Source organism: Apium graveolens, chromosome 10 (genome assembly GCF_009905375.1).
Source record: "Apium graveolens cultivar Ventura chromosome 10, ASM990537v1, whole genome shotgun sequence".
NCBI classification, from domain to species: Eukaryota; Viridiplantae; Streptophyta; class Magnoliopsida; order Apiales; family Apiaceae; genus Apium; species Apium graveolens.
Window position 1 is genome coordinate 160,752,343 of NC_133656.1, and position 72,089 is coordinate 160,824,431.

The 72,089-nt window shown below is 37.3% G+C and overlaps 4 protein-coding genes across 4 annotated transcripts; 2 read left to right on the top strand and 2 right to left on the bottom strand.

The window, feature by feature from the left end:
- Positions 1-20,115: 20,115 nt before the first annotated feature.
- Positions 20,116-27,506, bottom strand: LOC141690165 (uncharacterized). Its single transcript, XM_074494831.1, has 9 exons — positions 27,351-27,506; positions 25,313-26,923; positions 24,885-25,111; positions 24,477-24,809; positions 23,029-23,275; positions 21,757-21,885; positions 21,453-21,668; positions 21,224-21,347; positions 20,116-20,588 (listed from the first exon to the last, which is right to left on the bottom strand). Exons 2-9 carry the CDS (start codon positions 26,858-26,860, stop codon positions 20,341-20,343), a joined length of 3,072 nt encoding a protein of 1,023 aa, XP_074350932.1. The 5' UTR covers positions 26,861-26,923; positions 27,351-27,506; the 3' UTR covers positions 20,116-20,340.
- A 790-nt stretch (positions 27,507-28,296) lies between these two features.
- LOC141693412 (actin-depolymerizing factor 1-like) lies at positions 28,297-30,539 on the top strand. The gene is made up of 3 exons (XM_074498511.1): positions 28,297-28,432; positions 29,841-30,106; positions 30,199-30,539. The coding sequence occupies exons 1-3, from the start codon at positions 28,430-28,432 to the stop codon at positions 30,347-30,349; spliced, it is 420 nt and encodes a 139-aa protein (XP_074354612.1). The 5' UTR covers positions 28,297-28,429; the 3' UTR covers positions 30,350-30,539.
- Positions 30,540-60,639: 30,100 nt separating this feature from the next.
- Positions 60,640-61,233, top strand: LOC141691236 (uncharacterized). Its single transcript, XM_074495974.1, has one exon. The coding sequence runs from the start codon at positions 60,640-60,642 to the stop codon at positions 61,231-61,233; it is 594 nt and encodes a 197-aa protein (XP_074352075.1).
- A 5,531-nt stretch (positions 61,234-66,764) lies between these two features.
- LOC141691237 (uncharacterized) lies at positions 66,765-67,340 on the bottom strand. The gene has a single exon (XM_074495975.1). It carries the CDS (start codon positions 67,338-67,340, stop codon positions 66,765-66,767), a length of 576 nt encoding a protein of 191 aa, XP_074352076.1.
- Between the last annotated feature and the right edge of the window lie 4,749 nt (positions 67,341-72,089).

Below are 72,089 nucleotides of genomic sequence, written 5' to 3' on the forward strand. Positions count from 1 at the left end.
TTGTATGGCTGAAAAGACTCTGATCAAGGTAGAGTAGCCTTCATTCAGAATCCTGTAGAGAGGCCATGTTCTTTCCCCAGCTCCTTTGTATCTGAACACCAATCTCTCTGGTAGCTGTCTGTAAGCAGCAATTCCCCTTACATCCTCCAGCTTATCCAGATAGAGTTCAATATCTGAAATTTCTTTTATGTCACAGATGTGAACATAATCATCTTTAGAAATGGGTGGCTTAGGGTTAGGTTTATGTTTTTGAGTGAATTTCTTAGAGTTTAGGGGAGGTGTAGATTTGGATTTTCTTTTCTGTTTCTTTGGTAGTGGAAGAGTGGTTAAAAAGGTAGGCAAATTGATGGTGTCCCAATCAATAGGTTCCTCTTTTGGGATGATTGGTTCACCATGGATGTTTATAGTGGGATCAACAACAAAGGGTTCAGGTATGGAAGGTAGAAATTTAGTTTCTTTAGTGTTGCCTTCACTCCTTCTATGTGCCTTGGCCTTTCTTCTGTTTCCCTTCTGCCATTCCTCTTTTTCCTCCATGCTTTCACCAAATATACTCCCAAAAACCTCATCTAAGTTTGCAATCTTGTCTTCACCCCTGACTTCAATTCCTTTCTCATTTTCAACTAGACTTGACTTTAGCTTTTGTTCAAGCTTTGCTTGTGCTCTTTTGTCAGCCTTGAGTTTTTCAGCTTCTTTCTTTGACCTTTTGGTTTCTTCCCTCTTGGCTATTGAGAATTTGGGATGTCCTTGCATCACACATATGCTCTTTCCCTCTCTAAAGATAATAGCCATGTTTCTCCTTACTGCCTCATCCATGGTCTCCTTGTGTTTTATGATGCTTGTACCCAAAACTTTGTCTTCATCAGGCTTTGGAAGAGGAAAGTCCACTTCTTTCATCTGAGCAAAGTCTAGAGGGTTCTTTTTGGAGTCCTTGCTGGATCTGGTGTTGGGCTTGAGAACCATAGGTTTTAGATTCTTGAAAGAAGTCTCTCCAACCTTATTTCTCCTTTCTGGCTTGTGCTCCATATTGATTGGTTCAACCTTTGTGCTATGTTTCACAGATATTGATTTATCTTGTGTTGAACCAAACAGCTGTTGCATCCTTTCATCAATTCTCCTCCTTTGCTCTTTCACTTGAATTTCAGCTGCTGCTAGCTGGATTAAATCAATTCCATCAGGCTTTCCTTTGATTTGAATGATTGGAGAAGTAGTGATGGCAGGAACTAGCACTTTGGATATTTGGATTTTTGTAGATGGCTCTCCTTCCCCTTCCATTTTACTCTCCCCCTTTTTGTTATCATCAAGGAGAGGGGTCAAGCCCTGTGCTTTTGCCAGCTGCATAAGTAGATTTGTTTGAGATTGTTGGTTGTGAAGAATGGTGGCCACAGAATCTTCAATAACTTGAACTCTGTCTTCCAATTTGGCCAGCCTCTTTTCAGTATGTGATTCCTTTTTCAATCTCAACAAAATGTCCTGCATTGTACCAAAGGGCATGACTGAATCCAATTTTTCAGAATTGTAGGATTTCAAGTCAGCAATATCCTTTCTGAGTTCATCCACACTCAGATTCTGTCTTACTTGCTGCAACTTCATGAGATGCAGTGAGTCCAAGTGAGCTATAAGGATAGCCTTTGTACCAGCATGAGAAGTTTTCTGAATGGCCTGTTTGATAGTACTGATCTGTTTGACTAAGGAGACATTGAATTGCCCTGTTGTAGACTCCTTTGTGAAGGCCCATTCAGGTAAATTTGGAATAGAACTAGGGCCTACATCTCCCCCTAAGTTCATGCTTCCATCAGAAGAGACAAAGTCATCATCATCAGAATTTACTCCAAATTCTTCAAATGACTCACCAGCTGTTGAAGGCATCTTGTTAATAGCAGTTTTGTCCCTTTGAAGAGATGCTGTTGTATGTACTAGATGTAGTGTCTTTTCTGCCTCCACATTGCCCTGTGCAGCCAATATTTGATAGGCTGAAACAGGATGAGTAAAAGTGTCAGCATCCAAGGAAATGTTATCAATTACAGCTTTATAATGTTGCTGAAATTGTCTTTCCTTTTCAGCATCATTCATAATCATTGACTCATTAGCAATGGCTGGATCCATCCTTATATCTGCTGTACCTGCCTTTCTCTCATTTTCTCTATGTTCTTGCATCAGGGGCTCCCCCTGGCTCACACAACTCACTCCCTCACCTTCACCTACTAAGGTGGTACTCCTCTCACTTACTTTTGCCATGCTGGAAGAAATAGCATGCATATTTGAGCTCTCAATCTCTCCTTTTTCCTGGGAGCAACCCAGCCTCTCACTCAAATTGTCACTCCCTTCCCTCAGTCCTAGAAGTGATTGTACAGTAATCAAGTCTTCTACACTTGGAATTGTTTCAGTTGTGTGTGTAGAGACTATCAACGGATGAGGAATAGCCGTTGAAGGTGAAACTGATGGTATCAACGGATAACTGCTGTTAAGCTTATCCGTTGAAGAACAACCACTTGTCAACGGATGAGTGATATCCGTTGAAGAAGGAAAAGAAGTAGAAATTGAAAGTGATATAACTGTTGAATATGTGTAGATTGATATAAGTTTTGGTGACACAGATCCTTCAATTACATCTGAAAGAATTTGTGTGTGATCCAACAAATCATCTAAAAGATGATGATCACCTGTATTTGAGTGGGGCTCCTCCCTGAGTTGTAAAGAGGGAGAATCAGGAATTGATGGGAATAACATATCCACATCTAGAGATGGTGAAGAAGTGTGTGGTGATTGATGTGTGTTAATTGTGAGAGAATGGGGCTGTGACTCCACATTTGTTGGAGCCACATCAAACTGAGTTTGAGAAGGCATAGATACAGATGGATGTATCTGTGCAGTGTGTGTACCCTGTATAGAAGATTGGGTTCTAGCTCTCTTTCTTCTAATAAAGGCTTTTGTTGGTGAGTATTTGACTTTAGTGTCCCTCCCTCGTTTGTGTGTTCCTGGTTGGGAACTATTTTCAATAGTTACATCCTTTTGGGAGGATGCAGCTAGGGATATGCTAGTAACCTTTTCAACCACCACAGCTTTTTGAGAAACTGTGGCTTGGCTAGCTTGGGAAGCACTTTTCTCTTCTTCCTTATCCTGGGGGTTTCTTTGATGTTCACCCCTCCCCTCACCACTCACACCCTGTTCACTCCCCTCAGGGTTAATGGTAGGTGTTACAACTGTTGTCTTTTGAGAAACAACAGAGGTGGTTTTCTTTGTCTTTGATTTTGAAAGTTTAGTTTTGGTGACCTTGGTAGGAATCTGTTGGGGCATTGTCACAGATTCCATGGCCACACTAGAAGATAAAGAAATAGAGGGGTTGGAAGAAGTAGGAGTTGTAGAAGCAATTACCTCACCTACCTGAGGTGCATTCATGATTGGTAAATATACCAATGGCACACTGCTGTTGAGATCCATTCTCAATAAATCTGCAAGAACTCTTTTCTCTTGTGCCCAGCACTTGAGTTTATTATTCTCATTTGTAATGACCAAACCTTCAGCAACATGGTTAGCCAATAACATAAAGAATCTAGCATAATAGATGGTATTAGGTCTATTAGCTTTGTTACCTAATCTAGTACCCAATTCTAGCATAACATAGTTTCTAAAATTAAAATACCTATCAGAAACAAGCATATAGAGCATATTAACAAGAGATGAAGTTATGGCATCAAAATTGCTAATTTTCCCAGAGAAAACCTTGATAAAGGCATCCCCAAGAAAACTCCATTTTTTCCTAAGGCCTTTTCTTTTAATACTCCCTAAACTAGCAGAGTTAAGAGAATAACCTATGGAATCTAACATGCTGGATACATCATTATCAGTGTGTGGTGTCATGGCATTGTTCTCAGGTAATTTAAAACATGCTAGTAAGTCATCACAGTTAACACAGTGATTTTTACCTTTGAGAGTGAAGGAGATAGTCATATCTATGGAGTTGAACTCAGCAGATGTCCAAATCTCCTCAACTACTTCACAGTAAATTGTTGGGGCTTCCAGCATTGCATAGCTAAGTTTACAGTTTTTGATGAAGTCCATCATTTTGTGATAATCTGAGTGGGCTTCATTCTTTTCTACCAAAGCTATGAAATTGTTCTTCTCATAGATGAACCCAGATTGAGACATAATCTTCACTACTGGTGCCATTGTTGTGAGTAGAAATTGCAGAGAATAACTTGAAGGTTTTGCAGAGAGAAAATGGTAAAAGCTTTGAAATTTCAAGAAAGCGTAAAGTAAAAATGAAAAATCAGAAGGGCTTATATACTTTCTCAAAAAAAAACATAAATAAGAGATTAAACAATAAATATGTGTAAGTGAATTTCAGCCGTTTAAGAATAAACTGTAAGTATTCTAAAAACTACCTTTAAAACAAATACATACAGCTGTATGTATGAGTATCAACGGTTAAGACAATAGAATCAACGGCTGTGAAACACTTGAATCGACTGATGTGATATTTCAACGGATAAGGTAAACTGTCATCCTTTGAAGAGCACTTCAGTTTTATCCGTTGACGGATAAAAATTCCAGAAATGTATATGACTTTCAACGGATAATGAACATCCGTTGACAGAACAATTTTGACTTTCAACGGATAGGGAATATCCGTTGATGGAATAATCTATGTTAAAAATCAAATTTGTTCTTGCAGCTAATACATTTCAGGCTTCAATTCAAATTGTAATAAGGACATGAATTTTAAGAGTAATTAAGCATACCTAGCTCACTTACCAATCTTGTGAATGTTGATTCATCAAGTGGCTTGGTAAATATGTCTGCAATTTGTTGTTCACTTGGAACAAAATGAAGTTCCACTGTACCTTTCATCACATGTTCCCTAATGAAGTGGTACTTGATATCAATGTGCTTGGTCCTTGAGTGCTGCACAGGATTCTCTGTTATGGCTATGGCACTTATGTTGTCACAAAAAATAGGAATTCTATCAACATGTAGTCCATAATCAAGGAGTTGATTCCTCATCCATAACACTTGAGAGCAGCAACTTCCAGCAGCAATGTATTCAGCCTCTGCTGTTGAAGTAGAGACTGAATTTTGCTTTTTGCTAAACCATGATACAAGCTTGTTTCCCAGGAATTGGCAGGAGCCTGTTGTACTTTTCCTGTCTATTTTGCAACCTGCATAGTCTGCATCTGAGTAGCCAATTAGATCAAAACCAGAATCTCTAGGGTACCAAATTCCTAGATTTGGAGTCCCCTTGAGATATCTGAAAATTCTTTTAATAGCTACTAAGTGAGATTCTTTATGGTCAGCTTGTAATCTAGCACAGAGACATGTAGAAAACATTATATCTGGTCTACTGGCAGTTAAATATAAAAGTGAACCAACCATGCATCTATAACTTGTAATGTCCACAGACCTTTCAGTCTTATTTAATTCAAGTTTGGTGGCAGTGGCCATGGGAGTTTTTGCAGATGAACATTCTATTAAGTCAAACTTCTTTAAAAGATCATAAATATATTTAGTTTGACTAATGAAAATTCCATCACTAACTTGTTTAACTTGTAAACCAAGAAAATAGGTTAGTTCTCCCATCAAGCTCATTTCATAATTACTTTGCATTAGCTTAGCAAACTTTTTACAAAGCTTATCATCTGTAGATCCAAATATTATGTCATCTACATAAATTTGAACAAGTATACTAGAGCCATTAACATTCCTAAAGAAGAGAGTTTTATCAACAGTACCTCTAGTAAAGTGATTCTCCAAAAGGAATTTTGATAAGGTTTCATACCAGGCTCTAGGTGCTTGCTTCAGTCCATAGAGTGCTTTCAACAGATAATACACATAGTCTGGAAAATTTGGATCTTCAAACCCTGGAGGTTGACTTACATAAACTTCTTCCTCCAATTTCCCATTTAGAAATGCACTCTTGACATCCATTTGATAGACTTTGAAATTGGCATGGGCTGCATAGGCTAGAAAAATTCTGATGGCTTCAAGTCTTGCAACAGGAGCATATGTCTCATCAAAATCTATTCCCTCTTGTTGAGAATAGCCTTTAGCAACCAATCTGGCTTTATTCCTTATGAAAATGCCATTTTCATCCATCTTGTTTCTGAATACCCATTTTGTGTCAATAGGACTCTTGTTCTTTGGTTTGGGTACCAGCTTCCAAACTTTGTTTCTCTCAAATTGGTTCAGCTCTTCCTGCATAGCTAATATCCAATCTGGATCCAATAAAGCTTCTTCCACTTTCTTAGGTTCCTCCTGAGATAGAAAACTACTATACAGACATTCATCTTGAGTAGCTTTTCTTGTTTGCACTTTAGATGATGCATCACCAATGATCAGTTCAAAGGGATGATTCTTGGTCCATTTCCTTTGAGGTGGAAGATATACTCTAGATGAGGTGGCCTCAGTATTGTCATGATGTGAGACAGAGTGTTGATTAGTTGAAACTCCCCCTGAGTTGTTGGTCCTTTGCAGGGAACTTGGAGTTCTATCAACTGATGATGTAAATCGATTATCCGTTGATGAACTATGATCAACGGATGCTTCATTTTGTACTTCAACGGATGATGCACTATGTCTTTCAACGGATACTGCATTGCCTCTATCAACGGATGCAGAATTTTGTGCATTATCCAAGGGCATATTTTGAATCCCTTTTGAAGTGTCATCTCCATCAGTCTCCTCTTCACTATCATCACAATATATCTCAATGTTGTCAAATTTGAGTCTCTCATGGTGTCCCTCATCTGTTAGTCCATCAATCTTTTTATCATCAAACACAACATGCACAGATTCCATAACAATGTTGGTTCTTAGATTGTAGACCCTATAAGATTTTCCAGCTGAGTAACCAACAAATATCCCTTCATCAGCCTTTGCATCAAACTTCCCTTTATGGTCAGATTGATTTCTCAGTATAAAGCATTTACATCCAAAGACATGAAGAAAGTTTAGAATTGGTTTTCTTCTCTTGAACAACTGATAAGGAGTCATGCCTTTAGCTTAATTGATCAAAGAAATATTCTGAGTGTAGCAGGCACAATTAACAGCTTCAGCCCAGAAATATGTTGGTAACTTTGATTCTTCAAGCATTGTTCTAGCAGCCTCAATTAAAGATCTGTTCTTTCTTTCAACTACCCCATTTTGCTGAGGTGTTCTTGGAGCTGAGAACTCATGCATGATTCCATTTTCTTCACAGAACAGCCTCATTGTCAAATTCTTGAACTCAGTTCCATTGTCACTCCTGATATTCCTAACCTTCAAGTCAGGATGATTATTGACTTGCCTGATGTGATTGATAATGATTTCACTTGCTTCATCCTTTGATCCAAGAAAATAGACCCATAAAAACTTTGAGAAATCATCTACAATCACTAAGCAATATCTTTTTCTTGCAATTGACAATACATTGACTGGTCCAAACAAATCCATATGTAGCAGCTGTAATGGTTCATCAATTGTTATTTCAAGTTTCTTTTTGAATGATGCTTTCCTTTGTTTGCCTTTCTGACAAGCATCACACAAACCATCCCTTGAGAATTCAACAAGAGGAATTCCTCTAACTAAATCCTTTTTGACTAGATCATTCATTGTCTTAAAATTCAAATGGGATAGCTTCTTGTGCCATAACCAACTTTCAACTAGACTTGCTTTGCTGAAGAGACAAGTAATAGATTCTGCATCAGTAGAGTTGAAGTCAGCTAAGTACACATTTCCTTTTCTAACTCCAGTTAGAACCACTTTGTTGTCTTTCTTACTGGTGATAACACAGGCTTCAGAATTGAAGAAAATTGTATTCCCTCTATCACATAGTTGACTGATGCTCAGTAAGTTGTGCTTGAGACCATCAACTAATGCAACTTCATCAATGATGACATTCCTTGTTGAAATCAAGCCATATCCCATAGTAAACCCTTTGCTGTCATCTCCAAAGGTTATGCTAGGGCCAGCTCTCTCCTTAAACTCTGTGAGCAGGGAGAAATCTCCTGTCATATGTCTTGAACAGCCACTGTCCAAGTACCATAGATTTCTTCTGTTTCCCTGCACACCATAAAATCAATCAAGTTGATTTTGGTACCCAAGTTTCCTTGGGTCCATTCATGTTAGCCTTTCTCCTAGACTTCATTCCTCCTGCATCTTTAGACTTAGGTAACTTTGAGTCAACCTTGATCTTAGATGTAGTTGGTTGAGGTGTAGGGTTAGTCACAGAATCATTTAGCACATTTGGAATTTGATAAGGCATGGATTGTGCAAACATGTTATTCCACACAGGCATATTGTATGGCATTTGAGGCATACTAAATGCAGCAAGATAAAGATTGTTAAAATATGGCATGTTTGCAAAATGTGCATAAGGATTCCGTTGAGACATAACAGGCATAGCATGCAGAGGTGATGCAGACATATTAGGCATGGAAGAGGGTACAGGTATGGGAGTTTTCTTAATAGATTTGCAATTAGCAGATAGATGATTAACACTATTACAATGCACACAGCTTTTTCTAGGAGCATACTTATCAGGTGTGTAATTTTTATGTTTGTTAACCCCTACCTTCCCATTTCTATTAGATTTCCTTTTAGTTTCCTTTTTATCCTCAACCACTTTGAGCCTATTCTTTAACTGTTCTAAGGTCATGTGTCCTATATTCACCTTACTGAAATCTTTGGATGTGCTTGCTTCTTCTTTGACAAAGTTCTTGGAAGTTGAACCAAACTTTTTGTTGAGTTTCTTTAGTTTTTCACTGTTAGAAACATCTGCCTGTTTTAATTGAGGAACCTTCAACGGATGCTCCTTTTCTTCCTTCAACGGATAATTTTCATCATCCGTTGATTCCACATCCGTTGACAGCCCATCAATTAATTCTATTTTCTTTTTGTTTTTATCCCAGGCAGTCTCACAAAATGATTCAATTCCTTGGACCTTGACAATTTGAGCACTAACATCCCTAGATGTCTTCCAGGCTTTAATCACCTCTTGCTCTCTCCCTAATTGATTAGAAAGTATTTCTACTTTCTTAACAGATTCAGCTAGTTCATTTTCAACAGATATACAATGTAGCTTAGTTTTCTCTAGGTCAATCAACTTATCTTCTAACACAGCATTTCTATTACTTAAGAACAGATTGTTCTCTTTAATCCTACTATTTTCTTTAGCAAGAGATTTAAGAGACACACACAAGTGATACAATTCAGTAGACATGTCATTAAAAGCATCATTGCACTCTTCTTTAGTAAGTTGTGTTAAATCAGTAGTGATTACCTGGTTGCTTGATGAACTAACTTCATTTTCCTCAGAATCAGCCATGAGAGCCAAGTTGACATATTCCACATCTTCATCCTCTTCTTCTCCATCAGCTGCCCAATCTTTTTCTTGAGTAATGAAAGCCTTCTCCTTTTGCTTGAGTAGATCAAAATATTTCTTTTTGTAATCTACTTGGTCAAATTTCTTCTTTTCAGTAGTTGGCTTTCTGCACTCACTTGCAAAGTGTCCACTTATACCACAATTGAAACACTTGAACTTGGATTTGTCCATCATGTTCTTATGAGGTTTAGTGGCTCTAGTGTTTTTCTTAAATTTCATCTTTGCAAATCTTCTGGACAGAAATGCAAGATGCTCATCAATACCATCAGAGTCATCTTGGCTGGAGTTGTCTTCATTCTCAGCAACTTGCTCCTTCCCCTTGCTTGATTCTGATTTGCTTGTGCCATCTTTGGAGTTTAATGTTGATCTCACAGTTTCTTGTCTGCATTCTTTCTCATTTTCAGCTACCAAGGCAACTGAACCTCCTTTCTTTTTTCCCTTCTCCAATACCTCATCCTGTTCCAGCTCTAGTTCATAAGTCTTCAAGATTCCATATAATCTTTCAAGAGTGAAGTCCTTATAATCTTGAGAGTTTCTCAAGGAGACAGTCATGGGTTTCCATTCCTTTGGCAAGGATCTTAAAAATTTAAGATTTGAATCCTTCACCTGGTACACTCTACCATACAGCTTCAGTCCATTCAACAGCTTTTGGAATCTATTGAATGTGTCATTTAAAGATTTATTTTCTTCAAAATGAAAATACTCATACTGTTGAATGAGAAGCTGCATTTTGTTTTCTTTTACTTGTTCTGTACCTTCACACAGTAGCTGAACTGTGTCCCAAACCTCTTTGGCAGTTGTGCAATTTATCACATTATCAAATATATCCTTGTCAAGACCATTAAACAAAATGTTCATAGCCTTCTTATCCTTGTGGACTTCTTCTGTGTCTTCCATTGTCCATTCTGCTCTAGGTTTTGGAATGGATTGACCAACAACAATTGTGGCTGTAGCAACTGTGGCTACTTTGTGGGGAATGTGAGGACCATTTTCAATGCAGTTTACATAACCTTCATCTTGGTAGAGTAGATGAAGGTGCATTTTCACCTTCCAATGGTGATAACTGTCTTTGTCAAGAACTGGGATTTTTACTCCAATATCCTTCTTACTCATCTTTGTTAGTTTCCAAGAACTTTAAACTCTTTGTATGTCAAGAGCCTGCTCTTATACCAATTGTTATTCCTAGTGAACTAACAATGAGATTTACAGAAGGGGGGTTGAATGTAAATCTCAAAACTTTTTCAAGTTTTGAGCAGTTTCAAAGGCTGTGTGTTTAAGATAAACAAGTGTGTGAATTGCTTTAAGCTAATACAGACAGATATATATTCAAGCACAAAAGTACAGAACACAACAGACCTTAAAAACTTTTCTGGTGGATTTGTTGTTCCACCAGAGATGGTATTTCAGAAAATCTGTGATTCAAGAAGTTGATCACAGCTGCATCCTAGTACAAACTAGATAATTTTTCTCAAGATTTTTCTAAACAGCTCTGGAAAAATTCTTATCTAATTACTAGCTGCTACTTGGTTTATATAACACCAAGTTTACAAGTGAAGACAAAGATAAAAAGTACAATAATAAAATAAGTTCTCCACTTGTTTCTTCTCCATTTTACTCCAGTGCATTGTTGACTTATTGCCTCTTTATGCTAGAGTAGAACGGCTACTTTTTCTGATGTTCCTGAAATAGGCTACCACATCTCAGTTGTCTCTGTCAACCCATGTGCCTCTGTTTGTAGGTACAACTACCACTTGTCAACTGCTATTTAACAGAACATCCGTTGAAGCCTTCATCCGTTGATGACTTTATCCGTTGATGTGTTAGCAGTTGAAGCTCTATCCGTTGATGCACTCATCCGTTGAAGGATGTTATCCGTTGAAGCTTTAGAGACATCCGTTGAAGCTTTGTTTCTCATCCGTTGACGGTCTTTAAGTTATCCGTTGACACCATTTCATTTATACAAAATTACAAGGCATGAAATATTTATAATTGGCCTTCCTATCTGCATATCCTTTAGTAGTCAACATGACTTATAATTTCCCTCAACATTTAAGAATTATATCTCAAATTCAGAGACTGAAATGTGCTACAACACTAGACTTATTTCTAAGTAAAGCTACACCATCAACGGATAGCCAAAGTGGTCTTATCCGTTGAGGCTACAAACACTAGATTTCTACTTAAGTGTTTTGTTAAACATATCATCAAACTAATGCACATATATTCCTAACACGCATACACTCTGTTTTTCTTGTATTATTACTACACCCTTACAACCAGATTCTTATTCTCACACCGGAGGTGAATCGAGGGTACAAACTCTCGCATTCTCTTCACTTTCAGGTATCAGCCGAAGCCACCTTCAAGGTACCGAAGCATGTTTAAGCTTCCAAAGGAATCTGGGCGTAACAGTGAGAAACACCAAAAGGGAACACGCTTTCTAATCAATAGGAACACTTTGTGCTTCCTCACTAGTAAAAATATTCAAGAAATATATTTTTGTATTAATATAAACCTTGTCCATTAAATATATTCGAGAAATATATTTTTGTATTAATATAAATCTTGAAGGATGATGCACTCTAAGTCTTTAATGAAATGATTAGCGTTACAATCAACAAGAACCACAAATACATTTAGATGTTTAATGCTAAGCTTTAATGAAGTTCCCATTTTTGTGTTTGTTGAAGTGAAGAAGATACACCACATGCAATTGAGAGCCAAGTTATTAATTTATGTTTTAACATAAAAGGTGCTTAAGTTGGAGGCGCCTAGAGTACTCTTTTTTTGTGTTTAGAGGTATTGGACCAAGGGAAGAGCATAAAGAAGGGAAGACTTATAAATAGAAAGTAGATGATATATTAGGGGGGAAACCCACTTGTAAGAGCCCATGAATCAAATCCCACTTGTAAAAGCTCTTTTTGGAAGCCCGTTAAGAATTTCATATAAATATGTAACAATTGCCCAACTAAAAGGGGGTTGGATAATTTGATATCGAAAAAAAAATTTCCTCCTATTACGATTCTTAAAGGAGTATTATGTATTAAAATATATATGATTAAATAAGATCATCATTTGGCTCTAGAAGGAACTCTTAGATTTGATATACCAACGATGATTGTTAAAGATATCGATCCCATAATAGAAGGAAAAATGACAGAAGTTCAAACCATCCCTACATCTGATCCAACATTGCGACCAAATAAAAGTCAAGGACCTTCAACCCTTTAGCCGCCAGTGAGATCTAGACAGCAGAAACAGCCAGTCAAAAGGCGTAAGAAGTTTAATTCGGATACTCGTATGCGTGTCTATACAGACACTACACCAAAAACAACATGTTGTAACCAAAACAAATGTTATAACAGGGCCCTTTTAACGTTACTAAAGGCCAAAAATAGCCTAAGGTATCATAAATTTAAATTAGTTTTTTCGGTGATAACCTAGGGTACCTAATCTAACATAAGCGTCGCCTACTGTAACATGGCCTTTTCTGTTACCCTAGGCCCCTAAGGTAACAAAAATCAGTCCAAATGTAACGTAAAACATATGTCACATTAGAGAGCCCATGAATTTTTAAAATGACGTGGAATGTTGACGTGGCATGCAACGTGGCATGTGGGTCCTACTTTTATGGTGTATTTTAAGAACCTATGGTAACACTTTTGGTAGCTAATGTAACATTTGTAAGCAAGCTACTGAAACATTTTACACTGTCTACGGTAACAGTTTATGAAGCTAATGTAACACTTTGACAAATAACAAATTAAAAATGTGCTATTGGTATTTAAGCAACCCCAAATTCAATAAAACATCCAAAACAGCAAACATCTAACAAACATCCTCCCAAAACATCAAACCATCCAACAACCAAACTACTAAAACATCTAACCCCCTATTAAAACATAAAACATCCAACATCCAACATCCAACATCCAACATCCAACAAAATTTAAACTACATAAACAAAAGTTAAACTAGTTCACGACTTAATAGATAGCGTTATACGCTTATAAACTTGAAGGTAATCAGTAGACCACTTGATAACTTGTGTCGACTTGTCGGACTTTGCTGCTGCTTTTGTCGAATTTTCAGACTCGTCGAGGTTGATCTTCTAAGAGCATTAATTAAGGGAAAAAAATCTAACAATGCATCAGATGTAAAATGCTACTTCATTCGAATAAAACTTATAGACCCCGATGATGTGAAAGATCCTATTTAATTGTATTAAAAGGATATTTCACATCACAGGGAGTTTTATTCGAATGATGTAGCATCTTACATCTGATGCAATGTGAGATTTTTTCTCATCTTTTTACTCTCCGTGCTGGTCTAAGTCAAAATCAATTAAATCAAAATCAGATTTTTGATATCAAAATCAGATTTTTGGCAAGTAGAAGAAGTGATCGTATATTCTGTAATAAGTATTTATATTCTTATACCTTGCTTTTGGATTCTGTAATAAGTATACATCAGATGACCCCCTTTGTTGCACCCCTGATTGAAATCTTTATCACAACTAATACAGTTAATGTATTACATTAACTAGTCGTGCTCCACCTCCAACCACTAGGATACAGTTGGTTACATCAATCTGCCAACCAGTGGTTAAAAAAAATAAAATCTAGTAACTATAAGTCATACCTCGTGGAATATGCAGTCAAGTATCATATATGACTGTCCAGAGCCACTGCAACAAAGATGACGAAACCAATATGAACATGTAGGCCAGAGGGAAAGAACAAATCAAGAATAATTGGACAAATAATTGGACAAATTAAAAACTATCTAATTCACTTATAGATGTAAAATAAAGAACAAATTTATAGTACACAAATGGACAAACTAAAAATTATCTTATTCATGTTCGCAAACATACAACTGTTAATAGTTGCAATTTACCTGATCTAAGTCAATTGATAGTTTAACTAGGATTCAAGAATTCGGCACACCAAGCTGATATATAACAATTAAAAAGCAAGTTATGGTGTTCACTGAAACAAGTATTAGTGTAAAGATAGGGTACTTTCAATGCACATGTTTTGGCTTTTCTGGACTTATTTTATTCTACAAGGACGCACTTTAAAGTCTCCGAGGAAAATCAATACAGGTGCTATAACATCCTGGTAGGGGAACTTCAACTTAGTTAAAACATGGTGTGCTAGAGAATATTCAAGATTGCTAATGTCATCGGCCAAAGAAAGACATACCCAATAAAGAAATTTCTGACCTGAAGACTATAAAGCCCCGATTCAAGCTTCCTGTTATAAATTTCCTCTTCGTCCATCTGTAAATTTGAAAATCAATTAATATTTCCAACTTAAAACATATGGGGGTAAACTTAGTTGAAATATACAATGATTAAAAGAAGAACTAACCTTTAAATCATCAAGTTCATGGTTATTCAGCCGGTCAGTCTCCGCTTTTACTCTATTGGAATATCTGACAAATAAAAGGTATGAAAAGCATAAGTTGATAGATCAAAACCAATTAAATAAGTTCTTAAAGCAAGTTTTTACCTCATATACAACTCCATTAATCGGTCTATCTTCTCGAACTCATTTTTTATGAATTTACTTAACAATATTTCCCTTCTAGAACCTCTAGAAATTCCACCTGTCACCTGATCATAACGTGATATTAGTCCCTGCAATTATATTACCAGTCACCACTAATTATTTTCATATCATAATCAACAAAAAGTTTTATAAAAATTGACCAATCGTCATGAAACTATTTTTGAGTCCAATTTACCTGATCTGAAGGGACTAGTCTATGCTGGGATTATGGCTCAACTAAGAGACTTGGTGCGCTAGTAAACAAGGTTCGATACCCCAGTAGAAAGCCCCTTAGCTCGAAACATCGAGAAGGCAAAGATCGATGGAACCTTAAAAACTCCGGCCCTCGACCAGTTTGATGGATCAACAGATCCATTGGGATTCCTAAACACTTTTGATGGTCGAATGGCCTTTTATGGTCACTCTGAGGTAGCTCGTTGTCAATTTTTCTCCACGTGTCTTCAAGGCACCGCATTTCACTGATACAACAATTTGTCGTCAAGATCTATAGATTCCTGGACAATTTTAAAAAATAAATTTCAGACAATTATATTCTTTAGGATTTTTGACTTGGTTTTCCTTTCCATGATTAGTTGGAGGTGCCTACTTATATTGTAGTAGTGATTGGTAGCTCCTACATTGTAGCCTTCTTGTTCTTTGACTTCAAATTTTTTTAACTTTCAATACAACACAATTTTCTTCTTGCTTTCTTCCTCTCTTCAACGCAGTTATTTATTTTCTTCTAAATAAATAAGATAATTCTTCTTTTGATGTGCTAATACTTAAAGCTACCGAAATACCATATCAATAAAAATATAAATATTTGTCTTGTATATATAAAACATTCAATTAAATTAGGAGAATCTGTGGAATCGCCTAAAAATAAGAATTTTTTGAACGTACCTGAAAAACAAATGCCCAAAAATAAATACGGGCATACATGAAAAAATTATGCTAAAGTTAAAACCGGCTTAGTAATCTCAATTTTTAAAACTTTCGAAGTTATAGACTTTAAATTATTTTTAACTTTATTGTTCTTATAAAAAATATTGAAAGGATGATTTGAAGATTAAAATAATATAAAGTCAGGATTGTGTAAAAGAAATTAAAAAAATATTTTATTTTTTTCATTCTATTTAACAAAAAATAATATTATTTACATGTACACAACTTATAAATTTAGGAAATATAGTTATGAATACTAGTGAATTACACTTTTAATAACAAATTTGTATATCCAAAAACATACTAACTAAAAAATTATTTTTTGTTTACTTTTTTATAATTTAATTGATTAACTTTTTATTATAAATCAACCAAACCGACATTTATTTTTTAAATCTAACCAACCGACCTTAAAAAAAGGATTCTAAGCCCCTGCCTAAAAAATACGTGTTCGCGTCCTAAATGCTTTGTTCATCAAAACCCTAATAGCTCTCTCAAAACCCTTAAGTAAATCTCTCTTTGGTCCAAATACAAATGGCACAGCCGCAAGTAGAATTGAAAAATGACGTAGCTAATGACTGGGTTGAGATAAATGCTGGCACTGCAGATTTGATAATACGTCTAGAAAAGAAATTATAACACGTTATGTTGAAGTGCTAGAAGCCTATATTAAAGCCTTAACGGGTGGGGATGTTGTTATGGACCTTCAAATAGCGTCGGACTTGATGATTCACTTGTGCATGAGGATCCTGAAGCGAGGTATAGGTCTGTTAGATTGATAAGATGTTTGGAAAACGTAGAAAAAGCCGAGAAATTGTTGAAGGCTTTGTAAATTTGGATGAAGCTGGAGGAACTGCTTTACTGCATAAGGATGACAATAATTCTGATGGATTGAATGATGATTAGGAGCAGAGCACAACGTCCTTCAAGGTCTCTCATGAAGCGTTTTCATTCTCATAAAAGGCCTCGCATTCCTTAACCTTCGAAGCATTCTGCTCCTGTACCCCTTCCAAGTGCATATCTTGCACCTTCGGCTTCAGGATCAATACCAGTCCCACCACCACCACCACCCCGGAGTATAACCAAATGTCCTTCACAAAATCAGTCAAGTGGATATGTTGCAAGCCAGGTGAACATTATACCACAGCCTCCTCCCCAGAAGCCACAGCTGCCAATTGGATATTGTTATGCCCAAAAATTGGTATAAATATTATTCGGGTCAAAATCAGATAAAATGGTCAAAATTAAGATATGAATGCCAAAAATTAAGGAGAGAACAAAGTAAGTTTCCTTCCTGAAAAAGGAATAGGCGCGCCCTTTGAATAAGGGAAGGCGCGCCGTGTGTTTAGGGAAGATTGTTGGTTTGACGCATTCTGTGAACATTGAAGGCATGCCCTCATGAGAAGAGGGAGACGTGCCCTGTTGTTGAAAAGAAGACTTGGAGTGATTTCTTTGAGCAAGTCCTACACCTATGGGAGGTATTAGGGTGCACCTTAAGTAGAAGAGATAGCTTGCATAGGGATTTCAGCATGGTTGCTTGGACGGATTCTTTGGATGATTCGAGAAAGATGGAGATTATTACTACTAATGTATTTGCTGCAAGTACTCTATTGAAGAACTCCTTCCTGTAATGCAACCACATGAAGGATGTGTCCGTGGTCAGAGACCTCCAGGGGTATGCCTGAACGGAAGGTCTCTTCCTATAGTCAATGAGGGTCCTCATTGGGGATGTGGGGTAAACTCTGGTGTGTACTTTGGGAGCTCTGTCTCTGTAGTCAACGGGTGTCCTCGTTGGGAGACTTTGGAGTATCCTGCACTTTACACCCAAAAGTTTGAGATCATTTGTCCTGCAATCTGGTAGAGGCTCCTTATCCGGGGGACAAGGATGCGTCCAACATTTGGGGTGAACTACGGCTATACATGCGTCCACGGATTAGAGAAACAGCTAGTAGCGGAGGGTTATTCTTGGCCAGGGAGATGCCTTATCTGTGAAGTCTCGAAGCCGCGGACGAGCCTTGAACTTTTGTGGTTGGGCCTCATCGGCGAACATTCCTAAAGCTAGTAGAAGACGGTTTTCAATAGGTTTCCTACCGGGCCTAGGGACAAGAGATCTAAACCCGTTAGGTTTCTTGTTCCCTAAAAACTACGTTGGCTTGATTCCTTATAAATAGGGATACGTAGGCAAATTGTAAGGGGTCAGAAGTGAGAGCGTAAAGGAGCCACCACTAACCCTAAGCAATCTCAGCCACCAATAATCACCAACACCAAACACTGTTCATAAAATCGGACGATTACTGTTCACGTTTTTCGACGAAGAACCACCGTCACAGATCTTATTTCCGACTATGTACCTCACACTTTATTGCTACCAAATTCCTCGGTCAACAGATATGGTTATGTCATGTCACAGCAACAATACAATCACTCGCGTATGTCATGCCCCGGTCTCATGCATACCAGCAGTCAACTGGATACGCTGCTAGCCACGCATACATCATGCCACAACCATACGTCATACCACAGCCCCCCGCATACAAGCAGTCAAGTGGATATGGTACAAGTCATTTGTACGGGATGCAACAGCTTTTGCCATACTACCAGGCAAGTGGATATGCTGCAGATCAGGCCTATGTCGTGCCCCAGCCTCCTCTACCTGGCTATGCGTACAGCGTGCCACAGCGGGACCTGGAAAAATGGGTCTGAATCCGAAAAACCGAACCGAAATTCATAAAACCGAGATCTGATCTGAGATCCGAATCATATAATCCGGTAATTATCCGAAAACCGATTTAAACCGATTCGAAAAATACCCGAACCGAAAATGATCCGAAATACAAGATCCGATTATATTTTGGATCCGATTAAAACCTAATAATATATTACCAAAACCGAATATGACCCGAAATAAGCAAAATTTATACTTTAAACAATTTTATGTGTATGATAACATACTTATTTAATCATGTTATTTTGTAAAAGTACATTATATAATATTAAAAATACTAAAATAAATAAAATATATATTTTTAAAATCTCAAAAATTGAAAAAATAAATAAGTTATGATCCGAAAATATCTGAACCGATTTTAATTCGAACAAAATTTTCTCCGATCTTAATCCAAAGTTTATCCGATTTTAATCCGAATTAGATCCGAACCGAATCACGTCAGATCCGAATGATTTTCAAATATATCATAATCTGAAAGTGGATCTGATCCGAAATTGATCTGATCTGAATCCGAACCGGTAACCGATTTGCCAGCCTCGCAAGCTAACATTCATATCACTTTTGCCGGAGATTCTAGATATATCTGCAGTACTTTTAATTCTCTAGTATTGATAAAAAAAAAAAGCTTCTCTATTTTTGTTCAGAAATAGTTTGATATGTTCTCTCTTTTCTTCTTTAAGTATTATGATATTAATACAGATATTCAGCAGATGAAGCATGTTATGCCATATACATTGGACAAAAATTGGCACATGAATACTTCCTGGACAAAGAAGGAATAAAAAACCACATTCCCATAATTAAAAAACAAGATGCACACAGTTGACATTGAGGATTCAAGAATCTATGCAAATTTGACTACAAGTCCATGAGATTACGAACACACGGCTTGCTATGAAACAAACAACCAAAAGCAATCTATGCCAAGTACTTTGTGGCATTCATGACTCGCTGATTCTGCACAGGACCAGGAATAACCAACTGTTTCTGAACAGATGTGATAAAATAGAACCCGTCAGAAACTCGTACATTTACTACCAATAAATTTCATAGAAAACTACATGCACACTTGTCATACAGATGTGGCTCTGAAGAAACTGAGTTACCTTAATTCCGTAATTCTCTCAATATTGTGTACTACATTAACACTGAGAGCATCAGGACCCTTAGCATACCAGCATCAACCTCATCCCCCTGACAAGAGGTTAAAGTTTAAATGGGACTTGTCAAGTAAGAGATGGCACATTGCAACTTTCACATCCTTAAGATGATATGTTTCTCGGACACGCCAAGGCGGGCTCAAGCTTCAGCAAATTATAGTTTGCTTAAAATCTGCATACATATCCTACGGAAGAAACGGGATAATACGCATTCGGATTTTGTCTCATCAACATCGAATTTCACTCGGTTATAGAATTTCTTGTGTTGCAAAACAGCCAAATGTACAAAAACTAAGGAAATACTTTGAACATCTTACTGCATACAGTATAAAATTAAACAAAAAATTAACTACGTAGGGAAAACTTCCAGTATTCAAAAAAAAATGTAGCCTTCCCATATTGCCTTGTTGAAAATTATGAACTACGGGAAAACATAGGCGTATAGGCACCATGTCAACGTTCTTTTTACATGCATCTGAGGTCACAACATCTTGACCACCAAAGATACAAGTTTATGTGAATACTGAGTTTTGTGAAAAAGCCATATCGGCATATTTATTCAAGTGTTTTTCCAAGGCTGAATGATATTTCAAATCATCAGACAGTTACCGCATTGACATTAATCGGTTCAGGCTGTAGGGCTTTCTGAACAAGATCACTTTGCTCTCTAACATGAACTGTGTAGAAACCAGTTGCCGTTGCAGCAGATGGGGCACGGCCGACATATTTAATATCATCCAGTGTACCCCTGCCCAGTACTTTCATAGCAGTAGAAAGCCGGGGTGCAATGTAACTGTATGCACCCATGTTCATCGGTTCTTCCTGGCACCAGACAATCTCTGCATCTGAAAGTTATAGGAAGCAAAGAGGAATGGTGATCATTAACAATAAAATACACAATGCAGTAAGTATATATATCATAATTCCAATCCTATTTACTCAAACTTACATGCACTTCAATTGATAGAATTTTAGGCTTTGATATACCAAGAAACAAAAGAACTTCCAGGTTTAGACATGATGATTATTGACGAATTAACATAAAATATTCTCTTAATGAGAAGGCATGGCATTCTTTCATTGCATTGCACATTTTGTAATGAAAAACTGACAAGTGCATGTTGCATGTTTATAATTACGTAAACTTCTGATATAATGAAGAGATGAAAGAACCGTAGAATATCAAGAAATGTGACTTCCTTCTTAATTAATATTGTTCCACTGGAGAGCATTTTATTTTATTTTTATTTTTATGTGTAACATCTGTTAAGGTATTGGTTTATAAAACTTTTACCTTTACAGAAACAAATAAGAAACTAAAATATGTAGAAGATCAACATTGGCGGTCAAGGTGTTAAGGGCCACGCAGAGGGTGAAGACCTTAACCAGGCAATTGCAAAAGAGGGATAAACTTCACTATACTAGGACTTTAACCACACAGCATTATTGCAGTATAAAAAGTACCATGTTTAATACTTACTTGGATAACGCTTCAGTTCACGCTGTATGAGATCATATGGGAACGGACAAAGTTGTTCCACACGACATATTGCGATGTCCTTTCCACTGGATCTCCTCCTCTCTTCGTCAAGTTCATAATACACCTGCAAAATGGCACAGCCAATCATTTGAATATACAAATAATTGAAAGTTTTTCCACGGTAAATAAAGATGTCATGTGGAACCACATTACTAGTTCATCGCGTTACCTTTCCAGAACAAAGTACCAAACGTCTAATACCCTCCTCAAGATCTGCATGGTCACTTTGGTCCTTAATGAGACGTTTAAAACGGGTTCCTTGTTTGTCAAAACCTGGATGGCCTTGGACATCATCAAATTCTGATAGATTTGACTTGCACTCCTTGTGACGAAGCAAGTTCTTTGGAGCCATCACAATAAGAGGTTTACGGAACTCCCTGTGAATCTGTGGACAGGGACCACAACAAAATGAAAATATGTACAGAGAGTTCGGAAATTGTAAGAAATATATAGAGTATAATTGATGCACTCACTTGACGTCTCAAGACATGAAAATAGTTTGCAGGTGTTGTGACATTTACAACCTGCCAATTGCATTCCTGGATCTGCTTACGAAGTGTTGGATCCATCTCCGGGATAGCATAGGGGTAATCATCACTCATCTGCAATCAGTTTTCTAGTGGATGAGTCAACAATACAAGTTTATAGGTACCCACTTCTGTGGAAATACATGTGATATATAAAATAATAAATGACCTTGAGAATAGAGGTGCTCTTACAGAAGCATACGAATGTGATATATTCTATAATATTACAAAGTTTGAATGTGTCATATTCAGACAGAAAATCGAGTTTTCAAACATTTATACAGTCATCGGTATCTCCTAAGATATTAAGATCGTAGAACTGACACACAAAATAGAGTTATAAGGACTTAGGTTAATCTGAAAGGTCCCGGACTTGTAAAGAGTGCAGTAACACTTTGATTGCATTTCCTTCTAAATGCCAAGAGTAGGATTTAATATTCAAAGTTCCATCCAGCAAAAAGTTCCAGAAACCCCAAAGGGAACCACATCACACAACAAAGACCAAGGCTCCATATGTTTGCCAGAAACCATCTTCCTTATTTTCCCTGAAAATATTTTCCACAGAAGATGTTTTCCACAAAAAATATTTCCCATGGAAATATTTGTCCATAAAAAATTTTCTCGAAAAAATTCTCAGGGTTTTATCGAAAAAAATTCTCGGAAAATTCTTAGAATAAAATTTCCATTATTTTGGCATTACAGAATAAATAATAACAAAGAATGAGAAACTGCTCATTCTGGAAAATGATTTCCGGTTTTGAAAATGGGAAGGCATTTTCCAGAAATTCATCACTTTTCTCAAAGGAATTTTTCTCTTGGAGAATATTATATTTTCTTGAAGACCAAATAAACACGGGAAAATCTGGAAATTATGTTCCAGAAAGTCAAACAAACACAAAAATACATGTTCCTGGACAATATCTTCCATGAAACAAACAGAGCCCAAGATTACACATGAGGTTAAGTAATAAATTATTATAGTACTTTAGTTTCCTTTTGATGCTAAAGAAGCTAGGATCAAAGGATCCGCCATCTAAAGCAGTTGCACAGTTCCCTCAATGGACATCACATCAGGCATTAAAAACATGAATACTTTTCATTCATTAGGAGCTATATACACAAAAAAACCAAAACACATGCACACACAAAGAAGATAGCCTCAATAAAACTAATTTAACTCCGCAATTCAGGAAAACAAAATGACAGATATAAATTTACCTGAAGGAAACGCTCCAAGCGTGCACTAGAATGCTCAGGTCCCTGACCATCATAACCATGAGGCAGAACCACAACTAAGCCTGTTTGGCGCAACCACTTTGCTTCACCACTGCTCAAAAATTGGTCAAATATGACCTGAGCTCCATTTGAAAAGTCACCAAATTGAGCTTCCCACAATACCAAAGAATTGGGATTTTCCATTGAATAACCCAATTCAAACCCCAGAACACCAAATTCCGAAAGGGAGCTGGATAAAAGTAAATAATAGATTGTCAGTTTTACAAGGACAAATATAATTTTAGTGTGCTACCTTAAAGGAGAAATAATTTTTGACTGGCAGAAATAACAAAGTTTCTGAATAAAGAAAAAAGAGTTTTGACAAATTATCTTGTTAAGGAACCGACTGAATGTGCACTGCAAGGCCATAAACTGCAAAATATCTGGCTACTATAATATTGAACTATTGTCAAATTCTATTGTGCACGGGTAGAAGGTTTAAAACACCAGAAATATATCCTGTAACTATAGTAGTATCTGTTCCCAACATCTAAAAATATCGAACATGTACAGATAAATGATGGAGCTGCTTCTACTTGGCCATTAAAAAAGAAAAACGACGGCCAAAGAGAAACTCAAAAGGCTTACTCCTTAACACTCAATTTTATGAGTACACATTGTCGGTATTTCTCATATTATTTTATCTGATCCAAGCTACCCCGACTTAATAAAAAAAGATATGTTGTCAGCACTACCAAAATATGAGTGCTAGAGATGTATGTTTAAGTCAACGTGCTAATCTTTGGCAGTTTCTTATGATCTAAACAAGTCACTTTAGACGGTCATTTACTGCAATGAGCAACATATATGTAGAATGGTCACTAATTACAGCATCAATATAAGAAAGTCAATTCTAGTTGGTTCATATAGATTAGAACTTATCATGCTTAAATTCCGATTTCCGAAAAAAAGTAATATGTGTTGCAAATAAAAACCACAGATTGTTCAAATTAAACTAATTCATTTGTGACTTGACAGACTAATCACCCAAGTAGTCCAATTCCTTCCAAATTTGAGCTGGGTGAATTTTTCTTAAGATTTTAGATGCACAAAAGGTGTTTCCAAGCTAATTTCTTATACCCCCACGGGGCCTTACTTATAAAATAGGTTAGATTAGCATACACATTTTGATGGCTTTTTCTTTAAAGGAAATAATTTATATTTAAGGGCACAAGAGTACATACATTCCTACAAAACTAGGATCCCTGCTTTTTTTAATAAGCTTGTTTGGGTTGGCACCCGTTTTGACAATCCATTGAATTAAAATTTGATCCCTTTATCTATTAGTAGAATTTTGAATTATAGAAAAGGTTACTGAAAGAAATACACAAGTGCATTTTGAAGAGAAAACAGGAAAAAATTCACTCTAGCTTAAGTGGAAAAAAAGTTACCTGTTGCTTACGGTGAACATTTCCTCATTTTGGTTTGAGATAACATGGTCCAGGGGGCAATATTTCTCACCCGTTTCCTGATCATGAAGCACAGAATGCCGATGACTAAAGGTACCTCTCTCTACGTCCTGGCCACTCAATCTCACGTGATTTCCTTCTACAAGTAATGTTGCAAAAGCAAGTGCTTCACCAACTGCCCAGTCAATGCCCTCTCCTGTTTCTATCATCTTAGCACGGTCTCCGAAAATCTTCTTCACTGCTCTATGAGGCTTAAAATTCTCTGGAAGGGTTGTGATTGCTTTGCCAATAGTCTTCAGAATCTCTGGTTTGACTCTGTAAAACAACGCAGGATTTAAGCAATATAGATCTCACAAATAAAGAAGTGCAAACTGCATAAACATAAATTACCCGGTGTTCCGAATACGAGAAACTTGTTCTGGAGACTTAAAACCAGTCCAATAAGCTGATAGCCAGTCCCTTCTCAACGTTACATAATCTTTACTGGCAATAAATTCTTCATTAAGGATTGTATTGACCTTGTTTTGTATCTTGTCAATGTCTTCCTTTGTTACTTGACCAGACTCCAACAGTTTGTTTTGATAAATGGTAAGTGCTGAGGGATGGTTGCGGATAACCTATACCATACCAAATCAGAAATTACAGTGGTTACATAAAAGAAAGTATCAGATGATTACCATACTGAACCCATCAACATATATGATGTTCAAATATATACATACATGCATTTAAACATACATACATACATACATATATACATATATATATGGTTATATGCCATAGCTCTCTTAAACAAAATGTAAAAGAAAATAGCAAACCTTGTACATTTGAGGTTGGGTAAAAGATGGTTCGTCAATTTCATTATGCCCAAATCTACGGTAACATACTATATCAACCACAACATCTGAATGGAATTTCTGACGCCACTCTGCTGCAAGCTCACATACATGAACAACTGCCTCCATGTCATCACCATTGACATGAAAAATGGGAGCATCCAAGGCTTTGGCAACGTCGGTACAATATTGAGAAGATCTCCCGGCCTTCGGATCGGTAGTAAAAGCTACCTGATTATTCACCACAATGTGTATGGTTCCACCAGTAGTGTAATTTGGAAGTGCACTCAGATGCAGGGTCTCATACACTACACCTTGTCCTGCAAAACTACCATCCCCGTGAATTAAAATACCCATGTTCTTTGTCCTATCCACATCATTAGAGTAATACTGTTTAGCTCTGGTTTTTCCAACCACGAGTGGATCTACAGCTTCCAAGTGGCTAGGATTTGCAACCAATGATAAATGTATCCTCTTCCCACCCCTAGTTGGTCGATCATAAGATGTTCCCAGATGGTACTTAACATCCCCAGTTCCAGTATAAAGCCCAACTTCATCCACAGGTTTTGTACCACTGCTAAACTCATTAAAGATCTGGCGTAGTGGCTTTCGGACAACATTACCCAAAACATTTAATCTTCCCCTGTGAGACATTCCAATGACGATACTCTCCACACCAAGATCTGCAGAACGATCAAACATCTCCTTCATGCCAGGAATCAAGGTCTCACCACCTTCAAGACCAAAACGTTTGGCAGCAGTCCACTTGGTAGCCAAGAAGTTTTCAAACTGAGTACTCCAGATCAACCTGTCAAGGATGACCTCTCGGCGCTGCCTATTGTATTGCATCGGGGTGGGGGTCTCAATTTTATCTCTCAACCAGTTACATTTTTCACGATCAGCAATGTGCATGTACTCATACCCGATACTCCCACAGTAAGCCTGCTCAAGTCGTGTCAATATCGCCCTAAGGGTCTGCACGGGACGATTCTCTGACAAAAACCCTGCCATTTTCCACACACCAAGAAAAAACTCCCGGTCGAGGTCAGCTTCACTAAACCCATAAAGTGCTGGATCTAAATCATCGGGAATTACTCTCTCTTCCAACCCTAACGGATCCAATTTAGCCTTCATATGACCATTAACCTGGTAAGCTCTCACAAACAACAACAATCTCATGCTCTCTTGAATAGTCTGTCCCGAAATTCCAGGTGACGTAGCTGCCTGGCCAACAAAATTCCTAAAAAAATTATCCCACGACTCATCAACACTATTAGGATCCGCCTCCCAAGCCCTCTGAAGCTCCTCTAAATAAACACTACTCGTCCCATCTAAGAAACTGTCGGTCAACCTGGACAGTGGAACAGGACGAGGAACAGGCGCAGATTGTGCTTTTGACTTAAGAACAGTGGAATGAAAAAACCTATTAGAAGAAACAACACGATTTCTCGCAGCATACGCCCCAGTCTGTGACAAACTTCTCCTAATAGCAAGCTTTGCTACACTAGATCCAGCTCTAAACCACGCCATTGACACGAAACCTGAACTCCAAAAAAAAATCCCCCAAACTCTTTATCAAAACCTAATCAACTCCTGCAATTTCAACACAAAATATAAACAAACACTCCAATTATAAACAAACTCTAAGTAATTAAAGTATCAAAACATCGAACACATTAAAGTATTATCTGATTACTAAACTAACAAAATCGAAAGCGCGCATACAATTTTTTTAAAAATTAAGTATAAAAAAACAAACTAATATCAATTGTAAATAACAAAGAACAAGTAACCATATACTGAAATAGCAAAATTACAACGTTAACTATAAGCAGACTTGATTAAGACTAACCTAATACAGATTGAAACATAACTGTAAAACTAAAAAATTAAACATAAACTGAAAACAACAGAAATTATGTGCGTGTGGGGTGCTGAACAAAATCAGATCTATAATAAATCATACAGAAGCACGTATATAAATTCAGTTATATATCTGAGCGCATAAACAAAGTGATACCTGAGAGAGAGAGAGAGAGAGATTTAAAATTTAAATGAACCCTAGAAAAACATGACCCAGACAGATGGGAAGGCTTTTGTTCATCTTCAACTACTACTAAAATGCCTCCCCTTTACTTTTCTTTATTCTATATTCTACTGCTGCCCCTATAGTGCTGTATGCAATACTTTTTTTAATATTTTTCTTTTTTGCTTACATATGAGTTACTCAATTATTTATTTTTCTCAAAGTGTCAAAGTCAATAATTCAGTTCTGTCATTTCTATTTTCTAGAATCGTCCTTCTAAAATAATTGTCAGATTTTCATAAATTGTTAACATTATTTTTCTCTTTTTAAAAAATTAATTTCGTCAAACACACACTTTTATTATCTCTACAAATATTTGATATCGCTCAACAAATAAATATAAACAAAACTCAAATTATAATCACGGTTTTCAATTCTAATTTAAATAAACACACTACTTTTATTTTTTTCAAAATTCTTACTCAAAATCACGAATCAAAATTTTAGTAAAAATATAAAAATTTAATTGGCACTTAATATATTTTTTTATCGTAAATAACCGGAACCGCTATATTTTGGGTGCGTACTGGATAAAAATACGGGTTCACGCAATAGCCTGCAAATCAGGTGAACCAAGAAAAATCGCAAACAGACTCTGACTTAGACATAATTATAAATTTTAATAATATATTATTATTATTTTAAAAACTAAAAAATGTATCAATTATTTTTAAAATAAGTGTAAAGTATAGTCACATTTATGTAATTATATTTAAATTTATTAGTTAGCGACAAAAATATAATGAAAATTGACAATAGTCATTTTTTTGGAAGATGAAAAAAAATGACCCCTATTTTGATAATCTGTAAATTTGACCAATATTTTAAAAACTCAAACATTATACACAAAACAATTATTTTTCTATTTCTGAAAAGTCAGAATTTAATAAAAACAAAAAAGACGCCTATTTATTCTGGCATAGTAGTTTGAGCAAAGAAAACAAAGCCATTCAGGATTACAAGCCCTAGATTTTCTCCTTCAATTTGGTCCCTCCCTTTTTATCCCCCAATTCATGGTCAGTAAAATCTTCCACTTTTTATTTTCTGTATCAATATTCTCATTCTTCTCTATTTTTATGTTTGTGTTTCTGTGGTTTATGTTTTTTTGTTCCAGATTCTATTCAGCTACATCCGTCAGTTGTATATTATTGTATTTGATTTATATAATTCACTTTTATTTAGAATATTCTAATAAATATCTGATTCTCGATTTCATTTTTAATTTCGTTATTATCGGTGTTCCTTAGTTTGTTCGTTAATTTGTTGTTGTCTAACCGTTTGTTTGTTATAGGCTTATAGGCTATAGCGTAACTGTTTTCTGTTTACCTGACTGTTTTTAAAAAGAGTGAACAATATATGTTTTTGAGAGGTTATGTCGAATTATAATGTGTGTTCGTTAGTTCTTTAGGTACTAATTCCAATACGTTGTGGTTGTGATAGTGTGGATGTACATGGTAGTTGTAGATATGTATGTCAATGCATTATTTTTATTTTTTTGTCTACTAGAGAGCCGGGAGATGATTGCGATTGAAAGTAGTAAAGTAAATCAGCTAGTAAATTAGTTTCACAGAAGAATAGTTGAATAATGTATGTATGATCATTTTTGGTATACGTTTATATTTGCTATGTTGATGTATATTTTATCAATGCCTGATGAAATAAAAAGCTATGCAATGCATAGCTCAGTGGTGGTGATCATGGAACGATCTAGTTCAATCGAGATCCGATTTTTTAGAAACGGACGGTGCCATTCTTAAAAGACCTGATTAGGATGTCGGTGATTGAAACTCGTGTATCTTGTTAGCTTGGCTGAGTGAGGAGATGTATTTTTAATTCTTTTAGTTATGTATGGCCGTTCACTTTGTCCTATAATATGTAGCAGTGGTATATATACATATATAAATGGATCTTAAAAATGAATATTTTTTTAGCTGTAGATCTACATTTTATATCTTGCTTTGTTTAATTTTTTAATTACAGATTTTTTTTAAAAACATATTTTTTTAGTGAAAAAGGTTCCCCGTTGATTCCAAAATTGGAGATGCATTTTCATATAATCTAAAGACATTTTTAGTTTCAGGTTAGTACTTTTGACACTTGTTACAATTAAATAATGCTGTTATAAGATACCATATCTCATGGATCCGGAAGGATCTCTAATTTTGAATATACAGAGGCAAATTGCACAAAGATTTTCGAAATTGGAATTGACGAAGTATTATTTCAACTAACTCAGAACCTTTTCTCTGAAAGGATAATGATAAAATGATGAATCTGTTATAAGATATATTAGTATTACCGAAGAATCACTTTGTCTTAGATTTCCATTGCTTGTTTGTTATTGCAAACATTGTCTATTGAGGTATAAATTATAATCTTTTGCTATGGTCAATTTTTGACAAATGATGACTGTGAAATACTTAGGCGAATGCAGCTTCTGGTATAGCTGTCCATGATGACTGCAAGTTAAAGTTTCTAGAACTGAAGGCCAAGAGAACTTACAGGTCCATTATTTTCAAAATTGAAGAGATACAAAAGCAGGTTACTGTAGAAAAAGTTGGTGATCCAACTGAAAGCTATGAGGACTTTGCTGCCAGCCTCCCTGCCAATGAGTGCCGATATGCTGTTTATGATTATGATTTTGTGACTCAGGAAAACTGCCAGAAGAGCAGGATTTTCTTTATTGCTTGGTATTAGCCTTCATAATTCACATTCAATACTTCATCTTAGTTGATTGTATGTTTCCTTATATCTTTTGTTGTCTGTTTCATGTTTGTTAAAGGTCTCCTGATACGGCAAAGGTGAGAAGTAAGATGATTTATGCAAGCTCCAAAGAAAGGTTCAAGAGAGAGCTTGATGGTATCCAGGTAGAGTTGCAAGCCACTGATCCAACTGAAATGGACATGGATGTAATCAAAAGCCGAGCTGCCTAAGCTTTCAATTCTTGTAGCAAGAGCTTACTGTTCTGTTCCTTTCAATCGTGTTGCATGTCTATATATGTGTTCTGGAACTTGGTAGTTGTTTAGGTATAACATCGCCGTATTTATGGAACCTTTTATTTGTTGAAGATTATGCAAATCTCAAGTTTTATACCCTAATATTATCTCTTTTTGTTAAAGATCAGCATATGTTTTTGTATTACAACAGTACATTTCCCTTTCTTGGTGTTGATAATTTTGTATCCATATGATAACTTGGATATACAATTGAGAATGCTAGCGTCGATAATTTTGGATTCCTGAGAAGGAGACTGTTGAAGAAAACCTGCATCATAGATGGCCAGTGCTGAAGGAGTCTGTAAATTGGTAAGACTAAAAAGAGCCTGTCAAATGGGGAAAGCTAAAGGTAAGGAAAGGTGCTCATATGAAGAAAAATGCTTCTTGTTGTGAAACTTCGTCTTGGCAAATGGCAATCATTTATTAAAGAAGTTCCAACTGCAGTTGATACATATAGTACTTTTGCAATGTAGGATTGTCTGGGCAAATAAATGTAACTAGGTAGGTATTTTGCAGATTATTTGTGGCACCTCGCCGACTGCGCAATTTAGATGCAATCAGTTATTTGATCACTTTGCCAAAAAACTAGGGGTATATAGCCTATCCATTTTACTTGGTGAAAGTGATTATCGTTATTGCACTGGGGTCTTCTCTAGTGTGAATGTTGGGTGATCACTTGGGAATTCTTTGCAACTTTTCGGCGATGGACGAGTAGAGTTGACCGGTAGATGAATTTATATGCGCTTCTAAAAATTCAACTACTTACGGTTCAACCTCGATAGAAATTAATACACTTATAATCGAATTTTTTTACTCCCTCCCTCGTAAATTATTTGTCAACTTTGACTTTTACATGTAATCTAAGATATTTTGACTGCTTAATTTCTTTGATTATTTTTAAAATTTACTTTTATGAATAAAAATTTAAATTTTAAACTTTTATTCACAAAAAGAAATTTTTGAAAATCGATGAATGAAGTTATGTAGTCAATGCACCTTAAATTACACGTAAAAATTAAACTGAATTGGTAAATTGGGACGGAAGAAGTATTCATTAATCGAAATAAAAAATACAATATTTTTATTATGTTGGTATTCATTTGACGAAATTATTTGTTAATCGAATATTCATTTACAGTGTATCCATTGTATTTAGTGTATAATAAGAGCTGCCCTGGGAAGGTTATGTTAGAAAATTTGGATTTTAGAGCTTAATTTAATTATGTTCTTGATGTTAATCCTAAAATCTAATGATTGGAAATTGTTCAATGATATTTGAACTTAAATTTTCATGTATGGTTTTAAGAATTTTCTTAATGAAATCCATATGAAATGAGAGTTGAAAGTAGCTTTAAAAAATTTGAGAATGTTTGTCCCACATTGAAATAAATAAAGGAGGGTGTGTGCTTTATATGGTATTACCCACATGAGTAGTATACAACTACTAAGGTGTGTGATGGTCCATTGTGTTGTTATGTGCTTCACGCGCGCCCCGCCCCGCCCCGCCACGCACCGGGTCGAAGGGCGATTTGGGCGAATGTCTCGGCGTCTCGCGTACGCGAGGCGACCTGGGCGAGGATTTTATTTATTTGAAATTTATTTTAATTCGAATTTATTTATCGGTGACTGGATTATTGTGCTGGGTACTGAAATAGGCTAAAACACTTTGTTAGTGGGCTTAGTCTAAATATATTGAACCTGCAAATAATCTGATATGTAACAAGTTCTGATATCAGAACTTAAGAACTGATGAATAAAATTAGAACTTAACAAGTTCTGATATCAGAATCAGAACTTAAGTACTGATGAATCAAATCAGAACTTAACTTAAGTTCTGATAATAATGTGGGTGTTAATGTGAAAAGCTGTTACAAATAATTTAAATTCAAAAGCTTATCAGTTTTGATTTTTTCATTAATGAATTCAAAATTTGATCAGTTTTGATTTTTTCATTAATGAAGCAGTTTAATTCAGACATTAAGTGTGTGGACAGTTTCATTTTTCCTCTCCTATAAATAGAGGCTAAACTGAATGAATAAGGGACAACACACTACATTCTCTTCTCTTCTCTTCAACCTCTCTGCATTTCTCTCCCACAAGTCCTGAAGTGCTGATATTTTCCGGCGACTGAGGTGCTGGTCGAAGTGGAGCTTTTGTTGCTGCTGTTAACATAAACTCCGAGCTGTTTTATCCTGGTGGAGATATTGTGCACATCCCAAACGCAGAAGGTAGGGGCAATATTCTCTTCAAGAGCAGCCAGGACTTCGAGCAAGGCCTGGTGACTCAGTTGTGATCATTTTTCTTGGCATTTTGTATCTGTGAACTTGTATTTCAGTCACTGTTAAAAGCTATGGTTTCGGGTACATCTTTCTTTCTCTCTACGTTATTTCAGTTACTGATTTTGTTTACCTGCATGTTTTGTTTTGTTAACTGTGGTCTTGGCCTAAACTTGTTAAATTCTATATACACTTGCTTCTATGTTGCTATATTTGTTAGTGAGTTTTACAACATTCTTGAAGAGAATATTAGTTATATAGAATTTAGCATAATGGTTAACGAAAGTGAGGTTATCGTTGGTGGTGGTAGCAGTTCGGGTGCAACTGCTGGGGCCATTGATTGGACCACCTATAGTTTCCCACAAGCTGTTGAACTAACCGGTTTACCGGAGAAATTCAACGGTGGCATTGGCTTTTCTCGTTGGCAGAAAAGGATGAAGTTGTGGTTGACTATAAAGGGTCTGTGGCCGGTTGTGGAATATGAGAAACCAGTAGTGGATCAAGAGAAGGCTGACACAGTTAAGGCTTTTGCGAAGTGGGCTGAGAAGGATGGAGTGGCTAGGGCGGCCATTCTGGCGGCACTAAGAAACACTTTGTTTGATGTCTATTCTTCTGATGCCTACTCTGCAAAACTCTTATGGGAGAAGCTGGACCAGACACATAATACTAACGCACAAGGTCTAGAAAAGTATTTTGTGGCAAGGTTCCTCGAGTTCAAGCTGGTGGACAATAAGTCTATGACTGAGCAGGTGCATGAATTCGAGATGATAGTGCATGCTTTGAAGGAGTCTGAAATGAATCTCCCGGAGAAGTTCAAGGTGATGAGTGTGATTGAAAAACTCCCGAAGTCTTGGGAAGAGTTCTCTCTCTCCCTGAAAAGACAGAAAGGAGAGATCACCTGGACCAACCTTATGCTGGACATCTCGGTGCAAGAACAACACAAGTCCAAACAGGGACATGTGATGCCAACTGAACACGGTACCTCGAAGGTAAACATAGCAACTGTAGGACAAAAGAGGAAGGCTTTTGCTAAGAAAGCTAATAGTAATAAACCTAAGAGTGACAAGGACAAGGCCAAGAAACCCAAGGCAAACAAACCATGCTGGTCTTGTGGGCAGGTTGGGCACTGGAGTAAGGACTGCCCTACGAAGAAAGCGAAGAAAACCGAGGTAGCGCAAGCAAATGTTGTGCTTGGAACCGCAAGTGGGCCTGTAGTGAACATGGTTGTTGGTGAGGCTACGGCTTCTGAAACCGACGTTGACCGGTATGTATCCTACAACCCTGTGATATTTTCTACCTATCTGTCAAATGAATGGTTGATAGATACTGGAGCTAATGTACATATTTGTGCTGATATTAGTTTATTTGTATCTTATCAACAGAGTCATAGCCTGACTGTGAAGATGGGGAATGCTAGTGTTGCTCAAGTACATGGAGTTGGAAACGTGGATCTGAAGTTCCCTTCAGGACGTATTCTATCTCTGATGAGAGTGCATCATGTTCCCAACATGCGTAGAAATATAATAAGTGGAAGCTGTTTAGTTTCTAGTGGTTTTGAAATTTCGTTCAAGTGTAATAAAGTAGTTCTTATTCACACTGGTACATTCTTTGGCAAGGGTTACTTGTCAAATGGTTTATTTGTTATTAATGCGGATCCCGTTTTGGGAAATTTGAATAATAATGTTATTCCTACTGTTAACTGTATTGAGTCCTCAAATATATGGCATGCTAGACTAGGTCATTTAAACTTTGGTGCTCTTAAGAACATGATGAACTTAGAGTTGATTCCAAAATATACCATAGAAAAGAATTCTAAATGTCAAGTATGTGTGTTTGCTAAACAGATAAGGAAACCTTTTCATAACGTTGTTAGGGATTCAGACTTGTTAGATTTAGTACACACTGATATTTGTGAATTTGGTGGTGTGTTGACCAAGGACCAGTTTAGATACTTCATTACTTTTATAGATGATAGTAGTAGATACTGTTATGTTTATTTACTTAGACATAAGGATGAAGCACTTAGTAAATTCATTATATATAAAACTGAAGTAGAAAAACAAACTAGTAAGTTACTTAAAAGGTTGAGATCTGATAGAGGTGGTGAGTATACGAGTAATGCTTTTAATGAATTTTGTGCAAACAATGGTATAGTTCATGAAGTTACTCCACCATACACACCTGAGTCTAATGGGGTTGCTGAGCGAAAGAACAGAACATTTAAAGATATGATTAATAGTATGCTTATTAACTCTGGGTTGCCTAAATACATGTGGGGAGAGGCTCTAAATACGGCTTGCCATATTTTGAATAGAGTCCCTCTGAAACACATGGATAAAACACCCTTGGAGTTATGGAAAGGCAGGATGACTAGTCTTAAGTATCTTCGTGTGTGGGGGTGCCTTGCTAAGGTGCTTGTTCCTGAACACAAGAGAAAGAAACTAGGTCCAAAGACTTTTGACTGTATCTTTCTGGGCTATCTTGAAACCACTACAGCTATGAGATTTTTAGTGTTAAAATCTGACATAGATGGTATAGTGGCAAACACGATAGTTGAATTTCGAGATGCGACATTATTTGAGGATGTCTACCCTATGAAGATTGGAATACCTGAAATGATTTCTGATGAAGATCCTACTCACACATCAAGTTCTATTCCTGATCATGTGGAAAAGATGACAAATGTGGGGGCAGAACCTAGTAGTAGCTCTATTCCTAAGGAACTAGAAGAACCAAGGAGAAGTAAGCGTGCAAAGGTAGTCAAGGATTTTGGAGGTGATTTCATCACTTACAATATCGAGGACGAACCTTTAACTTTCCGGCAAGCTATGGATTCTTCTGAGTCAAGGCACTGGAAGGGCGCTGTCAAGAGTGAAATTGACTCTATTGTTTCTAATGGAACATGGGAGTTGGTTGATCTCCCTCCTGGGTGTTCTACTATTGGGTGCAAATGGGTCTTTAAAAGGAAGTTGAACCCTGACGGCTCAATAGATAAGTATAAAGCTAGACTGGTAGCTAAGGGTTTTAAGCAAAAGGAAGGAATTGATTATTTTGATACATACTCTCCGGTTGCAAGAATGGTAACAATCCGAATGCTTATAGCATTGGCTTCAGTCCATGGTCTTATCATCCATCAGATGGATGTAAAGACGGCTTTTCTTCATGGTGAACTTGAAGAAGAGATTTATATGGATCAGCCTGATGGATTTGTTACATCAGGCAATGAAAGGAAAGTATGTAAGTTGAACAAGTCCATCTATGGCTTGAAACAAGCTCCCAGAGATTGGCATAAAAAGTTTGATGAAACTATATTGCCTTTCAGTTATAAGATTAATGAAAGTGATAAGTGTGTCTACACTAAAGTTAAAGGTAATGAGTGTATTATTTTGTGCCTATATGTGGATGACATTTTATTGTTTGGAACCAATATTGAGATTATTAACGAGACTAAAGAATTCTTGAAAAGACATTTTGAAATGAAGGATATGGGTGCGGCAAGTGTGATTCTTGGAATCAAACTGGTTCAGTCCACTGAAGGAATAACCTTGACTCAATCTCATTATATAGAGAAATCTATACTTGAGAAATATGGTTATTCACAGTGTAGAATCGCTAGTACACCTTATAATTCGAAAGTTGTCCTTGTCAAGAATACTTCAGGAGTGCCTGTGTCTCAGTTAAGGTATTCTCAGATTATTGGGAGCTTGCAGTATCTTGCTAACTGTACTAGACCAGATATTTCATATTCTGTGTCTAAATTGGCTAGATATACAAGCTGTCCAAACAGAACTCATTGGGATGCTCATGATAGAGTACTTAGATATCTAAAAGGCACAATATACCTTAGTTTACACTACAGGAGATTTCCTGGTGTGCTTGAAGGGTACAGTGATGTAAGTTGGATAGCTAAGAAGTCTGGTTCCAATGGAGTGACTGGATACGTGTTCACCTTGGCTGGTGGAGCAATATCCTGGAAGTCAAGCAGACAGACTATTGTTACTCGGTCTACTTTTGAGGCTGAGTTGTGTGCACTTGACGCCACAGGGACGGAGGCTGAATGGTTACACGGACTTATGTCTGCAATACCTGTAGTAAGCAGACCGCTTCCTGCTATTGCTATTCACTGTGATAGTCGAACAACTATCGACAAGATTAGCAGTAAAAAGCATAATACTAAAATTAAGAGACACATCCAAGTTAGACTCAAGTCTATAAGGGGTTTAGTGACTGATAGGATCATAGCTATAGAGTTCATAGGAACTCAGAATAATATAGCTGATCCTCTTACTAAAGGACTGGAACCTGCAGTGGTCCTTAAGTCAAGGTTGGGGATGGGATTGTCAACCCATCATAATTCATCAACAGTGGGAACCCAATACACATGAGAGGAGATCCCTCGAAGTGTATTCAATGGGTAATAACAAGCTGTAAGGATGAGTTGGTAGTACCTTTGCTACATAGATGATACTATAGTATCTGAGTCTATCCCCTGTAAACCTAGAAGGTACTGACACTGCCAGAAAAAGCAAGAGTGTTAAAACTCTGAATGGGATCAAGTCATTTGACGAGATAGAGGCAGTATATCTCTGGAGATGCCCAGCTAAGCGAATGTAATTGTTTGGTCGCAATTAGAGGATAGGGTTAATCCTTGAAGCATTCGACGAACAGGATCGAGACATGACCATTAATGTCTCAAAGCCGTAGATTGGCACCATAACCTTTGACTTGTCGTCGTCTATGGAATATGGTTATACTAAACGGATTAAGATTCAAGGTGAAACATTCCATCTGAGTCCGATAGCCATTGAAGTAGAGGAATTAGGAGGGTTCAAACCCGGAAGGGTACCGACTCTGAAAAAACAAGTCATGAAGGGAAATTGATCGCATTTCTGTATGGATTTGTGGGGGATTGTTAGAAAATTAGGATTTTAGAGCTTAATTTAATTATGTTCTTGATGTTAATCCTAAAATCTAATGATTGGAAATTATTCAATGATATTTGAACTTAAATTTTCATGTATGGTTTTAAGAATTTTCTTAATGAAATCCATATGAAATGAGAGTTGATAGTAGCTTGGAAAAGCTTGGAAAAATTTGAGAATGTTTGTCCCACATTGAAATAAATAAAGGAGGGTGTGTGCTTTATATGGTATTACCCACATGAGTAGTATACAACTACTAAGGTGTGTGATGGTCCATTGTGTTGTTATGTGCTTCACGCACAAACACACACACACGCCCGCCCCGCCCCACCACGCACCGCACCGGACCGGGTCGGGTCGAAGGGCGATTTGGGCGAATGTCTCGGCGTCTCGCGTACGCGAGGCGACCTGGGCGAGGATTTTATTTATTTGAGAATTATTTTAATTCGAATTTATTTATCGGTGACTGGATTATTGGGCTGGGTACTGAAATAGGCTAAGTCACTTTGTTAGTGGGCTTAGTCTAAATATATTGAACCTGCAAATAATCTGATCTGTAACAAGTTCTGATATCAGAACTTAAGAACTGATGAATAAAATCAGAACTTAACAAGTTCTGATATCAGAATCAGAACTTAAGTACTGATGAATCAAATCAGAACTTAACTTAAGTTCTGATAATAATGTGGGTGTTAATGTGAAAAGCTGTTACAAATAATTTAAATTCAAAAGCTTATCAGTTTTGATTTTTTCATTAATGAATTCAAAATCTGATCAGTTTTGATTTTTTCATTAATGAAGCAGTTTAATTCAGACATTAAGTGTGTGGACAGTTTCATTTTTCCTCTCCTATAAATAGAGGCTAAACTGAATGAATAAGGGACAACACACTACATTCTCTTCTCTTCTCTTCAACCTCTCTGCATTTCTCTCCCACAAGTCCTGAAGTGCTGATATTTTCCGGCGACTGAGGTGCTGGTCGAAGTGGAGCTTTTGTTGCTGCTGTTAACATAAACTCCGAGCTGTTTTATCCTGGTGGAGATATTGTGCGCATCCCAAACGCAGCAGGTAGGGGCAATATTCTCTTCAAGAGAATCCAGGACTTCGAGCAAGGCCTGGTGACTCAGCTGTGATCATTTTTCTTGGCATTTTGTATCTGTGAACCTGTATTTCAGTCACTGTTAAAGGCTATGGTTTCGGGTACATCTTTCTTTCTCTCTACGTTATTTCAGTTACTGATTTTATTTACCTGCATGTTTTGTTTTGTTAACTGTGGTCTTGGCCTAAACTTGTTAAATTCTTTATACACTTGCTTCTATGTTGCTATATTTGTTAGTGAGTTTTACAACAGGTTAGGAGCCATTTGGTTTATAGTTAACGAGTCTGGTTAACAAGAATCTGAACCGAATCCCATGCCATAGTATTTGCCATGCCCTACGGCCATAGTATTTGGATCGGTAATTTTGGTACATCTAATGGGAAACTCATTCATTCGAGGTGGGTAAATCTTACCGACCCCATGAGATTTCTAATGTCCTTCGTCCCAATTTCCGATTTCGATCCCCTGCCACAATTTGAAAGCCCTTTTAAAGAATCCACCGGTGATGTAAACTTAGAATAAGTCCAACGACTTAGTCGATTTTTTAAAAAATATTATAAAATATTAAATTTTAGTGATTTAGGATAATATTTTGCATTTTAACTCTAACGATAATTTTTATACTTTTGTTGTTGTTATTATTATTACTATTATTATTATTATTTTGTTATTATATAATAAATTTAAAAGAATATAGATTGAAGAGAGAGAAAAGATGTACAAAGAAGAGAGAGAGAGACTTGATTTGTTTTATTTATAAAAATAATATAAGGAACGGTTAGTGTTCCTCAAATAGAATATAGAAATTAGAAGATGTATTAGTGATATAAAGAGTGTCAAGACATTATTGGACTTTTCTCATATAATATAAATACATGAGGCTAAATTGTAATTTCAGGATGAGTTAATAATATTTATAAAAATGTCAGTAAATTTATATGAGAGAAATTTAAAACCTTAAAGAGCCCTCATGCCCATTTTTCTCTTAAGGAACTCAAGGACGAGAACAAAAATTATAATTATACTTTATGATCTCCTAAATCCTAATATTTGGACCGATTTCAATAAACTTTCTTAAAAACTTCTCTATTTCTTTTTAATCTATTTTTAAATTTTAAATGTCACACGTGTAACTACAGATTTTACAAGAGCTCTATATTCAAAGATATTTATGTATAATATAAAATTCAGGGGACCGTATCTAGCGTTTTTCATATTTTAGGGATGCTTTTATATTTTAGGGATGATATAAAAGTATGTTGGAGATAATTTTTGTTTAAATTTTATTAAAATTTAATTTAGGAAGAAGATGGGAGCATTTTCAACAAGCTTTTAACTCATTGTCGTACAAATAATATAAATTATTGACTTTTAATAATTTAATATTGATTGAGAATAAAATAAACCCTGATTGCGTAATTAAAATCGCATTGATTGTATTAACATTGGGATGTCGGTTAAGCCCATTAAAGGAAGCCCAATTGGAAAGGGCTCAAAACCCTGAATGTTAATTAATTTCGTAATTAATTAATAAAGAAAAAATCAGCTATTAAGATGAGTCCTAGTGGGGATATAAATCCTTGTACATTGGCCTCCAAGGGACCTAATAAGATAAGAAATCAGTTCCCTACTTCCTAGGACTCCAAAGTCCACTCCAATTCTGAGAATTGTCCACCAAGTCTCCTAGATCTAATCCAATTCAAGGACTCCCAACATCTATATAAGGGGCCTCACCCCACAAATCAAAACTACATTTTTTGGCTTGATTCTCTAATTCACAGAGATACGTAGGCATCTCGTAAAGGCAGAATTAAGCTACGAAACACGAGAGCAACCATTAAAGGTCTTGAGCTCCCGAACCTTAGTAATTAATACATCAGTTAATACACAATAAGTTTTTATTTATAATATTTGGCGCCGTCTGTGGGAAAGCACAACAACAACCATGGCGATAACACGGAGAGGAAGCAGCGCCCAAGAAGGAGAAACACCAGCGGGGACAACCCAAACGATTTCATCAACCGTAGAGGTACCTTCGCATTCAACCTATGTCGCCACCCAAGGAGGAGCCCAGGAAGAGGCAATTGAACCTCAACCCCAAGGGACGATTCCCCCGGCTCCTCAAGGTATGAATCCTCAACTTCAACAACTACATACACCTGTGAATTCTCGACCCGTTGGGTATGAGTATTCAACTATTGTGATCACTAACCCCCCTTATGGGATGCCCCTTTACCCCGAGGTTGGAGGAAGTGGACATGCTGGACGGAGTGAAGGACGAGGGCGAACACCCCCTACATACAAGGTTTGGCTCATATCCCAGAGGATCAGGAATTTTCTGGTGCTTACATTGAGAGAGACTCTGAATCTTCAAATGACGAAGTGGCTCCAAGAAGGAGACGTGCTGGAAAAGAGCCGATGGCTGATAGTAACCAACGTCCTAGGAGCACTCGAGGGGTGAATCCCCAAGAATTGCAGTAGAGAATCAAGGCCCACGAGGCTGAGATTCAAAGGCTGAAGCGCGACTTGGAGGCGCACCAGGCTCCCAGACTCCCATTACCACCTAGGGGAGAAATCCTCCTCCAATCATAGACCTGGATGGTCCGTCATAAAGAAGGGATGTTGTCCCAAGAGCTGATCCAAGCAATCTTCTCCCCCTTGGAGATCCAGATGATCTTACTTCACCATTCACTGAAGAGATAATGAATGTCCATATCTCAAGGAAGTTCAAGACGCCCACTATCAAAGCTTATGATGGCACTGAAGATCCCGCCAATCATGTCAGGACATTCTCTAATGCACTGTTGTTGCAGCACGTGAATGACGCTATTAAGTGTCAGGCTTTTCCTCAAACCCTGTTGGGAATGGCTCAAAGATGGTATAGTCGTTTGCCCCCGAACTCTATTGGGTCCTTCAGAGAATTAAGTCAGGCTTTTATTAAGCAATTCATCAGCGGGAGAGTGCATGAGAAAAGTTCAGCATCCCTCATGAGCATTGTGCAGGGAGTGAAAGAGTCCTTGAGAGACCATCTGAATCATTTCACCAAGGAAGCCTTGAAGGTCCCGGATCTTGATGACAAGGTAGCTATGATAGCCCTGCAATAGGGAACTAGGGATGAGTTCTTCAAGATGTCCTTGGCCAAGCGCCCTCCTGAAAGCATGTTACAGCTCCAAGATAGGGCCGAGAAGTACATCAAAGTGGAGGAGAGCATGAGGAAGACAGTAATAAGTAACGAGCCTGGTGGAGGAAAGAAACGGAAAACTGATATGGAATATATCGCTAATGACAAGTATCCTAGAACTGAGAAAAACCCTGATTCAACCCCGAAGAAGGGAGGACCTGGGTAAAAGTTCACTGAATATGCTAAGTTGAACGCTCCTAGAAGCCAGATCTTGATGGAAATTGAGAAGGATAGAGATATTCGTTGGCCTAAACCCCTGAAGGCTGATCCTACCAAGCTAGATAAGAGCAAATATTGCAGATTTCACAAGGATGCTGGTCATGACACCGATGAGTGTAGACAATTGAAAGATGAAATAGAGTTTCTTATTCGAAAAGGAAGGTTGAGTAAGTACACTGGAGATGGAGGAGATATGAATAATAATGGAAGAAGGAACTTTGATGATCGTAGGAGGGACTAAGACGATCAGGGGAGAAATCCCCAGCAGTGGGGAACGGTGATAAATGCAATCTTTGGAGGATCGCGACCCCGAGGGCCTGTGATAAATACCATCTTTGGAGGACCGACTGCTACTGGTTTATCCAAAAACTCAAGGAAAACATATACTAGAGAAGTTATGCATATTATTGGGGAAGCCCCGAAGAGGGCCAGGACAGGAGTGACAATGGCATTTGACGATTCTGACTTGGAAGGTGTGAAATTTCCTCATGACGACCCGCTGGTCATAACACCAATAATAGGGAACAGCCCGGTGAAGAGAGTCCTTGTAGACAATGGTGCTTTAGTGGATATCTTGCTTCATGATACCATTTTAAGGATGGGTTATAATGATTCTCAATTAACCCCAACCGATATGTCAATTTATGGATTTGCGGGAGTGGAATGCCCCATGGAAGGGATAATCAAGTTGCCAACAACCATAGGCCAGGAATCAAGGCAAGCAACACAGATGTTGGACTTTGTGGTGGTGAAGGCTAGTTCAACTTACAACGCGATAATGGGTAGAACAGGGATACATGCCTTCAAGGCAGTCCCTTCCTCCTACCATTCAGTAATGAAGTTTCCCACCCGGAATGGGATTGGAGAAGAGAGAGGAGATCAAAAGATGGAAAGAATTTGTTATGTGGCCTCGCCGAGGGCAGACGGAGTTGGGGCAAGTTCTGCCTATTGAAGATCTGGATATCCGAGAGAATGATGAGAAAAGAGGGAAGGCAGCTGAAGACTTGGTTTCGATTCCTTTGGCTCCCGAGGATCCTGAGAAAGTGACTTTCATTGGAGCAACACTAGAGGAGCCCCTTAGAGGAAAGTTGGTGAAGTTTTTTCAAGAAAATAGTGATGTGTTTGCATGGTCGGCAGTTGATATGGAAGGCATAGTCCCAGAATTGATCACTCAGAATGTGGATCCAAATCGAAAGACTGTGAAACAAAAGAAAAGAAGCTTTGCTCTAGAGAGACAAGAAGCTATCAAATAGGAAGTACAGAAGCTCTTAGAGGCTGGTTTCATTGAAGAGATTCAGTTTCTGGAATGGTTAGCAAACCCTGTAATGGTGAAGAAGGCAAATGGAAAATGGAGAATGTGCGTGAATTTCACTGATCTAAATGCTGCATTCCCAAAGGATTGTTTCCCGTTGCCAAGGAGAGATACATTGATAGATGCTACTGCTGGTGAGCTTCATTGATGGATTTAGTGGATACAATCAAATCAAGATGCACAAGGACGACATCACAAATGTATCATTCATCACTGAATTTGGTGTTTATTGTTATCTTGTTATCGCATTTGGTCTCAAGAATGCAGGAGCCACCTATCAAAGGTTGGTAAATAAAATTTTTAAGGATCTTATTGGCAAGACCATGGAAGTTTATGTCGATGACATGTTAGTCAAGATTCTAGTAAAGACTGACCATATAACCCATTTGAGGGAAGCTTTTGAGGTCCTGAGATACCACATGATGATGTTAAATCCTACAAAGTGTGCTTTCGGAGTAGGATCTGGAAAGTTTTTAGGATTGATGGTCTCCAAGAGAGGAATCGAGGCCAATCCCGATAAAATAAAGGCAATTCTGGACATGGAGCCACCAAAAACTATCAAAGATGTTCAAAAGCTCACTGGAAGGGTTGCTGCATTGGGGCGATTCATCTCCAAGTCTGGGGATAAATGCTTGTCGTTCTTCAAGTCCTTGAAGAAGGTTAAGGATTTTGTATGGAGTGAGGAAAACCAGAAGGCATTCGAAGAATTAAAGAAATATATGGCCCATGACCCGTTATTGGCCAAGCCAGCTCTGAATGAAGTTTTGTACTTGTACCTAGCCATTTCAGAAAATGCCTTGAGCGCTGTATTGGTTAAAGAGGAACTTAAAATCCAGAAACCCGTATACTATGATAGCAAAATTCTGCATGGAGCTGGGTTGAATTATTTAGCTATTGAGAAGTTTGCTTTAGCCTTGGTAATGGCTTCAAGAAAGTTGCGTCCTTACTTTCAGGCTCATAAGATTGAAGTGCTAACAAATCAGCCCTTGAGAAATATTATTCATAGTCCCAAGGCTAGTGGGAGGCTGATTAAGTGGGCAATAGAGCTGGGGGGAATTTGACATCAAATATAAGCCACGAACGATAATAAAAGCCCAGGCATTGGCTGACTTCGTGGTGGAATTTACCATGCCCAACCAAGAAGTCGGGGGGCAGGAATATACTATACCTCCAAACACAGAAGGTGGTAAATGGGACAAAGAGAAGGAAGTTAAGGAAAAGGAATATTGAGTCCTCTATTTTGATGGAGCATCAAAAACAAATTCAAGTGGAGCAGGTTTGGTTTTACAAAGCCCCGATGGGTTCTTAATTGAATACGCTATGAAGTTAGACTTTCCAACCACAAACAATGAGGCAGAATATGAAGCTCTGATAGCTGGCCCCGGCCTAGCAGGAACACTGAGAGTCAAGAACTTTAAGGTCTGTGAAGACTTGAAGTTGGTCATATCCCAGGTGAAGGGAGAGTTTGAGGCAAGGGATGATACGATGGCTAAGTACGTCCGCCTAGTAAGAGCTGTGATGACCCAATTCGATGAATGTCATGTTGAGCACATTCCAAGGGAGAAAAATGCTAAGGCATACGCATTATCAAAGTTTGCTTCATCTGATATAGAGGAAAGTTCAGGAAGTGTATACTTCTGTGTTCTGAAGACACGGAGCGTTGATGTTAAGCTTGTAGCTCTTATAGGTCTGGGGACGTCATGAATAGATCTCATTAAGGCCCATATTCAAACAAGTTGGTTTCCAAATGATGCTACTGAAGCCCGAAGATTGGATGTTCGAGCACTGAGATACTCCTTGATAGATGGAATTTTGTATAAAAAATCTTATGTGGTTCCTTACTTAAGATGTCTCAGGCCCGATGAGGCACGCTTGGCTCTTGAGGAAGTACATGAAGGTATCTGTGAGAAACACTTGGGGGGCAGAGCACTAGCTCATAAGATAATCCGTTTAGGCTTCTATTGGCCCGAGATTATGGCCGATGCCAAAGAATATGTGAAGAAGTGTGATCGTTGTCAGAAACATGCACCTGTTGTTCGACAACCCCCCGAGATGTTGACTTCTATCAACTCTCCCATCCCCTTTTCTATGTGGGGAATGGATATACTTGGACCTTTCCCTATGGCCACGACACAAAGAAGGTTCCTGATTGTAGCCATTGATGATTTTACTAAGTGGATTGAAGCCAAGCCTTTGGCCAAAATCACAACTAAGCAGGTTGCACAATTCTTGTGGGAAAATATCATGTGCCGGTATGGAATTCCCCGCATCCTAGTCACCGACAATGGAACACAGTTCAACAATGAGGAATTTAAGAAGTATTGTGAGGAGAATGAAATTGAATTATGATTCACCTCTGTGGCACACCCGCAGGCCAATGGGCAAGCAGAAGTGGCAAATTGAATAATCTTGGATGGACTAAAGAAGAGGATCGAGAAGTCAAGTAATAACTGGGTGGATGAAATACTCCAAATATTATGGGGCTATAGAACTACTTGTAGAGTCACGACCGAAACAACCCCCTTCATGTTAGTATATGGGGCATAAGCGGTTATTTCTGTAGAAATATCACATTCATCTCCCAGGATCTAAGCTTTTAATGCTAAGGAAAATGAGGAAGGACAAAGATTAGCCCTGGATCTAATTGATGAAGTATGGGATGAGGCACATGCAAAGATAGTGGAATATTAGAAAAAGGCTTCATTCTACTACAACCTAAGGGTTAAGGAAAGGTTCTTCAAGTAAGGTGACCTAGTTCCGAGGAAGGTGGAAGCTTCTGGTGTTGGGAAGAAAGGGAAACTTGCCCCAAATTGGGAAGGGCCATACAAGGTCAAAAGTGTTCAAGGAAGAGGAACCTACAAGATGGAGACTATGGATGGTTTTGAAGTCCCAAGGACCTGGAACGCGCAGAACCTGAAGGTTTACTATATGTAAAATGGTTAAAGCATGATTCTTACTTGTCGGAATGACAAGTAGGTTTAAAAGTACCTTGAAGCTTCGCTTGCTTAGGATTTTTATATATTTGATAGAAGATATGTTTAGGTTTTATCAGGGTTGAACCCATCTCATGTAAGGTATCGAAAATTCCAAGTTATAATGAAAAGTATTCAGTTTGATCTAGCCTGCTGAATTGTTATATTATGAGGGCAAAACCAAGTTATAAACTTGAATTCGGAAAAACTACGATAATACTTAGACAAAACAAGTCAAAACATCCAAAATCGATTATAAAGTTTAAAAATGTCTAAAGAAAAGAGATGTACATTATGCAAGAGAGTTAGCCCTTAGAAGGCTCGGATTCCTCGGAGCCGCTATCTGAAGTCTCCTCGGACGTCTCCTGAGTTGGCCCCTCGGAAGTTTCTTCAGAAATCTCCGTAGAGGTCTCCTCGGAACTACCCTCGGATGCCTTAGATGCCTTAGGGGATGCTGGTTTTGGAGGCTCTTCCACCCTCGCCTTCTTTATAATAGGCTCGACCCCTTCCTCAGAAGAAGATTCCTCCTCTTCAGAGATGGATTCAGGCTCCTTCTATTTTTGGCCTTGGCCCTGGCTTCCTGATGGCGCTCTGACCAGAGACGCTGAAGGGCCATCCTTAATCAGATCGGCGAGCTTGTTAGCAACACCCCCAAGTGCTGGGACCTGCACAGGGAAAGGGAAGGAAGATTATTCAAGAATTTAAGGAAACTCATCCTGGATAGCCTCTACAACAGCGTCCCAACCTTCCTTATAGTTGACTGGATGAAGGAGGGCATCATGCTCTACTATTAAATCTTTGAATTCTTGTGTATCCATCCAGCCATCAAAGGCCTTGTCCTTCTGGGCCTTAAGCATAACAATCTCAGCCCGGGCCATTTCAAGATCAAAAGTTGAGGAGGCAAGTTGGGCATGGAGAGCCTCTATTCGCTGGTTAGCCTCCTCCAGCTTCTTGTTTGTGTCTTCTAGGCCAACTTTCCAAGCCTTGGATTGGTGAAGCACCTCTTGAAAATGGACGTTCGCCTACAGGAGATAAAGAAAAAGTGAGAAATAAGAAAAATCATGACAGAAAGTTATGGATAACAAAAGAAAAAGATGTACCGTCGCCAGGGCCTGAGCACCAAAAAGCTCGTTAACCTCCAAGTCCTGTTGGAGGACAAAATCATGATAGTCTACTGGGGAAATGGAATGCATGGACCATTCCTTGGCAAGTTTTGTATTGCCGATAATTGAGTCCTTTCCCCGAATTTCCCAAGCAGGTTTGAAGAAAGCCCCTGGTTTCTGTTTTGTACGCAAGGGTTGGCTGGGGCCTTCCTCGTCTCCTTCCTTTGCCTGGAGAAGGAACTCTGGGAAGTGATCCCCAAGGTGCGGGTCCTTGAAGACCTTCCCGACGCGTTTCATCCTGGTCGTTTTCAGGTCTTTAGGCTTGTTAGCCTCTTCGATCTTCTCAGCAACTGCAACGAATAAGTGAAGTAGATTGAGAAAATAGTAAAGTAAAAAGTGGGAGAAACGAAGACAACTAGAAAAGGAAGAAAACGTACCTTTTTTAGGAACGGGAGAAAGGCCACGTTCCACAAGAACGGTCTCCCTGATAAGATCCCAAGAGTGGGAAGTCCCATTATCCTGGGTAAGGAGGTTGAAGGCCCCAGTCTCCTCCTCAGTCAAAACTATGTCATTCGGGCTCCCATCCACACCTTGCCTAAAGGACGAGCGAAAGAGGGTGCCCCAGTCGCCACCCTCCCAAAGGACGTACAGAAACTCCTTCTTCCACCCCAAGTTATTGTCAGGGATGGACTTCCCATTCACTATATGAGGGACAGTGGGGCGCTGGTTCAAAGAAACCCACCCCGGATTCTTGTCGGGGCTGTTCTTGAATTGAAATTTTTTTCTGAACAGAGCGACCGAAGTAGGGACGTTGTGCTTAGCGCATTGCGACAGATAGCAAAGAATCAGCCTCCAAAAGTTTGGAGGGAGTTGGCAAGGGCTGATTCTCATATCAACAAGTAAAAAGGGATAAAAGGATGAAAGGGGAGTCTGATACCTTCCCTTAAAGTGTCCCTAAAGACGAATAGAGCGTCTTTTTTCCATTGGCAGGCCCTGTCGGCCGGACCCGCAAGAACCAGATTGAAGGGCTCCTTGATCTTGAAATAAGTCTTCATCTTATCCAACCCTTTTGCATCCCGGAAAATACTGACGTGATCATGCGCATCGGACGGGTACTCATCCCCTCGAGTATTGATCATGTCAATCAAGGAAGTGTACCTTGACCGAGTGGGGAATTCATTAGACTTCTTAGCCACATTCATCTTGGCCAAACGGGTCATTTTTTTATCAGCCATCTGAAAAAGGATGCAAATTTCGAACACAAATTTGATGCAAAAAAATATGCAAGAAATATACCTGGGAATTTGTAGAGCCTGGAGAGAAAGCGAGCAAAGGCTTAGAAAAATCTGAAAAAGACGTAGGGTTTTTTGTGAGAGAGAAGATGAGAGCTCAAGAAGTAAGAAATGACAAGTGAAAAGTGAGTGACTCTACTCACTCCTTTATATAGACAGAAAAAGAGAAGATGAAAGGGCAGAAAAGCCCATTAAGGTGAAGGCCCAAAGAAAAAGCCCAAATCCTGGAATTTTCCAGAATATTTTTGAAAATTATTAAGTTTTGGAACCTTCCAGAATATCCTCAATAATTCTTAAGGCCCATGTCGAGGCCCAAATCCAAATATGACTTGAAAAAATTAAAGGCCCAAGCTTTGGCCCAAATCCAAATAGGATTTGGAAAAATAAAAGGCCCAATTTTAGGCCCAAATCTAAATAGGATTTGGAAAAATAAAAGGCCCAATTTTAGGCCCAAATTCAAATATGACTTGGAAAAAAAGAAGGGCCAAGCTTTGGCCCAAATCCAATTAGGATTTGGAAAAATAGAGGCTCAATTTTAGGCCCAAATCTAAGTTGGATTAGGGGAAGTCCAATACATCAAAAAGACCAAGATTCAGGTCGAGTTTGAGGTCGTGAATCCTGTTCGAATTATTTCGAACATGAGCTAGAATAACACCCATTAAAAAGACCAGGATCTAGGTCGAGTTTGAGGTCGTGAATCCTGTTCGAATTATTTCGAACAGGAGCCAGAATAACACCCATTAAAAAGACCAGGATCCAGGTCGAGTTTGAGGTCGTGAATCCTGTTCGGATTCTTTCGAACAGGAGCCAGAATAACACACATCAAAGAGACCAGGATCCAGGTCGTGAATTCGACTAGGATCCAATTCGAACAGGAGCCAGAATAACATACATCAAAGAGACCAGGATCCAGGTCGTGAATTCGACTAGGATCCAGGTCGAAATCCTGGTCGTAGATCAAGCTCGAAATCTTTCGAAAAGGGACGAAAAATGGTCAAAAATTTCGACCAAGACCCAGGTCGTAAACTCGACTAAAATCCAGGTCAAAATTATGGTCGTGATTCCTAGTCGAAGTTTCACGAGCAGGAGTCAAAAGGTGGCAAAAAATTCGACCAGAACCTAGGTCGTGAACTCGACTAAGAACCAGGTCGAAATCCTGGTCGTGAATCCTAGTCGAAGTTTCTCGAGCAGGAATTGAAAAATGGCCAAAATTTCGACCAGGATCCAGGTCATGAATTCGACTAGGATCCAGGTCAAAATCCTGGTCGTGAATCCTAGTTGAAATTTTTCGACCAGGACCCAGGAGGTGGTCCAAAGTACGACCAGGATCCAGGTCGAATTTTCGACTAGGATCCTAGTCGAAAAAGGGTTGATGGTTTTTGAAAAATTCTGAAAAATCCCAGAAAATTAGGGAAAATGCGAAAATAATTTCAAAAATTATTTTTGATAAAATATTCTTGAAAATTAGGAAAAAAATCCTAGAAATTAATGGAAAATTCCTAGGATATGCCAGAAAATTCCTAAAAAGAGGGAAAAGGGTAAGAAAATAATAGGGAAATACAACCCTGAAGCTGTGTACAAGGCAAATCGTTATAAATGTGTAGGCCGCTCCATACTTTACGCCAAAATGATACCCTGTAAGGGAACAAATAAACTTAACTTCTGCGAAACCTATTTCGGTTTCCCAGAAGTTGGGGGGCAAATGATAGGGTATAAAATAAACCCTGATTGCGTAATTAAAATCGCATTGATTGTATTAACATTGGGCTGGTGGTTAAGCCCATTAAAGGAAGCCCAATTGGAAGGGCCGAAAACCCTAAATATTAATTAATTTCGTAATTAATTAATAAAGGAAAAATCAGTTGTTAAGATGAGTCCTAGTGGGGATATAAATCCTTGTAGATTGGCCTCCAAGGGACCTAATAAGATAAGAAATCAGTTCCCTACTTCCTAGGACTCCAAAGTCCACTCCAATTCTGAGACTTGCCCACCAAGTCTCCTAGATCTAGTCCAATTCAAGGACTCCCAACATCTATATAAGGGTCCTCACCCCACAAATCAGAACTACATTTTTTGATTTGATTTTCTAATTTACAGAGATACATAGGCATCTTGTAAAGGCAGAGTTAAGTTACGAAACACGAGAGCAGCCATTAAAGGCCTTGAGCTCCCGAACCTTAGTAAATAATACAGCAGTTAATACACCCTAAATTTTTAATTATAACAAATATATCCTCATTTCCAATAATACTTTTTAAATTGACTATTTAATTTATTTTCTATTATTAAAAATATCTTGAATTCATAATAAAATAAAAGTAAGTGAAAAAAGAAAGATAGTGTTATTAAGAATATGTAATTAAATAATAGTTAAAAGTAAAATTTGGCTCTTAAAATTGAGGAAAAAGATGAGACTTAAAAATGAATTCATCCTCTATTTTTGAGTTAAAGTTTGGATAGAAAATGTATTGAAGATGTTCCAAGTAATTAAATACTAATTTTTCTCTAATTTGAATTCAAATAACCAACTACATTTGCACCACTTAAAAATAATAGCTATATATATAGGGCATATATATAGAGATAGAGGAAGGGAGATGAGTGAGATCGTTAATGGATTTTTTTGTTTACTTTATTATGAATACTAGTTTTGTATTTGTGCATGTTTTATTATTTCTTATATAAATATTATTTTTAATTATATTATTTTGTAAGATTTTTATTTTTTTGTCTTCTGATAAGTCAATCTAATTTTATAATAACTTATATATTATAATAATTCTTAAAGCAAATATAAGTTGTTTATAAATTTTAAATTTTAGATATGTCAAATTTGTGATTACTAAATCATATTAAATTTTACACGGTGTCTAGGAAAAAAGTCTTGCATATTTTGCAAGTTCTCTTTCTTGTTCATGTGACAAGTATTTTTATTAAAATCTTTATGCTAATTTTATAAGGCGAGTGATATGTCAACATCATTATCATCAATGGATTTAAACGACTTGTATTCGAAGCTAATTTGGCTGAGGAAGAGTATGGTGAAGTGGTGGTAGAAGGGAATGAAGAAACACGTACATCATAGTAGGTTTTCTAACATACAAAATATAAAATTTTAAGTTACGCAGTCTGTTTTGGCCTCACTATGGCGTCCAAAGGAGGGGGTTAAAATTCATGATTTGGGAGGATATCGCTACTCTTTTGTATTCTTTCATATCTTAGATTTATAGAAAGTCATTGATGGAGGACCGTGGATGTTTGAGCAGAGCCTATTGGTGTATCACATAATGCAACCAAATGAAGATCCTCACTTGGTGCCTCGTAATAGTAAGGATATCTGGCTACAGATTTATGATGTTCCTAAAGGATTGGTGCCAGATAAGGTTCTACAAAGTATTGGCAATTACGTTGGAAACTTTGTTAAAACTGATCCTATGAATATTAAGGAGCCAGGGAGATTATATGTCCTAGTTAGAGTTACAATGGACGTGACTAAACCTTTGAAATGACGAATGAAGATCAAGAGAGACAGTGGTGTATGGAATTGGGTGAACTTTAAATACGAGAGATTGAGTTTATTTTTCTTTGTATGTGGTAGAATGGGTCATTCAGACATGGATTGTGAGCTAGTGTATGTCAACCCACATAAAGAGATTGATCGTACATATGGTGTCTGGTTGAGAGCACCAGGAAAGAATGTGAGAAATCAGGTGCATGCCTCACGTTGGCTACGTAATGGCAGAGATGGAGGACAAGCTTGGGGGTTTCATGAATGTTAGAAAAATGTACCAACCACCACATATGGCAGTCAAAGGGCGGAGGCGCAATTCATGGAAACTGAGGATGTGATCTCTGAAATACCAGGCTAGAAAAAAAGGGATTTGTTGTGACGACTGAGAATTTTGCGATGTAATTAAGTGAATAAAGTGAGATTTATGTGAAGTGATTATAATTATGTGATTAAGTGTTGATTAATTGTCTTTACTGTATATTAGAATCTAGGAGCGTAAATAGAAGCGTTCCAATTTAAAGAGTCAGCTTAGGAGTTAAGCTGTGTTGTCGGTCTGTCAGGTAGAACGGAACTCGTCCTAAAAAGGGGGTAAGATATTTAAAATGTGAACTATGTGTTATTATGTGAAATGAAATGTTTAAGTAAAATATTGCGTCCTAGTGACGTGTCGGTCGATAATGAGAAGCGTAATTGAAACGCTGAGCGTCGGGTCGTCAGGCTGAACGTGACCCGGTACGCATATAAAAGAATAAAGATTAAAGAAGGATAAATTTTCTGATCAGACATAAGTTGTGATGTGTTCATATGTGTGTTTGGTTGTCCATGTGCATGATTACGTGATCTGTTGACATTTATATGAATTTAAGGGAATTATTTGATTTAAATAAGGTTTATTTAACCTTCGCACATTTTTATAAAATTATCTGAGTAAGATAAAGGCATGAGATTTGTTCTATTATCGTCACAATAGTCCTAGAGACTTTCTAAAAATGATAGACAGATTTATTTCATGATCGTTGTTTTTAAAATGATTTTTATGTGATTACATGCTATTATTAGCACAAACTTGTAAAAATCGTATAAAATCAACCGTACGCTCAAAAGTCTATTGTGAGTAATGGTTGGAAAGCTAATTTCGAGATCTACGTTTTAAAATTGTCAATCGCTATAATTTTCAACTTACTGAGAGAGATATATTTATTATTCCACCAATATTCTATGGGAGTAAAAAGAGAAAGGAAAATCAATTTAAAAAGGGAATTAGTAAATTACTAAATTGACCTTGTCCTTATCATTTATAAACTCATTTCTCCCCTCTTCCTTTTCTTTCTTTCCCGTGAACACTTTTCTCTCTTTCTCTCTCTTTCTTCCTCACTCTCTCTCGGTTACTCTCTCTCTCTCTCTCGGCTCTCTTCTCTCTCTCTCTCTCTCTCTCTCTCTCTCTCTCTCTCTCTCTCTCTCTCTCTCTCTCTCTCTCTCTCTCTCTCTCGGTATACCTCTTGTTCCTTTGATAAATCTCACCAATTCTTCCCAAAATCTCTTGATAAACACATATATATAGGTAGAAGAGTGTGCATGTGTGTATATCCACTTGCATGTAGAGGTGTATGCTCGATGCGTGTGTGTTTACCCGAGAGCTTCTCGGTTCTTGTTGTTCTTGTTGATATCATCTTATTTAAGCATGATTCTTTACAAATAATTGGTATATGAGATGTGCATGTTAGTTATTTTGAGGAATTAATGGAAAAACGGGGGTTTCGTGGTTAGACACCCTCGAATGAGGGCACCACCGTGAAGCCACCGCCACCGGTGACGAACTCCGGTGAACCGGTGGTGAGTGATGATGCTATAACTGAGCTCTAGCATATATAAATCTTATCTTTGGTGATTGCATGTAGTGATTTGTTTGGAACCCGAATGGGTTTTTGATTTCTAAAAGTTAATGAGTTGATTATTGTTGATTTAAATGGTTGTGGGTGTTTATTCTTGGATGTCGATGACAGATTAGAACGATTAATGATTTAAGGATTGAGAAAAACGTTTGCATGTGTTATTTCTTGAAAAACCCGAATGGAATCTTGATTTTTAGAAGATCAAAATGATTTTTAGTAGTGGAAATGACTTGTTGATGTTTATCCGTGGAAATTATTGGATAATTAGAGTGTTTGATAGATAAATTACTTAAATGGTTGCATGCATGTCTTGATTGTTGAAAATTCGAATAAGGGTTTGTGTTTCTTTTGAGATTTAAGTATGTTGATTGATAAAAATGATTTTTATGATTGTTTTAAAGGTATTTGGACTTGTATAGTCAATTGGATGCTTGAAAAATCAAAATTGAGGATTGCATGTTGAAGATTTTGGTTCGACATTGTACTAATGAAAGGGAAAATTGATTTTTGGGACATGATCTTGGTATAATCTAAGTTTAACTAGGAAGAAATAAGATTGCATGTTGATTTAAAAGAGGAATTAATGATGCATGTCATTGTTTGGTTGTCGAATTATGATTTGTGGTTAAGGCCGAATGGATTATAACATTTAAAAAGGTCAAATTCTAATTTAAGTGCTTAAATGGATCATGAAGATTAATTAGGGATTGTATGTGAGATTTTTGCCTGATTTGCTATGTTTGGTTCGAATTTAAGTATAAAAGAAAGGGAATGATTGATTTGTGTTATCTATGGTTGTCGTGTTGGTTTAAAGATAACTTTAGGGTCGTTATTATAAGTTTTGTCGTTCGTTTATTCGTATAAGGATTTCAAGTATAAAGAGTTATGTGTACTAATATAAAGTATGATTTGACTTCGAGTTGTGATAAGGATGTTTATAAGTCGAATGTCGAGTTTATATAAAGGTGTAAAGGTTAAGAATAAAGTATATGATGTGTGATGTGCTATGTGCTTATGTGTATAAGCTAAACTCGTATATTTGAGTCAAGGGTATAATCGAGCCATCGTAATGAGTGATCGTTCCGGGAACGAGAGTTGAGAAACTGATTAAGGTTGTGGTTTTTATTGTAGATTCGGAGCGTGAGGGCATTCAGGCTAGGAAAGGAAAGGGTATACTAGGTGGCAGTAGTTCAACCTTCAGGAAAGCGAATTCAGGAATGTAACTCTCATTACTTGTGAAAATGATTATAGAGAGGTTATTGTTCATACCATGTAGAGTATGGAACTGTTAATGACTTGAGATACCCTGTCTTTGATCTTGATAAACTGTTATTGATAAGCTTATTGATTCAACCCTTTGGTAACCTGTCTTTTCTGTTCAAGTTATTTGTTAAGCCATGAACTGTTATAAACCCTATAATTACCTTTATGAACCCTTTGTAATGATACCTTATCTCTTGATCACCCTATTGATCCTTGAAACAGATATTGATCCTTCTAATTTAAGTATCTTGTTATCCCTGATTCAAAATCCTTAGAGTTGTTCCTTGCTTGTCTTTGAATCACTTCCTTAACTTTGTTTTCTTAAAATTTGACTTAAGAATGAGTTTCGACTCTAAAGAGTCTGAATGATTTCATATTCTTGATAATGATAAAATGAATTTAGAAAAACCTACTTTTTCCAACTCAAGGTTTTCCAAACGAATTCTTGATGGATTGGATTGGGACGTAAGAGGCTAGTGGGACTAGTCCAGTCATGGTAAGAGGCTAGCGGGGCTAGTCCAATTTAAGGCTGAAATTATGCCGATTAGTACCTTAAAGACCGGATGGAGGTCGGTACGGGCTGATCACCCGTATTATAATGAAATGAAAAGATAAAGTGATCCAATCAAGGGTTCTATATTGATTATTTAAAATGGAACTGAAACATCCTGTTCAGTAATTGGTTCTTGAAAAATAGAAATGGTTTATATTGCTTTGAAAATAGTTGATTGTGATATTGTGAAGCTTAAAGCTCGTGAACCCTGATTTTAATCTGTTGATCATATAATTGGTTTCATATAGTGAGATATTGTTGCTTTCCTTTCTAAAAGATCTGTTCTGATCCTTTAACAATTTGTGATGAATGTCAGCTTTCACCCTGCTTCGAGCCTTGGTCCTTGAAAGCCCCACATTTTTCCTTCACAACCCTTCCTTAACCCAAAAGATGGAAATCTGCCACCTAGAACAAATAAAGTAGAATGCCCTGAGATTGGTAAAGTAAATTGTGGATTTCATATCATAGAACTGCTTTATAGTTACTTGCTGAGTTTTATACTCATATGTTTTGTTTTAATATAACCATGGCAGTTAAGCAAGAAGATGGCCAGGCTGAGGCGCACTGCTCGTAAGAGCGTACCTGGTGGTCCCTATCGTGTTGAGGGCTTCAGGTTGCCAGAGCAGGTAGTGGTATTTCTGAGTGAACAAGCGCTTAGAAGGAAAATTGTAAATATATAATGGGTTAGCTGTCGGTTCCAAGCTGGGATCGACTATGTATATTTAAAATTATTTTGGGGTTGTAAGTTATATTTTATGATTGGTAGTTGTAATCTTGTCTCATACTTTATCATGTTTGATCCTGTTGATAGCTAATCAGGGTTTATGCTTATTTAGTTATTAGATTAAAGGTGTGTGGGTCCTCATTTCCTAACCCCGAGATTGAGGGTGTCACATTTGTGTTGTTCAAAAAAACCAAGAAAATAACAATCAGGATAACATAACAAAAAATCAGGTATATGATTTGGGAGAGAAGCAATCTGAACAGAAAATAGTTGTAACGAATACTAAATGTAAGCGAGTTGAACATTTGAATATGGAGGGAAATAATGGGCTGACCGAAAATAATGGTCTGACTGAAAATAATGGGATAGATGTAAGTAATGGACTGGTGGGAAATGTTACTAACAAAACCATTGGGCCAAAAAATGTATTGGAGGCTGGACCTGTTCTACAGGCCCACCTAGGAAAATGAGTATTATAACGTGGAATTTTCGTAGGTTGGGTAACCTACAAACAATTCGTTTCCTCTAAAAATTACCCAGAGAGTAAATCCATGTATTATTTTCTTATTAGAGACTTAAGTTAGAAAATAAAAATAGCAGAGGTTTGTAAAAAAATAAATTTTGTGGAGTGGTGAGCTGTTGATGCGCAGGGCCATAGTGGAGGTTTAGCATTGATGTGGAAAAATGAGGGTGGATGTATAGTTATTGATAGTGGAAATCATTATATAGATTTTATGATTGAAAATAATCAGTTGGGGAGATGGCAGTGCACTGAATTTTACGGATGCCCTAGGAGAGGTAGGAGAAAAGAATTATGGAATACTTTAAGGTCGTTGGCTGCAAGCTCGGATTTACCATGGTGTGTCATGGGTGATTTTCACGACTTGATGTTCGTGGATGAAAAAAAAGGAGGTAAAGTACAACCGCAATATCTTTTAAATGGGTTTTTTGACACAATAAATGATTGTGGTTTGACGGACTTAGGCTTCAAAGGGGAGAAGTTTACTTGGGAAAAATCTCGGGGGAAAATAAATTGGGTTCAAGAGAGGCTCAAAAGATGTCTTGCTAATCAAACATGAAGAAATTTGTTTTCAGACGTGGAGGTTAATGTTCTTAAGGTAACAACCTCTGACCACATGCCACTGTATCTTCATCTAAATAAAACAGTTTATGTCCCTAAAGAGAGGCGATTCAGATTTGAGAATACGTGGTTGTGTGAGAAGGAGTGTATTAATATTGTGAAGAAGAGTTGGGAAGTTACAGCGGGGAGAGGTATATTTGACAAACTAAATTATTGTGGGCTGCGACTTCAAGAATGGGGTGGGGGTATTCATTAGGAGTTCAAGCATAAGATTCAGGGGTGTAGAGGTCAGCTAAAAAAAGCTACGAAATAGATGTGACTCGACAGGGATTCAGTTGTATAATTCATTCAGATGGGAGTACTTAAATCTGTTGGAAAAGAAAGAAATTTACTGGAAGTAATGCTCAAAGCAGTTTTGGCCGCAAATGGGAGACCAGAATACGCGATTCTTTCATAGTTATGCCACATCACGGAAGAAAAATAATAAGTTACGGCGTATAAAATATAAAGAAGGTCTGTGGTGTGATACGAAGGAAGGGATTCAGGAGGTTGTCGTAGACTATTTTTCTCAGTTATTTCAATCTGCCACAACGGAAGGGAAATTATCAAGTAGAGAAAAGGTAGAGCATATATCGAATGTGGAGAATATGGAGCTGATGTCGGATATTAGCGAAGAGGAGGTCAAGGCAGCCGTCTTTTCTATACACCCGGATAAGTCCCCGGATGGGTTAAATCCAACCTTTTATCAATCATTTTGGCATATTGTGAAGGAAGATGTTGTTAATTTTTGTACACAGTTCATGATCAAAGGGGAGCTACCAGACTTGGCAAATCGAACTCTAGTCTGTTTAATACCTAAAGTGAAAGAGCCACAAACAATGGCCGAGCTCCAACCGATTTTACTATGTAATGTTCTGGTACGTATTTTATCTAATGTGCTGTCAAATAGGTTGAAGAATTGGATCGGCTCCATTGTTTCAGACAAGCAAAGTGCTTTTATAAAAGGGCATTTGTTAAACGATAATGCATTATTTATTTTGAGGTGAATCATTTATAAAGCGTCGTACATAGGGTAAGGCTGGATTAGATGGACTGAAAATTGATATCTCGAAAGCTTATGACAGATTAGAATGGAATTTTTTGCGTAATATGATGGAGAAATTTGGGTTTCATAGGGGGATGGATTGACAGAATTATAAATCTGGTTTGCTCAGTAACATATACATTTCTACATGATGGTGAACAATTTGGAGCTGTAGTGCCTCGACGTGGTTTACGCCAAGGTGATCCAATTTCTCCATATCTCTACATTCTTTGTGCTGAGGGACTTAGCTCGATTATTAGAAGAAATGAGGATGGTGGATTATTGCATGGTTCTAAAGTGGCTAAAGATGCACCCGTGATCTCACATTTACTATTCGTTGACGATTGTTACTTCTTTTTCAAGGCTGTAAAATCGGAGGCTATTGTAAAAAAGAGTATCTTAAATCGGTATGATGAGATTTCAGGTCAGGTTGTGAATTATAATAAATCCATGGTCACATTCTCTCTAAACACAACAACACAATGTCGAGAAGAAGTATGCAACCAACTGAGAGTACATGAACAAGAAAGGCCGGGAAAATAATTGGGTTTGCCTATGTATATTGGCCGAGGAAGAGTAAATGTTTATAAATTCCTGATTGAGAAGGTGGAACAGAAATTGCAGGGGTGGCGGAATAAGAAAATCTCAAAAGGAGGGAAGGTTTTGCTGTTAAAAACTGTAGCACAATGCATCCCAAATTTTTGGATGAATCTGATGCTCATTCCAAATAAAGTGTGTGAAAATATAGAGCGAAAAATGAATGCTTACTGGTGGGGTAATAATGACACAGGTAAAGGCATACGATGGATGGCTTGAGATAAAATATGCGAAGTCAAATAAGCTGGTGGTTTGGGTTTTAAGAGGTTGAAAGAATTTAACAAAGCCATGCTCGGGAAACAAGCTTGGCGGATCATAAATAACTGCAACCCGTTAGTTACAAAGCACATAAAAATGAGATAATTTCCTACCAAAGAGTTTCTGAATGCAAATCTAGGATCTAATCCTAGTTATATCTGGAAGAGCATTCTTCAATCTAAAGATGTTATTCGGTAATGCTGTAGGAAAAGAATCGGTGATGGCTAGAGTACAAAAGTCTGGCAGGTGCCATGGTTGCCTTGTCCCGATAAAACTACTGAGATGTATGGAGAGTTAGAACATGCTAGGGTATGTGATTTTTTAAAAACAGATCAGAGAAGATGGGATGTAGAGATACTTCAATATTTGTGCAATGAAAGAGATTGCAATCTTATAATACAAATGCCCATTCCACTCATAGTAAGAAGGATGATTGGTTTTGGTCATGGATGACAAAGACGATTTTACAGTGAAGAGCTGCTACAGGAGAATCCATGGATAATTGGAGTGCGTTGACATGAGATTTTGGAGAAAGCTGTAGAGTTTAAAGGTGCCCGGGAAAAAATTGAATATTTTATGGCGGGTTTGTGTTAGTGCGCTACAAAAGTAGCTCTTATACAGAAACATGTTAATGTGGACTCTACATGTAGTTGGTGTCAAGTTAGTAGGGAAGACATCATCCATGTTTTATTTGGGTGTAGTTTTGTGAAGGAAGTATGGGAGAGTGTGGGTTTACATCGGACTATCATGTTTACTACAACAGAAACGACCATGGATATTTTCAAGTGAATCTTCAGTACTGGGACTGCTGATCAATGTGTTTTGACAAGCTTGGTTTGCTGGGGGTTATGGTGACGTCGAAACAAATGGATATGTGAGAAGATTAATATGTCTGTTTTTGGAGTGAAATCGATGGTTTTGAACTTGCTACAAGAATGGAATAGGATGTTAAAAGACAAAGAGGTTGGTCACAAAATACAGCCTATAGGAGCAGTTAGGAAGTGGTCGAGACCTGCAGAAGGATGGATAAAAATAAATACTGATGCAGCCTGCAAGCGTGGTTGCGACCATATTGGAATTGGGTGCATTGTACGAAATGACATGGGAAGTTTTGTTCGAGCTCGTAGCAGTGCAGTGCGTGGAATTTTTCATCCGAGAGAAGCTGAAGCTATAAGTCTCAAAGAGGTTTTGCCATGGAACAAAGAGTGGACAAATTCTAAGTGCATATATGAGACAAATTCGAAATTTTCGGTGGATGCAATTTATGGTACACGTGGTAAATCTTATTTTGACACAATCATGGATGATTGTGTTGAGTTATTTAAACACTTTGAACAAGTGTTAGTTGTGTTTGTACCAAGATCTGTGAATATTGTAGCCCATATTCTAGCACATGTTGCATATTATGAGTCTAATCTTAAGGAGTTGTTTATAAACGCTCTTGAGTTTATTGATTGCAATTTAATTTTGGAGGATTATTAATACATGCAAGTACTTATTTTCAAAAAAAATATATTAAAATTTTATATATAAATGTTTGTTATAATGAGTAATCGAACATGATCCATTTAATTAATTTTAAAATTATAATCTTATACCGAGAACCAAATCACGATCACGTTAACTTGTTCATACTAATTTTATATAATATAGTATGCTCTGAATGCCTATGCCTCAAAATCGATTGCCGATCTCATCATAGGATTCATTTTGGGTATGTGTTTTTTTCTTTGAGAGAATTATATTTTACACCACTTAAATTTGACCAAAACTCAATTTTGTATACCTATTTCCATACATTGCAGTTCGCATCCCACTGCTTTGAAATCCGATTCGACATGCACCCTTTTTGCCTAATTGTTTAGCCCTAATTATTGTCTCCAACAATATATCTCATATTTTCTCTTTAATAATAGATTATGTATGTTGTTGAAGACAATAACTTCGGTAAATAAATTGACAAAATTTGGCAAAAAGGGTGCAACTTGGATCATATTTCAAATAAGGGGGATGCGAACTGCAATTTTTTAAAATAGGTGTACAAAATTGATTTTTGGCCAAATTCAAGGGGTGCAAAATACAATTCTCTCCTTTTTTCTTTCCACAACATTTTGGCTAATTGAAACTGAAGCTTTGTTTTCTCTAATATCTTAATTTAAAATATTTTCTTTGTATTATAGCAATAATCTACCTTTGTAAAGAAAGAGAAATGTATCTACATGAAATGTATGAAAAATTACAATTATATATTGAACAAAACTATTAACAACATCCAACTTAGATATTATCCGCTCCCTCCGTCATCAAATTAGAACTCTATAATACATATATTATATCACGTGTCACGTAAAGACTCACATTTCATAAATAATTTTTTTATTTTACTAGTGTTAAGTATAATACGTGTTTTTTTGTAAGTAAGCGAACGTTTCATTCAAAACAAACATCAGCAGAGAGAGCCTCCAACAAACACGTAGGAGGAGACGTGTAAAGATTATGGGAATTAACTAGACAAGGAATTCTAGCAACTTGATGTGCTGCCTTGTTAGCATTCTTCCAAATAAAAGTAATAGAAGTTAAAGGCAAACTAGATATCAAAGCCTTGCACTCATCTAATATTACTCCAACTTCCAGGAGATTGACTGAGTTGCCCACCATATATTTAACAACCAGCTAAGCATCTGATTCAATAAGCACCTTATCTCCTTGCTTCCGCAGTTCCCTGACCCACGACAGAGCTTCACGCACTCCAATAGCCTAAGCCTTCACCACTGCCACCTGCCCCTCGAAACAACAAGTTTTTCCCCTCATGAACTCGCTTGCATGATCCCTCAACACCATTCCCACTGAGAATCTTTGCGCACCTGGGAAAACGGAGGCATCCATATTGATCTTCAAATTCCCTGCACCTGGAGGTTGCCATTTACCATTAGGTTGGTTAGTTGCAGTCTCTTGTGTTCGAACTACAGACTTGTTCATCCCCTGACTGTGCTTCGCCTCAACCCAGTCCGAGAGAGTGGAAAAACTATACTGCATAGCCATTCCCGGAGTAACCATTTTATCATCCCACACTTTTTTATTCTGCCAATACCAAATACCCCAGAAAACCATACAAATTTTCTGCAGCTCCTCTTTAGTATCGTACTTAGTGTTGAGTGGCATTTACGTCATCTTATAACACTCCGTAAAACTTTGAATTGGTGTTTTTTACTCAAGTTGTTGGTGTTTTTAACGTGTTTTTGTAGTGTTTTGCATTTCAGGCTTATATCAGGAATTCAGGTGATCTAACCTTGTTTTGATGCTAATATGATGTTAGGATGGTATCTAGAATAAAAGCTCGTGAAAAGACCAACTCAAACCAGCAAGAAAAGAAGAATTCAGACATTTTTCCAAAGAGTCAGCGCACCCGCGCTGTAGTAGCACGCGTCCGCGCCCGAAGTACAGAGATGCAGCGCGCCCACGCTGGTGAAGCGCGCGGCCGCGCCAGGTCGAATTCAAATAATCCTATTTCTACTCTGATTTCGATCCAGAAGACTTCTAATCTGCATGGGCTGCTATATAAACATAACTTAAGTTCATTTTTCATAACAAGACGAACCAGAGCTTAAGGAGAAGGCGTAAGAAGACCGTAGAGCACAATTCAACCAAGGCGAAGAGGATCTAGTTTATTCTTGTGATTCTTTATTTTAAGTTGTAACTTTGGATGCTAGCTTTCTTATTCATGAACCCATACTCTTGTTTCGTACTTGGTTTATTATTTATTCAGTATAAAGATTGCGTTTATTATACCATGCTTTCATCGAAACCCATGTTGATGATGAGTCCGATTATGGGCTAATCGTTATCGTGGGGTTCTAGAGGATTTATATATGGATTTCTTTAGTTAATTTGTTTTGATGCCTTAGTATGTGGTGATTGTATGATATCCTAGTATTGGTTGCGCTTATTCATCTTATGAGCATCGTGAACTTATAAGATAGCGTGTTAATTTCTAGTGAAGCGGAAGTGAATTTAGGGGTTTAGAACTTGCCATGCTAGCATAGGTTCATGTATTTGATATGCATGATTCGTAGGTAATTTTAACCATCTTACTTGCCCAATGTAATCACGATAGATAACTTGTGCATTAAACCGTTATGTTGTCAAATTCTATAGACATATAGGGTCTCAACATAATTGGTGTCTATTCAGCTTCTATCTCTTTTGTGGATGTCTGGTAGTATGGTACTCATACAATGAAAGTTGGCGTTTATCAGTTTCGTGTTATCTGATTAGTGTCATCACCATGCATGCTAAGGTTAAGAACGAAGAGGCTATTGAATGGAGTAGTAATGAAGTTAGAATCCTATGTTTGTGTCATATAGTATTCAATCCTCTTTATTCTCTTAGTTTATGTTCTTTAGTATAATCTCTTATTTAAGTGTAGTTAAAACAACCTCAATTTGTTATTCGTCTTAGCATCGGATAATAGCCATACCATTGTTGCATAAATACATTCATTGAAATTAACCTAAACCAGTCCTTGTGGGAACAAACTAGAAATCATTCTATATTACTTGTGATCGCGTATACTTGTGTGAATATTAGTGTGTGTTCTAGCCCTAACACTGAGCTTCTGAAGAACCCATTCAGGTGCATACTCTACATCACTCCAATCATATTGCAACCCAACATGGGCCCAACAACCTGTTGCAAATCTACAGTCATAGGACAAGTGTGTAATATGTTCTACATCATTTAGGCACATAGGACAGGTAATAGGGACTCTAATTCCTTTCAAACTCAGACGTCTACGGACTTGGATAACATCTCTGCAAAACCGCCACAAGAATACTGTAACTTTATGAGGAACTTATAAATGCCAGATTTTCTTCCACCCCAAACTCTGAGGGATTGAGCCATTACCAAATTTCAAGTCGAACCAATAGTGATAAGCAGATTTAGCTGTATATAGACTATTATTCGATTTTTCTCATGCAACTCTATCTGTCACATCTCTCTGAGGAATATACACTTTCAGAATTGCCTCTGCATCGACAGGAAGAAAATGACTTCGAACTTTAGTGACATCCCATTCTCTCTCATTCGGAATAAACAAAATCAAGACTTTTTCATTCCTCACTTCGTAATAAGGGCATTACTCCACCTGAGAATCACTTTTATTTCGAAGCCATCGATCTTTGGTTGCAACTATCTCTTCCCTATTCCCTATAACCCATCTGAAACAATTTTTCAGCTCCTCCTTCGCAGTCCAGATGCCAGTCCAAGTATAACTCGAGTGTTGACCCTTTGCTGCCTTTAAAACATTATCAGAGGGGAAGTATCGCTATTTAAAAATTCCGGCCACGAGAGAGTTTGGGTTCTGTAAAAAATTCCAGATGTGCTTACCTAGCAAAAAAATATTAAACCCATAAAGATTACGAAAACCGATTCTCCCTATACTTTTAGAGAGACTCATATTATTCCATGTTATCCAATTCAACCCCTTCTGATTATTAACTTGTTTCGATCGCAACCAATAATTATTAAACATTTGCTCCAACTCTCCACACAATAATTTGGGCAGTAGGAAACAAGACATACTGTATGAGGGTATGGCTTGGGCTACATTACGAATCAAAATTGTCTTACCTTCTTGAGAGATTGGTTTCTCCTGCCACACTTGAATGCGTTTACAAGATGCCTCTTTCAAATAGATAAACACTCTGCACTTCGATCTCCCCACCATAGAAGGTAGTCTGAGGTATTTGGTACTAGTAATGTCATTATTAACTCCCAATATCAATGAAATCTCCCTCTGCTTTTTCATACTAACATTGGTACTAGTATCCCTGATTTTTGGAAATTCACACATTGGCCTGAGCTTCTTTCATAATTAATCAGCAACTCTTTGATATTCGAAGCTTCCTCTGTAGTTCCTCGGAAAAATAGAAAAATATGATCTGCGAATAGTAAATGAGAGATTATTGGAGCTGTTGGGCTTATCTAACAACCATGAACCTTTCCAGTCGAAGAAGCATCATCAATGGTGTTTGATAATCCTTCTACACATAGTAGAAATAGGTAAGGAGAAAGGGGGTCTCCTGGCCTCAACCCCTTCCTTGGAATTACGGGACTAACAACTGAGCCATTAACACAGAAGTTGTAAGTAACAGTTCTTACACATAGAAACATCCAATCAATCCACAGCTCATTGAACCCCATAACTCGCATTCTTCTCTTTAAAAAAGACCAGTTGACCCTGTTATACGCTTTGCTGATGTCTAATTTCAGAGCTACTTCACCCACATTTCTTTTGTGTTTCTTTTGATTCATATGATGAATCATTTCGAAGGCTATGAGAACATTGTCTGGTATACTCCTTTCTTTAACAAAAGTTGATTGGTTCTCTGAGATAAGGGAAGGAAGAATCAATTTCAATCTATTTGATAACACTTTGGCAATGATTTTGTACAACACATTGCAAAGTGCTATAGGTCTGAGATCATTCATACTCGTAGCATTTTCCTTCTTCCGTAAGAGTACGACATTTGTGCAATTAAGTTCAACAGGAAAGTTCTTGTTTGCAGCCATATTTTACACTGTTTGAAATTTTCTTGCCCTATAACACTCCAAAAATTCTGATAGAAAGCTGGATTAAGCCCATCTGGTCCAGAAGCTTTGTCGGGATGCATTTCTTTAATTGTAGCAGTGAACTCCTCAAAAGTGAAATCTCCTATCAAGAAATCATTTTGCTCATCTGATACTAGCCTCAGGCTTGAACTGTTCATCAGGTTCAAAGTGACCTCATTTTCAGTAAATAATTTAGTAAAATAATTAAGAATAATGGGGCTCATTCCGTCCTGGTCTTCACAGCTGACCCCATCATTACCAACTAACCTTTTTAATTTTATTAGCTTTCTTACGTGTCGTTGCTGATGCATGAAAAAATCTTGTGTTGCCATCTCCCTCCCTAATCCAAAATACTTTAGCACATTGTTTCCAATAAGATTCTTCCTAGGCTAACAAAATATTCAACGTGTTTCGTTCATTAAGGTATTCTTTACACCAGATGCATCCTCTCGATCCACTAGGTTCTCCATGTTCAGTTTGTGCACTTTCAATTTCTCACGAAATTTATGAAAAAAAGAACGTTCCCATTTTTCCATGAATGTTGTGACTTCATTAAGCTTTGGGATGATATGAGTAACTGGAATTATATGCCATATATCAGTCACCTCCTGAATAAAACCCGGTTCCTTTAACCAAATGTTTTCAAAATAAAATCTAAACTTCTTGTTTGATATATCAATCTTCAAAAAGTCAAGTTTTAGCGGTTCATGATACAAAACCGGGACATGCAACATTTGAAGATTGTGTAATGGAAATTTTTCCCACCACCCATCTGTAGCAAAAGCTCGGTCTAGTTTCTCTCTAACCCATTTATTTGTTCCTCGACCATGCTCCCAAGTAAATTTTCTACCATTAAGAACCAACTCAGAAACTTGACATTCCTCCAGCACCTTTCTAAACCCATTGATCAACCATTGAGGGTGTCTATTCCCGCCTTTTTTACCAGACATGAACAAAAGATCATTAAAATCCCCCATATTCACTAGGGATGAGAAGACACTGCTGCAATCCTACGAATTAAATCCCATGATTCCTTCCAATGTGTACATTCATGGAAGCCATAAAAACACGTCATATGCCAAGCCACCAAGTTATTTTCAAAAAACTCCATGTCAATATGATATCTCGAGTACCCATCCACCTGACAATTCATCGAACAATTTCAAAGAATAGCTAAACCTCCACTCCTTCCATTTCTATCTACAGAAAAACAATTATCAAAACCAAACTTTACTCACAACTCCTCAAATTTATTAGCAAAAGAAATAGTTTCTATCAAGAAAACAAAGTTGGGTCTGTGATCTCGAACAAGATCACCAAGAACACGAAATGTACGAGGATTCTCAAGCCCTCGACAGTTCCATCTTAGGCAATTCATTGGTCCTGGCTAGCTTGCAATGCAAGCTTAGCCAATATACCATTAGAGGTCTCTACAAAATCAGCTATACAAAGAGTAGAGTCTGTGGTGAAACTAGTTGTGTGTTTTATCTGGTCTGCAACAGAATGGGCTTCATTTCTTTATCTTTTCCTCTCTTCTAAATTGAACCCATATAATTCATCAGAATCTAGCCCATTATCCAACGTGTTGTTATTTCCCGCATTGGATTTCAAAATAGTTTCGATATTGGGGAATCCCGATTTATCAGTTGAAACAATTGTCTTATCCCTTTGATCACGCCTACCCTCCTTTCCGTGCAAAAAATCCGTAGTTTGAAAAATCTGCTCAGTCTTGCCGTGTTTTGCCTTACTCCTAGATCTCCACCCTTCACCGCCCTTTTCCTCCCTCAACTATTTACTCTTGCTCCCTCTAGCTCCCCTACGAGGTTGTGCACGAAGCCATTGCCCCCATTCCTTCATTACTGGTACATTAGCTTCTAGTTTCTTTTTACAAAAGCGTTCAGTGTACGACAATAAACCACATAGGAAACAAAAATCCCCAAGATTTTCATATTTGCACATGACCATTACCTCTGATTTGTCCTTCTTCACTATTTTTTTTTCATTTCAGAGGTTTCCTTACATCAATCCTCACCTTTAATCTCATATACTCTCGCCATATACTCAAGTTATTCTTTACATCATATTCCAGAAATAATCCAAATAAATTCCCCAACTGCTTGCCCACTACCTTAGACATGTAACCAACTGTGTTAGGAAATGAATAACACACGGGGGGTGAATGTGTTTTACAATTTTTGAGCTTTTCTTTAATGTTTATGGTTGAACAAAGTAAATTAATTCTTGTAGTGAGATGTGTTCATGCAGAGATTAAACTTGCAAAAAAATAAAGAACACAGATCTTCAAAACTCCCTTAATTTTATATTAAAATTAAGACTGTTTTGCTACAAAATTTCTAGGCTCTTTGTTGATAAAGAGCTTAGCTTTTCCTTGAGAATGTTACAAGAAATTTGATCTAAATTGTTACAACTGACTAAAGGACCAGTGTTAACTTTATAACTTAATTAACTGTTGGTTTACACAGTGGATAATAAAACTTGCTATTAGCTTTTCTAAACTGTTACTTGTCATTTCTATTTATAGAAAAAGGAGATCTTCCAATTATGGATTAGCATATCTTTAGCATCCCGTGTTCACTTTAATCTTCCTCTGTCAGTTAATCTTTGTCATTGATCTTGCACATTCTTCAAGCTGCTTTTTGTAGACTTGTCAATCCAGCTGTTGGATTGTTTGTTGATTGTTTATCTTGGATAATCAACTGATCTACAATTTTGTACTTTGAGATTGTACCTCGAGATCTCCAGTTTAGTTTTATAAAACACTTGACATCTCGATAAGTATATTAACTTATCGAGCTCTCCAGTATTCTATGTTTAGTTTGGCTTGTAGAGGTCTTTAATTCTCTATAAGTGATTTTAGGCTTGTCGAGATCTCTAGTCTTTACATTTTCACTTTGACTTATCGATAACTCTTGGTTCTCTAGTGGCTTCTTGACTTTTCGATTTCTCAAAGTTCTCTAGTCAAATTAACTTGTCGAAATCTCAGAGTCCTCTAGTAAATTTTGACTTGTCGATATCTCTGAGTTCTCTCATGAATTTTGACTTATCGATATCTCTGAGTTCTTTAGTGGAACTTGACTTATCGATACTCAGAGTTCTCTAATGAATGTAGACTTGTCGATAACTCCGAGTTCTCTAGTGAAGAATGACTTGTCAATATCTCCAATCTTCATGTCTTCAATTTGGCTTGTCGATATCTTTCTGAGTTCTCTAGTAGCTTTCCTGACTTCTCGATAAGCCATTATGGAGTTCTCGAATGACTTCTCTATAACATTAAATCTGTGACTTGTAGAGATCTTGGCTTAGAGTATTTTTCTTCAAACAAATTTATTCAACTCCAAGCTTCTTTAAAATTCTTCCGAGGCATGATCGTCTTGATCTTTTTCCAGATAGAATCCTTAGGCTTGATACTGTTTCAGGAAAAAGACTCAAGTCTGCTCCTTTGCATTTTTACAGACTTTAAGTGTTACAAGTATAAAATACAAATAAAGATAACAATACAACTTACTTAGGGTTGACAAGATGTCTTAGTCTTGTTAAAGTACAGGCATGTCTTTTACAACAATCTCCCCCAATTTGTGAGAAGATTACTTAACACAAATTCATGTCTGTTAACAAGACTAACCCCAAGTTTAAAATGATGGAAGATAAAATTAATACATAGAGCTTGATAGAATTACAACTTGCACAATATAAGATTCACAAGGTTCAATAATAACAAGACTCAGGTAAAGACGGTTTTTACATCTGCTTCTTTTCTAAGTTGATCCTTCAATTTGTCAAGAATTTCAAGTTCTTCTATGATAGGTGTTCCACTTAGAGCTTCTACAAGTTTTTGTCTTGCTGCCTTAGGATAACCTTGGTCCAGAACCTCTATGCAGAATCTTGAGAATCCACCAGCTCTAATGTTTAGAAATCTCCCATCTTTAGAAATTCTGCTAATTCTTTTTACTTTCAATTCTTCCGATCTTTTTATCTACATGTCTATCTCTTCATCATGCCTCTTTCTTCTTTCTTTAGCTTCAGTCTTATCTCTTTTCTTTGTTTCCTCCCTTTCAATCAACCATTCAGCTAGAGATAATCTCCATACCCTTGTAACAGTATCCTTGTCTTTTAACAAACTTAACACTCTCTTAATTTATGTAGGAGCCAAAGAATCCATTAAGCTTTTGTCAAGAAGAGTGAATATACCATCCTCAAAATAAATTTTGACTTCTCTCAAGGATACAATCCAAACTCTAACAATTTCCTCAGCTAGATATTGGAAATGGTTTTATCTGAGGTGCACCAATTTAGAGGTAGAAAGTCAGATTCCTTAAAGCAATTATAGATGGCCCTTTCAGTGACTTCCACTTTCTTTGCAGGCTTGACTTTCTTAGGCTTTCTCCCAACAGATTTGTGCTTGAATTTTAGTGAAGGTTTGGATAAAGGTAGGGTTGTCATTTTCTTGAGATTTGTGTAGCTTGAGGTGATTGGAATTTTTAGGGAAGAATTTATTGTTTGTTTGTATAGAAATTTTGGCTTAGATATTTGAAAAGGTTTGATGTTCGAGATAGTTGATGTTGTAGGTTGAGCAGAGGTTTGAGTTGATTGTGTTTGGATTTTTAGGGTTATTTGAGTTTCTGAATCACCATGAGGCTTTCTACTCTTCCTCTCACCTCTTCTCTTCTTTTCTTCATCTTTCTTGTCATCCTCCTTCTTCTTCTCTCCACCCTTGCTCCCAAATGGCTTAATGGACTGACTAGGATTTGAGCCAGAAGGATTTTGATCATTCTTCTTTTGCTCATCATTATCCAAGTCATCCTTGTTGAATTGTGTTTTGGGCAAGTTGGATTCTGCATTTTCCAGATATCTCCTCAGTTGCTTTATCTTTTCCATATCATTATTGTTCTTGTTTTTCTTAGCTTTTAATCTAGTTCCTAGGATCATGATAAGCTTTTTTTTGCTCATGACACAATATTTGGGGATCTGAAAATTTCTGAGTTGTCTGGTGGTGGGACAAATATATGCTATACCCTTGCTTGGCATAGATATAATTCAGGGAAGGCAGCTACTTGAGCATCTCTCAGTGCATTTAATAGCATGGTATCTTCACGAGTTATAGCTCTAACTTTGCTGATAAAGATGTCTAACTCAGATGCCCTCCTTGAGACAAGGCAATTGAGGGACACCTACATACATCTGTCTATCCCTGAGTCATTTATATTAACCACTATCCTCTCTTCCAGAAAGTTGTCCTTATTGACCTTGATCACTCTTATGAAATTAATTGTCTTGTCCAGGGCCTTTTTATATGTGAAGTGATTGTTGTTGAGAGAAGATTTTAAGGCTTTAAGTAGTTCTTCAAACTCTCTGCTCAAACTAGGTCCTTCAGTAGACCTAATAAGTCTCTCCATGTCAAGATCAACTTCTTTAGATTTTGTTTCAGCCCCTTGGACTTGCTGTTGAGATGACCTAGATCGTGTCAACCTAGCCTCTATCTCCCCCTTAGTCTTGTTGACAGGCATTAGAAGGGGAGTAGGAATTTCAGGCCTGACTTGTTCAGGTAGAGAAGGTAGTGGTATGTTGAGTTTACCCATGATGGCTCCTAAAGCTATAGAATTCTGAATTTGAAGATGCTTATGGGAGTCCACCAGGGTTTGGATATCTGTTTGTTGGCTCTTGACAAGAGATGTTAAAGCCTGAACTTGTGCAATGAGAGAAGAGTT

Bases quoted from the DNA above. Each gene is read 5' to 3' on its own strand.
- LOC141690165 (XM_074494831.1), bottom strand. From the start codon at position 26,860: ATGGCGTGGTTTAGAGCTGGATCTAGTGTAGCAAAGCTTGCTATTAGG. The intron at 23,276-24,476 runs GTAACTTTTTTT...ACTTTTATCCAG, and splicing joins ATGTTCACCGTAAGCAACAG to CTCCCTTTCGGAATTTGGTG. The intron at 21,886-23,028 runs GTAAATTTATAT...AACTGATTGCAG, and splicing joins GCTTGGAGCGTTTCCTTCAG to ATGAGTGATGATTACCCCTA.
- LOC141693412 (XM_074498511.1), top strand. The intron at 30,107-30,198 runs GTATTAGCCTTC...TGTTTGTTAAAG, and splicing joins AGGATTTTCTTTATTGCTTG to GTCTCCTGATACGGCAAAGG.
- LOC141691236 (XM_074495974.1), top strand. From the start codon at position 60,640: ATGTCTGTTTTTGGAGTGAAATCGATGGTTTTGAACTTGCTACAAGAA.
- LOC141691237 (XM_074495975.1), bottom strand. From the start codon at position 67,340: ATGGGGGATTTTAATGATCTTTTGTTCATGTCTGGTAAAAAAGGCGGG.